This window comes from Humulus lupulus, chromosome 2, assembly GCF_963169125.1.
Source record: "Humulus lupulus chromosome 2, drHumLupu1.1, whole genome shotgun sequence".
Classification (NCBI taxonomy): Eukaryota; Viridiplantae; Streptophyta; class Magnoliopsida; order Rosales; family Cannabaceae; genus Humulus; species Humulus lupulus.
In genome coordinates, this window is record NC_084794.1 from 120,033,816 (window position 1) to 120,105,904 (window position 72,089).

The 72,089-nt window shown below is 40.5% G+C and overlaps 5 protein-coding genes across 7 annotated transcripts in view; 3 read left to right on the plus strand and 2 right to left on the minus strand.

Moving 5' to 3' along the window:
- The window catches only part of LOC133814671 (uncharacterized), a 1,131-nt gene extending 163 nt beyond the window's left edge, over window positions 1–968 (minus strand). The window contains exons 1-3 of the mRNA XM_062247602.1: window positions 543–968; window positions 352–458; window positions 1–192 (exon numbers count right to left, since the gene is read on the minus strand). The exon at window positions 1–192 is cut by the window's left edge and continues 163 nt beyond it. Of these exons, the coding sequence (XP_062103586.1) occupies window positions 1–192; window positions 352–458; window positions 543–968 (725 nt within the window). The remainder of the gene's footprint in view (window positions 193–351; window positions 459–542) is intronic.
- Window positions 969–11,059: 10,091 nt separating this feature from the next.
- LOC133818423 (uncharacterized) lies at window positions 11,060–11,783 on the plus strand. Its single transcript, XM_062251283.1, has one exon. The coding sequence runs from the start codon at window positions 11,146–11,148 to the stop codon at window positions 11,557–11,559; it is 414 nt and encodes a 137-aa protein (XP_062107267.1). The 5' UTR covers window positions 11,060–11,145; the 3' UTR covers window positions 11,560–11,783.
- On the minus strand, window positions 11,727–31,788 carry LOC133818422 (transcription initiation factor TFIID subunit 6-like). 3 transcript variants are annotated; one of them, XM_062251281.1, is made up of 12 exons: window positions 31,358–31,788; window positions 31,031–31,114; window positions 30,631–30,732; window positions 30,429–30,537; window positions 30,008–30,111; window positions 29,777–29,914; window positions 29,588–29,683; window positions 28,655–28,779; window positions 27,972–28,104; window positions 13,588–13,713; window positions 13,399–13,510; window positions 11,727–12,210 (listed from the first exon to the last, which is right to left on the minus strand). In XM_062251281.1, the coding sequence occupies exons 1-12, from the start codon at window positions 31,481–31,483 to the stop codon at window positions 11,837–11,839; spliced, it is 1,629 nt and encodes a 542-aa protein (XP_062107265.1). In that variant the 5' UTR covers window positions 31,484–31,788; the 3' UTR covers window positions 11,727–11,836. The 3 variants fall into 3 exon arrangements, with proteins under 3 accessions (XP_062107265.1, XP_062107266.1, XP_062107264.1); XM_062251282.1 differs by having other exon boundaries at window positions 11,727–12,057; window positions 31,031–31,117; XM_062251280.1 differs by having other exon boundaries at window positions 31,031–31,117; window positions 31,358–31,786.
- A 1,224-nt stretch (window positions 31,789–33,012) lies between these two features.
- On the plus strand, window positions 33,013–33,890 carry LOC133814672 (glutathione S-transferase T3-like). Its single transcript, XM_062247603.1, has 2 exons — window positions 33,013–33,286; window positions 33,394–33,890. Exons 1-2 carry the CDS (start codon window positions 33,013–33,015, stop codon window positions 33,888–33,890), a joined length of 771 nt encoding a protein of 256 aa, XP_062103587.1.
- Window positions 33,891–34,615: 725 nt separating this feature from the next.
- LOC133814673 (uncharacterized) lies at window positions 34,616–35,917 on the plus strand. The gene has a single exon (XM_062247604.1). The coding sequence runs from the start codon at window positions 34,616–34,618 to the stop codon at window positions 35,915–35,917; it is 1,302 nt and encodes a 433-aa protein (XP_062103588.1).
- Window positions 35,918–72,089: the final 36,172 nt, after the last annotated feature.

The window sequence follows — 72,089 nt, forward strand, 5'->3', positions numbered from 1 at the left end:
ATATGCTTTGGTAGATAGTCGAAGTTTGCCTCGCGGTTGTTTTTCCAAAACATATAAAAGCATTTAAAAGTGGCCCCCTTGAACCTCTCCAAGTCTTTGGTGTTAGTCTCCTCGAGCAATTTGACTCTCTCCTCCAGTTCGTCATTTTCTTTTCTGCTAATAGTCAGCTCATCTTGAAGCTTAGAGGCCTCCCTGAAATTAATCATTGAAGCCTCCTTATACTTATCTCTAGACTCTGCGACTCTGGCCAAGGCATCCTTATGTTGTTTCAGCTCTTCGTCCAGCTTGGTATTCTTCTCCTCAGCCACCTTGAGCTACTCGGTGCGTTTAGCCTCGGCCATTTTGAGCTACTCGACGTATTTAGCCTTAGCTATTTTGAGCTGCTCGCCAAGCCTCTTCTCATACTTAGCATTCAATGCCTCCGAGCGGCGCCAACCAGTGCTCATGGTTAGAACTCCCTGCGATCAGAAAAAAGATAAAATTGTTAGTGTAAATAAAAGGACAAGGTAAACAAATAAAGCTCAGCAAAAACGGCAACTTACACTGAGCACTTCGTTCAGCGCGCGACTGAAGATCTGGTCGACTTCCAAGGAGTCAGTGTCGCTGATGGATTCTCGACTGTGTCGATGCCTTGATAGCTTCGTCACCCTATCTTTGGCCGAGATGAGAGCTATGTTCATAAGGGCCTCTTCTAGAGTTTTTCCTTTCTGATCAGGAAGTGTCTGGTCGGCGGGAGCTGGAGGAGGAGTCTGGTCGACGGGAGCTGGTGGAGATGTCTGGTCAACAGGAGCTGGAGGAGGTGTTGTTTCCTTGGAAGGAACTGGTATAGGAGGATCCTCGGTCTGAGCCTTTTTCGTTGGAGGGTTGCTGCTGCTTTCCCCACGATGTTGCCTGCTCCCCTTCTTCTTGCTCGCAGGAGTAACGGGGTCAGGTTCGCTATACATGTTGAATGGGTCTTCGGCAGACATGACTGCAAAATAGACACGAACAATCACACAATATAAATGGAGGTACTTACTAAATCAAGGAAATAAGATCAAAGAAAATTCGAGGTAATATACCCGAGCCCTTATTATTGGTTGATACATTATCTATTGTACTACTGCTACACTCACTCTCTGCCTTGAAGAAGTCTGACAGGGAATGGCAGGGAATGGGAAAACTATCTAAGAGTGAGAAGTCAGTACTTTTCTCATCTGAGGACTCAAGTATAGGCTCAGGATGTTCAGGACGCTTCTGCTTGCCCTTTCCCTATTGAGCATGGACAACAGCTGCTCGTGGAGTGCTGGAAGGTTCCCTGATGGTCACTCCTATAGCCCTTCTCCTCGGGGGTTGTGGCACATCCTGCTGCTGCTCGGGAACTTCTCCCCCAATAGCACTTCCCGCTGTCGATTCCCTCACATCTTGGTGAGGTGCAAGAAGGCCGACCAGCCTTAGGTTATTCTCCATGACCAGCTCTTTGACACTCTTTTCAATGTTTGTCATGCTGGCCAGCCCTTATCTCCATTTCTGGAGTGGGTTCTGGTCGATGCCATGGACCTAAACGACACCAAAGTTCTAAAAAAAATGTATAGAAAAGCTAAAAGAAATCAAACTACCAGTAAGTAAAGGATTTACCTCCTTCAGTGAAGGCCAGGTTATTGGCGACCATGTCTGCTGTTAGAAAGTATTCCTGGAAGTACTTCCCCACGTTGGACGTGTGGGTAATGTCACTCAGGAAGGTGCGAGCAGATTCCTAGTGGTAGAAATGGAAGAACCCCGTGTTGTTGTGGTTGGGGATAGATTTGAGATCAAACAAGTAACGAGCCACTTCTTGTGATTATAAAGGATATAGAGAGGAGAGAGTACTGTATATCCATTGGGGGTGATTTGAAAAGGGGCGAACTCAAAATAATTGGCCACCCCTGGAAGAATGGATGCAGAAGCAAGGTTGCCCCTGCCTCAATGTGATACCTCGACCAGGCGCTGAAGGCGCCCCCAGGCAGGTTTGCCCGCTGGTCGGTCGAAGGCTTGATGAGGGTTATCTCAGGAAGGCCATACTTCTTGAGATAATTGCTTACCATCCTAGCTGTAATAATGCTAGGAGGTGCTACATACCATTTGACCTCTGGTCTAAGGACGTCGCGAGGTCGGGCTTTGGTTTGAAATTCAGGCGATGAAGTATTTACAGGTTTAGGGTTGTTCGGAGGACTCCCAACACGAGGGGTAGGCTGATTAGCAGAAGGCTTGGTTATTTTCTTTTTTCTTTGAGCAGTAGACTTTACGCGACCCATATTTTTTGGGTTGGTCGAAGGTCTATTTGTGGGGTTGTGTTGAGAAAAAGGAATTTTTGAGAATGGCAGCGACGACTGTTCTTGATCTTCGAACAATAGTGCGAGCAAGTCATCGTCGATCGGCCTCTCACCTCCCCACGGGTCGTGCATGAAAATCTTCGAACACAGAAGGGGAGATGAGAATCTACGACCAATAGACAAAAGAAGCGGAAATGTTGGGATAACGTTGCTCGTGTATAAGAGTTAAGCTTTTATACAACCAGCAGCATTCTAACGTAAACACTAAAAAGTATGTGAATAGTTTGGAAAACGAATTAAAAAGCAGAAGTAAAAAGTTTTTCAAGGAAAAATTTTCAACTCTGAGAAAGGGCGGGAAAAACCTAGTTTTTTCCGAGTGCCTAAAAATCAAATTTTTACTTCAATTTTGCGCCCTAAATTAGTAATCCTAACTCCCAAACCAATTCCTAAGCCTCATTTAGTGTTTTCTCCCTATCCTATCATGCTACTACCTACAAGCCCGATTACCCCAAATCATTTTTTCAAGAACATTCGGAAACTCAGATACCAACACATCAGAAAACTCAAGGGATAACTATTGCATGGCATATTAGAGACAAAGAATCTCAAGAAACTTACTTGAATAAAAGGTTGAAGTGAAGATACAAGCGTTGATTTGAGCGGCTGGATAGATACTCCACGGATCACCGAAGTCGTTTGAGTTTTCTAGGTTCTTCGTGCTTCGTTCTTCGGTGTTCTTGAGGAAAAAAGGGAGAGCAAAAAGTGAAATTGAGGGATTATTTATATTGATCGAGGCACGGTTAATAAGGTAATATTGGGGGATGATTTTTTGAGGCGTGGAAAAATGTGTTAGCCGTCAAATTGCTTTTTGGGAAACTGCAATGACATGATTGGTTACCTTTTTCGAAAAGGCTCTCACAGGTCTGACAAGTCACGCGGAGGGTCAATCGTTTAAGTTTACTTTATGTTGGTCACAGTAAAATAAACTTGGGGGGCAAATATTTACCCAAAAATGGACTACCTGATGACATGGCAGGATTGGTCCACACGTGGGATGCACGTGGCAGCTTTAAGTGAGTATAATCTGCTTGACCCTCGACCAGAAGATCATTGGCTTATCAAGCATCATAATTATGGGCGACCAGCCTGGTCGCATATATTTATTTATTTCCTTCAGATATGCAATCTTGTCATTACGTATTAATTGTAATTTTCATTATTATTTAGATACACACGTGTTAAGTATAATTAAGGCACATTGGCCCATGTAAAACTCCTTGAGCCTATAAATAAGAATCAAAGGGCTCAAGAGAGAGGACTTTTGACTGTCGAACATTTGGCTTGAGAACGCTTGAGCTGAGAAATTCTAAGAGAGAGAAAGAGTGTTGTTATCCATCACAATTTTATTTACCTGAGAGCTAGTGAAACTCTTGAACCCTAGTTCATTGATCACTATTCTTGGAATACTACATCAATAAGAACACTAAGTGGACGTAGGTTATTACCATTTTATTGGGGCCGAACCACTATAAATTGTTTGTGTCGTTTATCTTTCCATTTGGATTTCTTCTCATTTTCATCTTATTTTATATCGTTTATCTGAATCCGTGTCGTTGACCAATTCAAGGGTCAACATAAAGAATTATCATAGAATAATACTTTAATTTTATTGATAGCTTTCAAGAGTACAAGCTTTATTACATGAAAATAACAATTTCCAAACAAGGCACATAAACATGGTAATCATGCTAGGATCTCTTCTTCCTTTTCGATAGCATTTACCTCATTCTCATGTGGGTCCTTTCGGTACCTACATACTCTAGCATAATGCCCAGATTTTCCACAAACAAAACAATGACCTCTCACGTCTTTGAATTGTCCATGATCTTTCTTTGGACCTAAAGGGTTCATACTACCCTTGTTGTTATTTCCCTTGGGATGCTTATGTGAAACCGCATTGGCCTTGGAAGTCTCATCTTTAGACTCATTCACACCCTTGTCTCTTATTCTCGATTCCTCTTCAATTCTTATGTGTTTTTGGATCTCTTCCAAAGTGTAATCCTCATTCTTATGGAGGATTCTTTTCCTATATCTCCTCCAAGTTGGTGGTAATTTTTCCACTATTGCAGCAACTTGAAAGGCCTCAGGAAGCTCAATCTTGAGAACTTTCAACTTGTTCACAATCACTTGTAACTCATGAATTTGAGGTAAAAGAATTTTCCCATCAATGAAAGAAAATTCAAAATATTGAGAAATTAAGAACTTTCTTGTACCTTCTTCCTCGGCCTTGTACTTACTCTCCAATGTGTCCCAAATCTCCTTCGTGGATTTGGTATTGGTATAAAGGTCATATAGCCTATTTGATAGGGCATTAAGGATATGACCCCTACAAAGAAGGTTGTCCTCTTCTCTCTTCCTTCTTTTCTCCACCACCTCGGGAGTGTCTTTGTCGGATGGCTCGGCTAGAGGTGCCAAGGATGACTCAAGGATGTAGGCTATCTTAAGTATTGTCAAAAGGAATTTCACCTTGTCTTGCCACCTAGTGAAATTGGATCCATCAAACCTATCCAACCTCACTAGGTCTTGGTTCATGATCTTGATGGTCTCACCTTCCATTGAAACAAAAAGGGATAAGCTTTTGATTGTTAGAGAATATATTTTATTGCTCAATAGAAATGGTAAAACCAAAATACAACTCTATGCAAAAAATACAATGGACAAGATGATAGATAAATAAGTTTACAACTGAATGACCAACAATACAAGTAAATGTAGATATGAGAGAAAGAAGAGAATTGTAAGAACTAAAAACTTGGATACAAATAAATATGTAAATAGAAAATAGAAGAAGAGGATTACAAACTCAAAACAATAATAATACAAGTTAATAAGAACAAGAAGAACAAAAGAATGAAAAATCAATGAAAAACACAAACTCTCACACAACCAAAATGTAGAGTAGTGGAGATCACAAACTTGAACAAGGTTCAAAACCTTTGTCCAAAAGCTTATTTCCCCCTATTCTCTAAGCACTAAGGGATCTTTCTAGGAAATAGCTCTCTGGAATTATCAAGCCTCTATGGTGAATTTTCCAGCCAAGTGCTTTGTGGATAGAAAATGGTGTCTTACAAAAATGAGCAATAGACTCCTATTTATAGAGTTTGAGATACCCTTTGAATTTCAAATTCCACCAACCTCCATGGCTTTTACCAATGATTAATTGGATGATTATGGAATTAAAAATGAGATTTGGGAGTTATTTGTGTTTTTAGAGCCATTCAAAAAGGTTGTAAAAACTGAAATTTGGTCAATCAGACACTATGGCCGCGACCATGAACATTGCTGGTTGCGGTCATGGCTCTCTGTCCCCAAGGCCGCGGCCACTGCCCAATTTCAGCACACCAAATTGTGTTGTTTTTCCAAACGGTTCCAAATCACTCACAGTTGATTTTGTAACCCCCAAAACACATTATTGGGGTTAAAATCATATCCCTAACAGCCATTTCATATATGGCTTTTAAGAAATTCATCTCAGTATTGTGTAACAACAAATCTACACAATAATGGGCAATCTTTGGAAGTTACAAATTTGTAAATCCAAATATGTAACATATATCTAAATATTGTAACTCTCTATTATATGTTTCAATATGTGACACTCTTTGTCACATTTATTTAATCTAAAAAATTATATTATAAAATAATACAATATTACATTATATTATAAAATAATATAACATTCCCCCACTAGATTATATAGTTATCTATTGTAGCACTTATTTAATCAATCAAACATTATATTAAAATATAATAGTCGATGGGTAAAAAATAGTACTTAACCAAAACTGCCTCGATAAGACTCGATTGGCCTCGATAGGTAAAATAATACTTAAACAAATCTGGCTCGATAGGCCTCAACAGGTCCAGAATAATATTGGACCAAATCTGCCTCGATAGGTCCAGAATAATACATAATGATATTTGCCTCAATAGGACTCGATTGGCCTCGACAAGTCCAGAATAATACTGGACCAAATCTGCCTCGATAGGACTTGATAGGCCTCGATAGGTTCGGAATAATACATAACGATATATGTCTCGATAGGCCTTGATAGAACTCGATAGGTTCATAATAATACATAACGATATCTGCCTCGATAGGACTCGATTTTCCTCGATGGGTCCAGATTAAGGCCTATCGAGGCAGACTGAATACTGTGTCGAGGCCAATCGAGACCTATCGAATCCTGTCAAGGCAGACAGGAAAAATTTTGTGAAGACTATTTATTTAGATCAAAACCAACAAAGTATTAGGAGAGGTACCTGAATATAATAAATGCAGCAAAATCAATTGAATTATTACAGAATACAAATTTTTAAAGCCTAGCCTTACATGACTTCCTGTTGTGCCCACTACCACCACATCTACTACACTTATGTGGCTTGACGATCTTTTCCCCGCATGAAGCATAGCGGTTTGTCTTTTGCCTGCCCACTTTCTGCTTCCTGGGCCTTCCTACAGGGGTTTTCTCAACGAGGATGCCGACAACCATATCTCTGATGTGATTAGGGATTACCCATTCATCCTTGTTCCCAACAAGGTAAATAGTTTCCTTATAAGTGTCCCTCAATGCCTCAATTCTATAGTAAGGGGAACACAATGAGTAAATGATTGTGCTTCTTTTTCTGGCTGCAGCAAAAGCATGTACACAGGGTATCCCAATAGTTTGGAACATGCAACAAGAGCATGATTTTGTGGCCAAGTTCACCTCACCATCACCATTACCATCGACCACAAGAAATTCATGATGACCAAAGACTTGGACATCCAAGAAAATTTCTTTCTCACCTATTTGCTTCACATCCAGGAAAATTGTTTTCTAGGGTGATAACACAGTTATTGCTTTTGCAGCTCTTTCATGTCTATCGGCAAACCAATATTGAAGAGTGAATCTTATGAATTCAAGGAAAGTGGCAACTATAAAGCTCCTTGCCTCCTTGGTTTTATTGTTAAAACTTTTTGCGTAGTTACTCGTCATGATATTGTATCATTTTCTAGGAAAATAAGCACTGCTCCACCTTTCAAAACCAATTCCCTCAAGATATTGAGCAATGGGTGGATCAATTACCTTAGTCTTGTCAAAGAACTTGTGAAATTCTGTTCTTTGAAACGCGTACGCTGCACACCGCATGATGTCTTAACAGTGGTCAGTTTTGAATTTTGCCACCACATTCATACAGATGTGGTGGTAACATGCACCATGATAGGCATCTGGGAACACAAGCTCCAAATCATGATTAATGCTTTTATGCATGTCTGATACAAAAGCTAAATTGTCAACGTCCCTTATGGCTTCCTTCAAATTTCTCATGAAATAAGTCCAAGATTTATAGTTCTCACTGTCCACCAACGCAAACGCAATTGGAAACAACTAGTTGTTTGCATCCAACGCAACAGCACAGAGCATGTGGCCACCATACTTATTCTTCAAGATTGTGTCGTCCACACAAATGACAAAACGACAGTACTAGAATCCACGCCTAGAAACACTGAGGGAAAAGAAGGAATACGAGAAACGAAAATCTTCTGCTACAAAATCAGTAATTTTACCTAGGTTCTTATGCTCCAACTAACACAGGTATTCAGGTAACTTGGAGTATGATTCCTCAGGTGTCCCTCTAGCATACATAAGAGCTTTTTCTCTGCATCTCCATGCCTTCTCATAGCTCATTTGGACCCCAAAATGGTGCTTCATGTCCTCCCTTATGTTGTTTGCCATGTACGTAGTACCATCAATAGCAAATTTCCTCTTGATTAGGTGGCCAACAACCCACGGTGATGCTTGACGGTGGTCCTTATCTCGAATTTCTTGTGAGCAAGTGTGTACTTCGTTGTATACAGTAATCTCGAACATTTCAGATCGCATTTTTTTCTTACCCCTTAATCTCCAACCACAATCAAGATCCTTGTAGGTAATGTACCACACATCAATCCCAGATTTCTTCACCATAAAATCAAAATTATTCTTCATCGCAAATATGGATGCTTTGGTTTTTAATTCAACCTTATTCTAAAAGAACTTGCCAAGGTGAAATTCTCCTGAAGCTTTGCCAGTCGAGGAATGATGTTGATGTGAGGCCTCTATATCCTCTTTGGTGAACATGGGAGCACTCCATGTTCTACAATCTTTACCTAAGTCCAATGGAGAACTCCATCTAAAACTATCATCGGTTCTACTTGGACCTGGACGACTACTGCTGGTCCCAGGTGTTTGCCGATCTTCTATTCTGCGCTCCTCAACTATCATAACATCTGAACTCTGTGTTGGAAAATCTTCCCTAATATCTAGCCCACCAATACTTGTTGCATCAGCAACAAGATCGTCGTTGACATAAGGGTCGTAACCATAGGGATCGTACTCTGTTGTGTCATGAAAATATGGCGGATCTCTAACAAGGACATCATCATGGACTATAACGTCTGGATTTTTTGTCTTGGGAACAAATGTCCCAAACGTCACTTTGAGTTCCTATGAAACAATGACATGGGGGAGAAATTTTCTCTTCAAATCGAACTTCTTTATTAACACTGGGAGAGACCGATGCATTTCCTATACCTCCCTTCTTAACCAATGTCACACATAGAGGAATCATCTTCTCTACAGATTTCGATGCTAACCCAATGAATGCACGCACATGCCTATCATTTTTTATAATGGTAGGTGTGACAGATTGTGAGAAGCATGTGTACGAGACCTCAATTTTCAAGTCGTGCACACATTTATCCACTTCAAGCTCATCATACAGAATGTCAAGCAGTTGCTCATATGTCACACTCTTCTCCAAAGGCAGAACTTGATTTTCAGCATCCCTGAAAATCCAATCCTTATTTTCCAGTTCCCAAGTACCATTGAATGCAACAAATATGGAAACAGTCGAATTTGTATAAACAAAAAAAAAAAGGTCAAAAATTAAAACTATAACATAAAATAGCAAAAAATTGATTTCTATCGATATAAGTCGAGACCTATCGAGGTCAACCTATCGAGGTCTATCGAGTACAATCGAGGTACATCGAGGCAAACTGCCCAACAAATTTCTTATGAACCCATCAAGGCATATACATTAAGTTATATGCCTCTATCGAGGTCCATCGAGGACCATCGAGTCTCATCGAGATAGCCATCTTCCCTAAATGTGTGAGGGTTTTATCGAGGCCCATCGAGGACCATCGAGTCTCATCGAGGTAGTCATTTTTCCTAAATGTGTGAGGGTTTTATCGAGGTCCATCGAGGACCATCGAGTCTCATCAAGGCATATCGAGGTAGCCAATTAATATAAACATATGAGGGTTTTATTGAGGTCCATCGAGGACCATCGAGGACCATCGAGTCTCATCGAGGCAGACAAAAATCCATAAAAACCAAGAAAGGAACGAAAATTCATTCCAACAGTGAAAAATTACAATAAAACATGAAGGTATGCACAAATCTGTTCGAAATAACAAAAGCAATGTAGATAAACAAGTTTCCTCACTACATATAACAAATATATACTTACCCATACGATTTTTGCCCCTATATCCGAAATCCAAAATGAATTTTTTGCCTTGAAAGGATTCACAACTTGCCCTTGAAATCCAAGCTTGAAAATTAGTATAGATTAAGATAATGGTGGTTACCTTGTTTTTTTTTTTTTTTTTTTTTTTTGTATGAGAGCTTAAGAGATAGAGAGGGAAAGCGTGAGAGATGGAGAGGGAGAAGACAATAAGAGAAAAATAGAGGGAAATTTATGATAGGGGCATTTTGGGAATCTAAGGGAATACTAGGATAAAAATGTGATGTTTTTTTAGTTTGATATCATTTTGTTATATTGGGTCACTTTTATGCAACAATAGTCAAATTTCCCAAATAAAATTATTATTAATTCCAAAAAAAATTAATGGATTGTTAATTGCTAATTCAAATTTGGATAAAGTTATATTTTGACCTAAATTTGGATAAACTTTTAACATGTGTCAATTTTGGCACCATTGGAGAAGTTTTTTTTTTTAAGTGTGTTATATTTTAAGAAGGAAAGACTATATTGAAATATAGAATCATCCCATACAACCTTTCTTAACCACAAAGTAATACCCCTCTTGCCAAAGTAAAGCAAGCAATTAAAAGAAAAAAAAAAAGTTATGAGCCACTTTATTAGCTTGTCTATACCTATGAGGAATCATAAATGTGTAATAAATAGTATTGCTAGTCTTCTCAATATTTTAAATACAAATTTATGCCGTTCTTACTTTTTATGAGAGTAGGATGAAAAAGAAATTCCCTCCTAGGCGACTAGAATATACCTTGGAGGTTTGAGGAAAACGAGTCGAAGAAAGATTTGGTTGTTAGTTTGGTCGGTGGATGCCTAAAGATTTGGAATGTACTAGAAGTTTGACTTAATGTAACCCAACTCCCATATCACACTATTAGCCCATTGGATTTATCGTGACTGAAGAGGGTAACCACCAAAAATTACCCACTGAATTCACAACCGAAAGCGTCTTGGGTCATGTATGGTAAGTTAGATATTGTAAGCCAAACCATCAAATTTGGTCAGCTTTTTTAGGACCACAAGCCTTAGCAAATAAAAACAACTGGCTCTCTATACATGTACACCATTTTCTTATTATATGCAATAACTTGAAATTGAGGGTACTAATTAGGGCCTCTAAATGCGCATATGCAAATATGTATATATAGGAGTGATATACCAACTCTGTTTTCATCCTAAAACCAAAACAAACACTAGTTTCCTTTCCTGCTTCACTTTTAGTTCTTAATTGGTACAATACACCAACCGCAATAACAGAAAAATGAGTGTAGAAGTATTGGATGCCACCACCATTGTCAACTTTGTGGAAGATGAAGAAGCATTCCACATGTTCATCTGTGATCGTTTTGCTGACCTTGATACCAACCATGATGGTATTCTTTCCTATGCTGAGATGTTAAAGGAGCTCAAGTCTTTAAGGGTGTTCGAAACTCATTACGGCATTGACGTCAAACCCGAGCCAGGTGAGCTTGCTCAGGTTTACAACTCGCTGTTTGAGCTGTTTGATCACGATTCAAGCGGCACAATCGAACTGGAAGAGTTTGAGGCAGAGACCAAGAGAATGATGCTGGCCATGGCTAACGGGATGGGATTCTTGCCTGTTCAGATGGTGTTGGAAGAAGACAGCTTCCTCAAGAAAGCTGTTGAACGTGAGACCAGTAAAGTGGTTGCTTAATCTTAACTTTAAGCATGCTGCAGTCAGCCTGATGCAGTAACTATAATTGAGTTTGTTCAAGAGTTTATATGTTACTAATTTTTTGTGTTCCTGCCTGTTGCTTCTCTTTTCTTTCCTTTTTCCTTTTTCTTTCTTTTTTGGGTGTAATTTGAATAAGCGATTACAGCTACGGCTACGGATGATTTTCATTGAAAAAGTTAATACAAAAGTTAAGAGTTATTCTATCTACAAACAGAAATCTTTATGGCTATGCCTTAAGCTACAAAACAATGTATGGCTACAAAAGCAAAGACATTTCTGGAGCTGGGATGAAGGAAAGGATGCTTTCTCCAAAGAGCTCAAACAATTTTACCAGGAGAGACCCAGAGTCCAAGTCATCCTTCCAGACCTGTGCAAGCATGGCTGATGCTTTTAGATGTCGCCCATTGACCGCGTTCCTTCGACCTTTTTTGTCCAAAACAATCTCATCAGACATCAGTACTAAGGATGGCAATGGACCTGCATTGGAATCTCCTGAATTAGCTACAGCAGCTGTTTCACCCTGCAGGTGAGATGGGGATGAATTCAATGATGGTGAACAAATGGGGCCATCAGCAGCCATTTTCTTAAGCGGCGGCTGCTCCACTTCGTCCATGATTGTCTTGCGTTTATCTTAATTATTAAGACATAGCAGTTAGATTATGATAAATTAAAATCACTAGTCTTGAGAAACAATATTAACAGTCTGATTGGTCATAGTTGGAAAACTATAATTGAATTGAATTTATAATATATAAATATTTATGAGAAAAAAATTATAGAAAATGAATGAACTGATCATTTATTCATAATAAATTATTTGAAAACAAATTAGTTACAAAATTGTAATAATTTTTTTCCAATGAAGATAGGGATAGAATAGAATAAAATTAATTTGATAGAATTAAGTACATTAAATAAGTTGTTGGATTAATTATTTCAATTTCCTCAATAATTTTATAATAAAATCACATGGTAAAAATTATCCAACCTTGTTAAACTTTCCAAACAATAGCTTTAGGAACTAAAAAATGCAATTCTTATGTGTCTAATTACTGGAGATTTGCTCTTTTGTCCTTGTACCCCATCCTACTAATTTGGATTCAAACATAACAATATCAACTACATTGCAGCTTAACAGGGAGATACCATGTTATACTTGCCAGTAAAAATGAATGATAAAATCATCCCTCACCATAAAAACTGCCCTGTAAATGAGATGCGTGGGTAGCTAAAAAAAACCCCACCCATATGCATCTTATTGTCTGTGCTTACATACCCAGGCAGCAAATGGTTTGGTTTTTTTTTAAGTACATATATATTAAATAACTATAATCTTAAGTAATGTGGACTTTAAGGCTTGAATTTAAAGAGGGTACTATTTGGTACTCTGTGTTTCTGTGTTTTTGTAAGGTATCATTTTGGTATCTCATTTGATACCCTGTATTTTAAAATCTTACATATTTAGTACCCTATATTTTGGAATCATACATATTTGATACCCTAAACTTAAATTTAATTGATAAAATTTTACCAATTTAATCAAACTGCTCTCAAATTTGAGTTCAAATTTAATTACTTAATTATATATAACCGATGACAATTTAGTCATATTGATAAAATTTCATTTATCAAATTTGAGTATAGGGTACCAAACATGTATGATTTTAAAATGCAGGGTATCATATGAGTATTATTGAAAAAATAAGATACCAAAATAATACTTGGCAAAAACACATTGTACCCATACTCATTTAAAAAAGTAAAATAGTTTTAACTTCAAATGGCATCTCCAATGACAAAGTAAAAAAGAAACCTTACTTGGAGTGATGGTAACAATTCTTGCATTTTCTTTCCATACAGCATGTGCAGCAGGAGAATGCAAAGACGGAAAGATCTTGAGCCGATCATAAACACAATGACCTGCTGCATGCTGAAAAATGTATTTTCTTGTTAGTTTTCCTTTTAGCAATTTTGCCCACTAAAATACAGCAAAATAGGAGATCTCACCAGCAAGGCTCCATAAACACGCCAAGCTTCATATCTCTTCATTTCATTCTTTTGCTTCTCTAGAAGTAACTCTGGTTCAAGAAGTGTGAGATATGGCTCAAGATTTGGCAGCATAAGAAGTCGAACCTGATTGTAAAACACCACAAAGAGCTCAAAATCGCATAAGAAAAGTACACATGTGATATGCATCAGCATTTCAAATTAAATATAAATTGACCAAAAGCCAATCTAGAAACAGGGATAGATAAATAAACTGCAAATGGGAAGATATTTCACAAAATAGCTTACGATAGTAAGCTCCAAGTCAATAATAAAATTTAAACAATGGGCCAAAAATTCCACAAATACTCTGAAGCTAGAGAGTATGAAGACTCTTCTTGATGTACCTCTGATAGAATAGAATACAAGGTATTTATACACAAGCTGAAACAAATAAAAGACTACAAATCTCTAGTAACTCAAATAGAGTAAATACTAGTTAATAGAATGAGTTCTAATCTAAGACTTATCCTTCCACCTTCCATAACGGGCCAACTTGATATTCTACACTCTCCCTCAAGTTGGATGATATATACCTTTTAAACCAAGTTTGGAACTTAGTTCTTGATGATTAGGACGGTGAAGGGCCTTAGTGAGAATATCTCGAGTCTGACGACGAGAACAAACATGCTTAAGAGAGATTACCTTGCGTTCTATTTTCTCGCTTATAAAATATCTGTCAATTTCCACATTAAGTTCCCCCATACATAAGAACAATATGAAGAAGTTGATCTTCGATCAATAGGAGACCCTGCCCAGTCGACATCAGTATCAATCACAAGTGAGAGATTGAGAGTTTTCTTAAACATGCGTCCCTTTCCAGGAGCTTTTTGAGATATTTTAGAGTTCGATAGACAGCTTCCATGTGACTCTTTGAGGGATTGCTTAAAAATTGGCTGACCACACTGACAACAAAGCTTAGTGAGTATGAGTCAAATAAATTAATTTTCCCACAAGGTGCTGGAACCTCCCTCTATCCACATCTATACCTTCACCACGAGCTTCCAATTTAGTGTTAGGATTCGTGGGTATCTCTACGAGTTTGCACCCACTCATCCTAGTTTCTCTTAGAAGGTCCAATACAAATTTCTTGGGAAACTGAGATACCATGACAGGAATGAGAAACTTCCATTCCTAAGAAGTACCTCAAGTGCCTGAGATCCTTAATCTCAAACTCCTTAGAAAGCAAGAGCTTTAGATGAATAATATCCTTCTCATCATTTTCAGCAACTACTATATCATCAACATACACTATCAGCATAGAAATTCTACCATCGGTAGTGTGTTTAACAAAAAAAGTATGATCAGCTTGACATTGAAGTAACCATCTATTTTCAAAACTCTAGCAAACCTTTCAAACCAAGTACGGGGTGATTGTTTGAGCCCAGGGATTTGCGAAGTTGGTAAACCTTGTGCTTTGAATGGTTACTTTCAAAACCAGGTGGGATATCCATGTACACCTCTTCCATACATCTCTGCTTAGGAATGCATTTTTCACATCTAATTGATACAATGGCCAATCTTGATTCATAGCAACTGATACGAACTGTGTTCAATTTGGCTATAGGAGCAAAAGTCTTCTAGTAGTCAATTCCATATGATTGGGTGAAGCCTTTAACCACCAAACAAGCTTTGAACATTTCTATGCTTCCATCAGCCTTTTGTTTCACTAGAAATATCCATTTACTTCTCACAGTTTTCTTTCTAGGAGGTAGATCAGTGATAATCCACATCTTGTTCTTTTCAAGGGCTTGAATCTCCTCAAGAGCAGCAGCCTTCCATTTAGGAACCAATAGAGCTTCTTGAATAGTTTAGGGAATCTGTGTCTGATCAAAGTCAAGATGAAAGCGCTAAAGTTCTGAGACCGACTTGAGTATGAAAAATATTTTGGAGAGGATGTTGAGTGCATGATCGAACTCCTTTTCTGTGAGCAATTGGCTTGTCTAAGTCTAAATCACACTCAATAGCAGATTCAAGATTATAATATCAGGATTGATTGGTCCCGAATTGGACTTGTGGCTAGGCTGATCATATGTTTGCCACCTTGTGTAGACCTTGATGCTACTGTCAGGGGTATGAAGAGGAATGGACTGGAATGGAGGTTCAAATTGTGGAGACGTAGGACTAGTTGATGATTGTTCTAGGAGAGTTGGATTAGACACTTGAAGATTTGGACTTGATGAATGTAGTATCTGTGTACTAGGCAAATTTTGATTTAACTCTATGAATAATGGTAGTCCCAATTTTATGATTCATGACTAGACTTCTCCCCTTAAATCACAAATTTGGAGAAGTAGGGAAGGCTTTCAAAGGTAACATCCATGGAATGAAGGAATTTCTTAGATATTGGACAATAGCATTTGTATCCCTTTTTGTTGGGTGAGTACCCTAGAAAGATGCATTGGGTGGCTCTTGCATCCAATTTACTTCGATTTTGACTATGAATATGAACAAATGCACAACAGCCAAAGACAAGAGGAATTTGGGAAACTAGATGACAATTGGGAATGTTTGGATAGGAGTTTTGAATTTGAGTATCCTAGAAGGCATCCTATTGATGAGATAAGTTGCAGCAAGCACAGTTTCCCCCAAAATCTCTTAGGAACATTAGAAGTGAAGAGCAAAGAGTGAGCCACCTCAAGTAAATGTCTATTTTGCGCTCTACCACATCATTTTGTTGTGGTGTGTTCACGCATGAACTTTGATGAATAATGCCATTGGACAAAAGATAAGGAGCAAGAGTTGAATTGAAGAAATCTCTTGCGTTATCAGATTTGAGTACTTGAATATTCATTTGGAATTGGGTTAGAACCATAGCATGAATTTTTTTTAAAAATTGACAATAAGAACCATTAGGCAACGTGATGTTGGAAATCTTTGTAGGTCCTCAAATATCATGGATGAGGGAAAAAGGATAAGTGGATTTATAAGGGTGGGGATAATAGTTACTACGACTATGCTCTGAAAATTGGCAAATATCACATTGAAACACTTTCAGATTTACTATTGAACAATGAAGGAAACAAATGTTTCAAATACATAAAATTAGGATAACCTAATTGATAGTGCCACAACATAATTGCACTATCTTTAGTAGACTCACAACTGACATTTTGAGACTAAGGACATGACATGAGGAGGAATTGTCTACTTTGAGGATATATAAGCCTGCACACAGTTCAGCATTCCCAATCGTCTGCCCCAATCCAAATCCTAAAACACACAAAAGTTGGTCAAGAATTTAGTTGCACAATTCAAATCTTTATTAAGCTTGCTAACTGAAAGTAGATTGCTTCAGGGACAAATAGAACCGAGTAAAGAGTCAAGGTGTAAGAGAGATGTATGGTTCTTGTTCTTGCTACTTTGGCATGAGCACTACTAGTTATAGAACGGTATGACAATTCTGAGTTGGGAGAAAATTGTGACTTGTCACCTGTCATGTGATCGAAGGCACTGGAATCTGCAATCCAAAGAGTGGAAGAGGACTGTGCAACGTGTAGGGAGTAGTTATTATTCTCGGAATGCCCCCAATTTCCTTGTTGAGTGACTCCCCATGAACCCAGAGTCATGGTTGATTGAGATGGCCTGTTGAGTAGCTATTTAAGAATGTTGAGTTGATCTTGAGAGAAGGGTACTTGGGATTTTATTCCAGCATCCGTGGAGACCATATGGTTGTGGCTAGCACAATCTTGTCTTGGTTTCCAATCCAATGGCTTTCCATGAAGCTTCCAACAAATCTCCTTGTAGTGTCCAGGATTTTTACATTGATCACACCATGGCCGATATTGACGGGTAGCCGTTGCCTTGCTAAATTTATTCCCAATTCTTGTCAATTTCAAGAACTATCCTTGGGAGGACGATTGGCAGTGCTAGAATTCATGGTTGACTTTATTTCTTTGAAAATCGTCAACCAATAATACAACAACTTAGTTCATCTAGTTTGGCTTATACCTCTGTTTCTACAACAAACTATGTTTCTGTTTCAAACTCTAGCAAAATTATGTTATGGCATTATCAACTTGGTCATCCAAGTTTTTCACATTTAAAACATTTGTTTCCATCATTATTGTAGCGACCTAAATTTGCTAATAAGGCTTGGAGCCTTGATTAGTGTGCCTGGAGGGTAATAATTGTTATACTGTATTAATTTATGTGAATTTAATGAATATGTGGTTAGAATGCATGTTTAGGTGAAATAAATATGCATGTGAGTCTCAATTGGTTGTTAGGGGCAAATTGGTAATTTTAGTCCGTTGAGGGCATAAATGTAATATATGTGATATATTTGATATAATGGTGATATACTTGTGTGATGCACGTTCCGGGACGGTCCTAGAGAGCTATTCCGCTTAAAGTCACAACGGGATTTTATACCCGGCTCGTGAGGAGTCTCGGGGTATCTCGGGATTATTATAAATTTAGTTGGGGATTATTAATTAATGGTTAATGGTATTTTAGTAACTTGGATAACTATAGATAACTCTTGAGGATAGTTACTTTAAGTGTGAAAGTGGTATTTTTGCAAGGGATTAAGGAAAGGACTAAAGTGCCTTGAGGGTTAGTTAGAGACTAAAATAGAAATGAGGGTAGTTGGGTAATTAGGCTTTAGGAAGGGATAACCTTGGCTGAAGGATAGTCATTCACGTTTTTCTACACTTAGACAAATTCAAGAATTCTGCTGAATGTTTGAGAAGAAGCAAGAAGGAAAGGAAGAAGGGGTCTAGGGCTGAGATTGGAGCTGAGTTTTTTGAGATCAAAGAAGGAATTCAAAGCTGAGTTTGGGGCAGCTAGAGTCAAGCTTAGGCCAAGATTTGTCCAGAGGTAAGGCATCATCTCTGAATTTTAGTTTCTTGCAAGTTTGATTTTGGAGGTTAGGTTGAATATTGAAAGCTGGGTTTTGGCTTGGCAATTGTAGAATTCAGCTAGAGAATCAAAGGGTGTCAAGCTTGGAAGTGAATTTGGTGGTAGCTCAAGGTCGAATTTCATCTTGAGGTATGAATTCCATGCATATTTGAAAGTCTTTATCTAGTATGGTTTAAGATTTTTAAAGGGAGGTTTAAGTTTTGAAAGGCTTGGTTTAAGTTTCTGAAGTTTTAAACCAAATTATGAATTGTAGGTTTGATTGTGTGTTTGAGCTGGTTGATGATGTTTTTGGGTTGTTAGATTGTTTATTTGGGGGTTTTGAATTGAATTTGGGACTTAGGTATGCATTAGTGTTGGTTTGGGGATGTTTTGGCTCGGGGAAAACGTTGGGAGAAACCCAGATTTCTGGGTTTGTGAAGGGGCGCCGCGGCCCTGTTCTTCTGCGCCGCGGCGCTAGGTAGCTTCAGGGGAAGGGAGCCCTTCTGGGTGTCGCGGCCCTCATTGGAGGGCGCCGCGGCGCTAGGCCATTTCTGGGCAGGGGAAAATTGTGGTTTTTAGGCTTTTGCCCAGGGGGCTCGGGGGATGCTTCCGCCACTTTGTGTGGGGTTCCAGGAGGTCCTGAGGGCTCGGGTTTGGTTCCAGGAGACGCTTTTGAATCAGTTAGTAATGGGGATGCTATTTGTGTGTTGTGACTAGGTTCTCGGAGCGACTCGGATTAGAGGACCGTGCTCGAGGACTAAGTGCTCAAGAAGCTCGGGACACAGGTAAGAGAACTGTTGTACCCATAGAGCAGGGCGAGGCCCCATAGTTGTATTGCAAGGCACGGTCCTATATGATTATGTGTTGGGTGTAGCCCATTGAATGTGTTAGTATATGTTTAAATTATGCTGTGTATGCATATATGTGAATGATCGGCTAGGGCCGAGAACGGCGAAGGCCGGGAACGGCGAAGGCCGAGAACGGCAAGGGGCCGAGAGCAACGTTTAGCACGCGGAGTGCGAGTTGCCAGGGTAAGACCCTAAAGGATATCTGGGATATCCTTACGGTGTAGACCGCAACCCAGGGCCTGGTAAAGCGCCTGAGACGGCATGGCCGTATGTGTTTAGTTTATGGACAAATTGGTTATATGTTAAATGGTTCATATGCGTATGTTCTCTGTTTATGTGGAGTTTTCTTGCTGGGCTTCGGCTCACGGGTGCTCTGTGGTGCAGATAAAGGCAAGGAGAAAGTCAACCGACCATGAGTATGGAGAGCGTGACGCGACGCGTACATGTCTGGTCTGCCTGGCTGCCACGGCCAGGGGTATTTATGGAAGTTGTTTGTAAAGAATCTTATTTTGTCGTTTAGTCAACTTTAAATATATTTTGAGTTGTAAATATTTATATACAGTATTTTGGGATCCCAAATGTTAATTGTTTTATGAATTTCAGTAAATGAAATTATTTTCAAAGTTTATGTCTCTGTTTATGATTTAATTACACGTTTATCTTAAAATCTCGATTAGCGAGTTAAAAGCACGTTTTAAACTCACTTAGTAACGGCTCTAAGGAAGTAAGGCGTTACAATTATTTTTCAATAATAATTATAGTTCTTTGCAATGTGATATTTGTCAATTGGCAAAGCACACTGGCTATTTTTCCTCAAAAACATTATACTCCAACTAGCCCTTTCTCTTTAATTCATAGTGATCTGTGGGAACCTTCAAAAGTCACTACTTCCCATGGTCATCGATGGTTTATCACATTTATTGATGATCACACACGTCTTACTTGGGTATATCTCCTCAAACACAAGTTTGATACATTGCATGTGTTTTAAAAATTTTATAGCATGATTCAAACAAAATTTCAGATATCTATTTGTTAGGGGTGCACACAGGTCGGGTTTCGGGTGCATCAGATTCGGGTTTTGCGGGTTTCAAGTGGATGAAAGTGGTACCGAATCCGATCCGAAATTTTCGGGTTTTGGGGTGATTTCGGGTTTCGGGCTTGGTCGGGTTTTGGGTGGGATTGGTCGAAAAATGGGCTTCGGGCCAAAAATGGGCCTTGGTAAAAAAATTTCAAAATTCTTTTTTTTCACTTTTTGAATTTTTTTTTACTTTTCACATGTTTTTTTTAACTTTGTTGTTAGTCTGATAATGTTGATTTTTACAAATTGGGTCTTGGTAATTTTTTTTTAAAAAAGCATTAATTTTTTCGAAATCTGAACCCAACCCGAACCATGTCGGGTTCAAATCGGATTTCACTCGAATTTGACGGATTTTGCAAAAATTCGGGTTAATCGGGTCAGGTTTGGTCGGGTTTGCGGATTTTTCGGATCAAATGTTTACCCCTACTATTCGTATATTACAAACAAATAATGGCACACAATATTTCAATTCTATCTTAGGACCCTACCTACCCGAAAAGGAACGAGTGGAGTACAAAAACGAAAGATTCGAGTAACCCTCCGAGCTATGGATATAAAAGTTCATGTGTCGATACCCCTTAACAGAATGGCATTGCTGAACGTAAGAATCGTCATCTCTTAAAAGTTGCCCGAGCCCTACTTTTTACTATGCACATTCCTAAGTACCTTTGGGGAGATGTTATCCTTACCGCGGCCTATCTTATCAATTTGGCTTTCGCGCACCATACTCTCTTCTTCAGTCTTCCTATCCTCATCTATCTTCAAACACTCTTCCTGTCAAAACATTTGGGTGTACCGCTTTTTTCCATATTCATCCTAAGGATCACACCAAAATTGACCCCAAAGCCATTAAGATTGTCCACATTGGTTACTCTCCCACTCAAAGAGGTTATCAGTGCTATTGCCCTCTTACAAAGAAAATCTTCATCTCCAGAGATGTCAATTTCTTTGAAAACCCTTCATACTTCTCTCCCACCTCGCTTCAGGGGGAGACAAACACTTGTCAAGAGATGAAAACCCTTAAGAAAAATGAGACTTGGAAATTAGTGGAATTACCACCTGAGAAAAAGAAGGATGCAAATGGGTGTTTACTGTCAAGTATAACGCAAGTGGATCCACCGAAAGGTACTAAGCACGATTTACAAAAGGTTTACACAAACCTATGGGATTGATTATACTGCAACATTCGCTGCAGTTGCTAAACTCAACACTATCAAAGTTTTATTCTCGCTAGCAATGAGAGGACAAAACACATGGAAGTGGATCGTCACTTTATCAAGGAGAAAATTAATGGAAGAGTTACCAAAATTAGATACATGCACACAGACAAATAACTAGCAGATATTCTTACCAAGGGATTATCTGAAAGAGTATTTAATTTCCTTTACAAACAAGCTTGGACTTGTCAACATTTATATTCAAGCTTGAGGGGAAGTATTAACAAATAAGAAATCATGTGTATATTTAGTTTCCATATTTAGAAATAGATTTGATTTGGTATTTATGTTGGAATATTTTGTAGTCATCGTAATAATATAACAATTTCTACCAATCTCAAGTATTTCTATAGCCGACTTATACCAATTATCATTGTGTGGGGAAACTCCACAAGTATTTTAAGTGGTTGTGTTGGTCTAGTTTGGATCGTGGAGAGCCACCAAGGCAGATCCATCTATTCCAACTGCAAGTTCAGATTGCCCTCACTTTCTGATGGCTTTCCTCACTACGAACTTCAGAAAAAGCTTCCCGAAGACTAGGTAGAGGCTCAAAGTTGAATATACAACCTCTCACCTCATCAAGGGACTTATTAAGTCCCGAAAGATACTTGTAGACATGTCTTTTCTCAGTGATATGTTTGAATTGGTTGCTGTCATCTGGACACTTCCATTCATATATCTCAAAGAGATCTAGTTGCTACCAGCATCAACTTAGGGAGAAGTACGTGGTAACGATGCTTTTTCCCTGTCGAAGATCATGGAGGAGATTTACCACATAATATAGTTCAGAAGTATTGTCTTGGCTAGAGTATGCATCTCAGGCTGCCTCCCAGATATCTTGTGTCGTTTTGTAGAGAAAATTTTTGCTGACTTCGGCTGTCATAGAGTTGATAAGCCAAGACATCATAAAGTTATTTTCTGCAACTCTAGTTAGATAGTCGTCATAACCCCGGCCACTGGTAAACATTATAACGGACCGAAACCATTAAAGATAATTGTGACCATTGAGTTTGTGACTAGTCAATGGGATGACAATACTTTGGGATTGGAGCGGAGTGACTGGAGTTGAAGGATTCAGATGAGCAGGAGTTCTGTTTTGGTTAATGAAAAACAGAGGCAAACAGAGGAGCCAAGGATATCTCTTATACCATGAAGCTAGAGAATATGAACTCTTCTTTATGTATCTCCGATAGAATAGAATACAAGGTACTTATACACAAGCTTATACAAATAAAAGACTACAAATCCCTAGTAACTGAAATAGAGTAAATACTAGTTATTAGAATAAGTTCCAATCTAAGACTTATCATATTCTAAGACCTATCCTTCCACCTTCCATAATCGGCCAACTTCATATTCTACATACTCCAACAATTTGACAGAATTGGGACTGAGAATTAATGCAGAGTGGAAATGGACCCGAAAAAGAAATGTTAAGACTAGACGAAGAAGCCACGTCATTATTCCCATCTTTGTAACTTCAATAGCAATTCAAAAGTGAAGAGACAAAGGTATGCAAGGGGAGCATGATGGTGTTAGCTATAAATTTGAGATAATTAGTTGTCAATTAACTTAATTCTAGTTTCCTAATTGTATAGTTTCCTTTAATTCTAGTTTCCTAATTGTATAGTTACCTTAGATAGATTTCTAGATGTGTATATATATATATATATTCACTTCTCACTAATATATACAGAAAATTCAATTATTTTCTCTCAAATAACATGGTATCAAGAGCCATTAAAAATTAGGGTTTTGTTTCAACTTTGGTTTTCTTTTGGGTTTTCATAACCACATATTAGGCTTCCATTTTGAAAACCCTCTTTGGAGTCCCAATTTGTTCTCACCGCCTGTCCAACTACATTCTTGGTTCTTTGTTGTGGTTCTCCCTTGGTAATACTATCATTGCCTTGTCTTTTTTTCGGCGCTATGGCTGAGCAAAAATCTTCTATTGTGACGAATGTGGTGTCGGTGATGTCTAAAATCACTGACCATAAGCTCAATGGTTCAAACATTTTCGATTGGAGTAAATATTCGTCTTTATCTACGAAGTATCGAAAAAGATGCTCATTTGACTGATGATCCTCGAAACAGAAAGATGATCTCACATGGCTTAGAGAGGATGCTCGCATGTTCCTTCAGATTCGGTATTCTATTGATAGTGAGGTAATTGGCTTGATCAATCACTGTGAATTTGTTAAAGAACTAATGGATTATTTAGAATTTTAGTACTCTGACAAAGGGAATCTATCCCTCATGTATGAGGTTTGCAAAGCCTTTTACCGTGTAGAAAAACAAGATCAGTCTCTTATCAACTATTTTATGGCGTTCAAGAAGATATATGAGGAGCTTAATGTATTGCTGCCTTTCAGGCCCGATGTGAAGGTTCAACAAATCAAGCGGGAGAAGATGGTTGTCATGAGTTTTCTTGCTGGCCTATCTTTTGATTTTGAGTATGCTAAGTCACAAATTCTCTTGGGTTCTGAGATGTCCTCGTTACAAGACGTCTTTAGTCGCGTTCTCTGCCCAGAAAGTCCTCCACCATCTGTTCCGCTTAGTGATGCTTTGGTATGCTACTGGGAGATCACCTAATCGTAGTGGAAACAACGGTGGTGGACCACAAGGATTTGATCCTCGAACATTGGATTCTAGATGCATTGTATGCAAATATTGTATAAAGCCTAGCCATACGAAGTTTAACGATAAAAAATTTCAATACAAAATCAGCAAAAACACTTGGCTAACGTTGCCTCCACTAATGATGCCTCTGATACATCAGTTCTTATTTCTGGCGATGAGTTTGCTAAGTTCTCAAAGTATCAGGAGTCTCTCAAGTCTTCATATTCATTTGTTATTGCTATTACTGACTCAGGTAAATCCACGCGAGTCTTCTTTCCTCATCCTCCAAATAGGTCATTGATTCTAGTGCCATAGATCATATGACAAGTAATTCTCATCTTTTTTCTACTTTTCAATCACATGCTTCCACTCCCACCATTACCTTAGCTGATGGGTCATCATCTTTAGTTCATAGATCTGACACTATCAATCCTAATCATTTGCTTCCTTTGTCTTCTGTTTTACATTTATCTAATTTATCCTTTAATTTAGTCTCTGTCAATCAACTCACTCGTAATCTTAACAATTGCGTCTCTTTTTTTCCTGATCATTTGTTTATTTCAGAATATTATGACGAGGAAGATTATTGGTAAAGGACACGAGTCTAGAGGCCTCTACATTCTAGACACACTGCTGCCAACTTCTATTGCTTGCTAGAGTGTCACTTCTCCTTTCGAGACTCATTGTAGGTTGGGTCACCCATCTCTCACTTTGCTCAAGAAGCTTTGTCCACAATAAAGTAAGGTGTCTTCGTTAGATTGTGAATCGTGTCAGTTTGCAAAACATCATCGTCTTAGTTCGAGTACTAGAGTCAATAAATGTGCTAGTGTTCCTTTTGAGTTAATTCATTCTAATGTTTGGGGTCCTTATCTTATTTTTTCTAAACCTGGATTTCAGTATTTTGTTACATTTGTAGATGATTATTCTCGTGTAACTTGGTAATATTTAATGGAAAATAGTTTAGAGTTATTTTCTTTATTTTGTGCCTTTTATGCGGAAATTAAAACTCAACTTAATGTTTACATTCGTACTTTGCGAAGTGATAACGCCAAAGAATATACATCTGTTTTATTTCAACCTTAAATGGTTCAAAATGGCATGCTTCATGAAACTTCTTGTGTTGATACTCTATCCCAAAATGGTGTAGCAAAACATAAGAACAGGCATCTTCTTGAAACCGCAAGGGCCCTCTTATTTCAAATGCATATTCCTAAACCTTTTTGGGCCGATGCCATTTCTACAGCATGTTTTCTGATTATATGCATGTCATCCTCTGCTCTTCATGGTAAGATCCCTTACAAAATTCTTTTTCCCAACAAGTCACTGTTTCCTGTTGATCCTAGAATCTTTGGTGGCAATTGTTTTGTTCGCGATGTTCGTCCACATGTGACCAAATTAGATCCCAAGTCTTTGAAGTGTGTCTTCCTTGGTTATTCTCGTCTTAAGAAAGGTTATAGATGTTATTGTCCTAGTCTTAACAAGTATCTTGGCTCAATTGATGTTACTTTTACAGAAGACGCACCTTACTTTCCATCATCACCTATTTTTGCTCGTCAGGGGAGGATGATGATTTGTTGGTATATTCTATCACATCATACAAACCTGTCTTGGAACCAGCTCCTCCCAAGTATCCTATTATTCATGTCTACTCCAGGCGCCTACCTACAGATTCATATCCAGCACCTACTCCTTCATCAATAGATCCAGTCCCGAGCGATGAGCATCCTATTACTTTGCACAAAGGTAAGTGTCAGTGTACTTATCATATTTCTTCCTTAGTTTCATATAACGACTTGTCATCTTCCTGTTGTTTTTTTATTGTATCCCTTGATTTTGTCTCTATTCCTAAAAAATTTCGTCAAGTCATATCTCATCCTAGTTGGCATAATGCAATAATAGAGGAAATGAATGTTTTAGATGGCAATGGTACTTGGGACTTGGTGGATTTGCCTTCAAGAAAACGGACTATAGGATGCAAATGGGTTCAGTTGCTCGTTTGAAAGCCCGTCTCGTCGCTAAAGGCTATGCCCAAACCTATGGTTGTTTATTTCGATGGCAGCTACTTCCAACTGGCCTTTGCATCAGCTTGACATCAAGAATGTTTTGCGTCATGGTGATCTTCAGGAGGTGTATATGGAGCAACCTCCTGATTTTGTTGCTCCGGGAGAGTATGGGCAAGTTTGTCGTCTTCAAAAATATTTGTATGGTCTGAAACAGAGTCTCCGTGCTTGGTTTGGAAAGTTCAGCTAGGCTGTTGAAAAGTTTGGTATGAAGAAAAGCAAGACTAGTCATTCTGTGTTGTACAAATAATCAGAAGTTGGTGTCATTTTGTTAGTTGTGTATGTAGATAAAATTGTTATCACTGGAAGTGATACTACAAGAATCTCATCTCTAAGTCTTTTATTCATACTCGGTTTCACATGAAGGATTTGGGTGTGCTAAAGTATTTCTTTGGCGTTGAAGTTACAAGGAGTGAAAAATGTATCTTCCTATCTCAGAGAAAATATGTCATTGACTTATTAATTGAGATAGGAAAATTGGGAGCAAAACCTTATAGTGCTCCAATGACTCCTAACATTCACCTTACAAGAGATGGGGAACTATTTGAAAATCCAGAGAGAAATCAAAAGTTAGTTGGAAAGCTGAATTATCTTCCAGTGACTCATCCTAACATTGCATATTCGGTCAGTGTAGTTAGTCAGTTTATGCATCTCCAACAATTCGTCATTGGGCAGCATTAGAACAAATTTTGTGTTACTTGAAAGGAGCACCCGGACATGGTATCGTGTATGCAAATTATGGGCATACTCATATTGAATGCTTTTCAAATGCAGATTGTCTCAATCTGTGTGAGATAGTGTGGATAAATCAATTCTTGACTAAAGTAGGACTTAAGACTTCAGTACCAGCAAAGTTGTGTGATAACCAAGCTACTATTCACATTGCATCTAATCTTGTGTTTCATGAGCGAACTAAGCACATTGAAATTAATTGCATTTTGTTATTGAGAAAATCAACAAGGCTTGGTTTCTACAGGATATGTGAAGACTATAGAACAACTAGGAAACATTTTCACTAAAGCTTTAAAATGGAGTTCAAGTTAATTATTTTTGTAACAAGTTGGGCATGATTAATATATATGCTCCAACTTGAGGGGGAGTGTTAGCTGTAAATTAGACATAATTAGCTGTCACTTAACTTAATTCTAGTTTCCTGATTGTATAGTTTTCTTTAATTCTAGTTTTCTGATTGTATAGTTTCCTTGGATAGAATTCTGGTGTATATATATGTGCATCAGTACTCAATAATATATATGCATCAGTACTCAATAATATATACACAAAATTCAATTCTTTTCTCTCAGATAAGAGATGGCATTTAATTCAAATTATTTCAATACTTTTTTCAGACCAAAAGTTGTGGGATTCAAAAAGGAACGTAACAAAAACCGATTCATTGCTATGAAGCAACAATTGGAATCATCTCTCTTATTACATATCTTTCAAAAACCACTTGTAATCTTCCTTCGCACTCTTCTTTCTCCTAACGTATCTCAACTAAATAGTTACTAGTCAAAGCCATGAAAGAGTAGCAGTTTAATTAGGCTTCAAGATGCATTCATGAAGAATATTTAAACATACATAGCAATTTCAACCAAAAAGAGATTAAATATATAAATATCTATATGTCACAAAAATGAACATTTCTTTTTAAGTTGCAAAGAGCGTGAGAAAATACCACATTGGGTCCTAGGGCTGTTAACCCTTGAATTGCACCATAATGTTGAGTCAATGCCCGTTTTGGGTCCAAAAATGCATTGAGCAAAGTTTTTGTAAGACGCGTCTGAAGAGTGTTATAAACATGCCCAAATCTACAAATAAATAAAAAATGAAAAACTTATTCTTCTATAAGAACATTCATTCCTGTCCATAGACAATCAATGTTAATCTTCAAAAACAAAACAGTTTGAATGGTAAATTGAAGGGAAGGAACACCATTAATATTGGTAAGTCAGCAGTGTTGATGAAATGGCTGAAGCCCCTCTCAAATGATATTTAAAAGTAGAAAAGAAACCTAAGTTTACACCCTAATTTTAGCAGAAATATAACTAGGTCATTACATGACATCCAATCTGTAACAATCCATTCTTGGCATAAAAGTGACAAAGGTAAAACTAATTCCCTATTGTGTATACATATAATAATTTTTATTATTAATAAAATGTTCAACGAAGGGTTTGATATAGAAACTAAGAGAATGGAGATCCTGCCAAAGGTTGGTTTAGCTCGCCAAGGGACAAATTTCGTGGAATTCAATCAAGCATGCAACATTTACAAAACAAATGTGAAATATAACTCTTGCTGCAGGTTATTACTTATTGTACTATCAATAAGAAAGGTCGACTCAAGTGCAGAAAATACCTTTTGCAAATTGAAGCAACCAGTTTCGCTGTGAAGTCTCTAAGTTCCCAGTGATTGTCTGCAAATCTATTCCCTAACCTTTTTGCTACAAGGCAAGTCACCACAGGTGGCATCAATTGATGTAACTGGCAGGGAGAAAAAAAATATATTTTCTCAGATTCAGAGATAATACAACCTTTACACTAACAACTAAAGAAACTCAATTCTGTGAGGCCCATCATTACCACTGCAAGAGGTGTTTGAACCACAATCAAAAACTGATTGAAAGAAGGCGGCCTCAGAGTCTATGCAAGAACTAATAAACATGACTGAAATATATAATTGAGGTATATCAATGCAGAAAATTTAGATTACTTTACGAAAAAAATGCAACCTCAAAAAAAAGTAGTCGAGACTGGAGAATATAATAGGTGAAAGGGACAATGGTAAGAATTTAAAAAAAAAAAAAAGGATAATATCCAAGAAAAAATTGAAGTATATGAATTTGCTTTTGACTGCTATCAAATAAGGGTTTTTTATTAGCATATCTGAGCAGCATGAGGAGTAAATATTGCCAATATATAGTTCATTATTGTTTGAGAATTCTGTCTTTTTTTCTTTTGGCTTTAATACAGATCCCAATCCTTCTGTAGTATATGTGTGTGAATATGTATATATCAGATTGTATAAAAGACCAGAACAAGTGGTTGGTTCAACTTCATTAGCAGCAGAAATTTTTATCCAATCAGGATTGTAGCAACATCAGCGATCTCTACTGAATTTCAGCAAGTTGCACATGCTATATCCTGGTACACAATTGTCATATTCACAAAGTGTTGCAGAAAAGAATCCTAAACAACATATGCCACATTTATAGTTGAAATACAGTTAAAATAAAACAAACAAAAAAATATTTACATAGCAAAACATGGCACAAAACAAATGTTGACTTACATAAGGCTCTATCTGTATATGAGGATTCTGGAGCAGACTCCAAACAACTCGCATCAAAGCAAAGAGAAGATGATAATCATTCAAGCCACGAGAAACCTAAATAATAACAAGAGCATAGAGTAGCAGTTAGCCAAATATGATGCTCTTATATGTTTATGTTAATCATGTAGGCAAAACAAGAATTATCACCTCATCAGCAATAAAGCATGTGAAATAAGGAACTAATGGATGAAGTCCTGAGTCTGTAGCCAAACTGACTAATGCTTCTTTAAAGAGAACTGAATCAGACTTACTTACAACAAGTTCAGTGATTTTATCAAAATAAAGCTGCAAGCAAGAAAAAAAATACATGTGAAATAGAAAAAAAAAGCAAACAAACAAAAACAAATTATACATAACAGCAGAGAGTATGAAATCTACCTGAAGCTCCCTAGACAATATGTGCTTAACCGGTAATTTAATGTCGACAGCAACTCCTTCATCCTTGTGTTCAGACCTTTTGGCATCAGAAGGAGCTGCAATTACTATTAGGAAGAAAAAAAAAATCAAAAGATCAGGCAGAAAAGTGGGCTAAAAAAATAAAAATAGAAACAAATAATCGAATTGGGTCAACATAAATAATGTTTCTAATTCTTTTGTACATTCAAATAAAAATATCTATAAAGTGGCCACGCATAACAATCATTTTAATGTAGTTTCACCACAGCATGTACCAAAGATTTGATAATATCTTCAGAATCAAGATTTATTCCAACTTAAACATATTGAGCTGAAAACATTGGCTTGCAACATCAATTGCAATTAACCTCTATCATTGGAAATACATGAATACAGGACAAACCTGACACAGGAGCATTCTCTGGAATTGCAGGTTGTACACCATCAATAGCCAGCCAGTGACAAAAAACTGCAGTATCAAGAGGTGCTTTTGGTAAAGGAGCTTCAACCACCTATATTCAGAGAATTTGAAACATGGAAGGAACATCAAAAGAGATATTGCAGCTAACAAGTATTATAAATGAAATATTCAAGCAATTCCTTACATCTTTAAAATCCACATCCCTGTCATCGATGTAAAACAAATCCCTATATCCAACAGCCTTTTTGAACCGCAACTGGCCTCCAGAGGAAAATCCATAAATAGGCTGGTTCAAGAAGATCGCACTAAATGAGATTGAGCTACAGATGATATTGGAAACTCCAAAAGTTTTAAATCACTACAGCTAGAAATCATGTATCATCACTTCAATCATTAATCCCATTGAGCTAGAAAACTAAGCAATCACTATATCAATATCAGGGTACTTTTCACACTATTTTATCATTCCCAATACGAACTAAATAACTAAAATAGGGTAATTTTCATACTACTACACTTAAATCGAAAGAAAAAAAAAACCACAACCAGAAAAACCATATCTGTGTAATGATTTGGAGACTCACCTCCACATTTCTTAAATTTAGTGCAGCATCAACATCATCTACTGACAATCGAGTTCTCCTAGAATGACGCATGCATTTAATAGCCTCCTGTAGCAACGTGAGAAATAAGATTTCGTTGCTTCCTCCACTCTAAATTAACAGAAACTAAGGGAACAAAAACAGAAGAAAAAAATAGTGATACTTTCACTAGTACCTACTAAAAGCCTATTCACCCAGCTCGGTAATAATAATAATTGCACAATGGGGGGAACAATACCCAGAACAAGAACCCATAAGAATCAATCAAGAACGAAAATAATATATATATATATATATATATATATAAACCTGCATAATCTCACGCAAGCGATATTCGACATCAGGAGCAAGAGCGAGAGCAACATCGGAAGACAAATTATTAATCCCAATGCTTTGAGCAATGACCTCAATATTCTCTTTAGGTACAATGCTCATAATTCTCTCTCAATGATTCCAGCAACTAACACCAACGTTCAAGCAAAATTTCTCTTGAAGAATTTCTTTCTCGACAAACAAAAAAAACCTAACATATAAATTTTGTGAGTGTTGATGAAGAAGGTAAAGGCTTACTAGTGAAGAGCGAGCAATGGAGTTTGGAAAATAGCGGTTCGAAGAAAATCGATCCTGCCCAGTTCAGGCAAACAATCAGTGATCAGACCCTCCGACAGATAAGCTGGAGAGATGTGACTGAATAAATTTAGAGAAAATTTAAGCATAGATAAGAGCAATAATTAAATAAATAATTGTTATTCTTTTGTTAAAAATTTTGGTTGTAAAATTTGTTTTTTAATTTTTAAACACAAAATTATATAGTCACTTTTTATTTTTAAAAGTAAAAATAAAATTGTGTTTGTTAATTATTTTTGTTTTTAAAAATAAAAAACAAAAAATGTGTGGCAACTTTTGTTTTGAAAAAATATTTTCTAAACTAAAAGATAAAAACATTTTCAAGCTAGTCGTGACAACCCAATCAACTATCATCCACACTAAATATGATTGTCTACCACAATAAGTAAAAATCAATTATTTATCTAGTTCTTGCTTACATGAGAGATTAAGCCCGTTAAGTTGAACCCCATATGGCTTATACTTTATTTCAGGCTAAAGGTATGTATGGTTGGAGTAATGAAAACAATCCAATGGAAATGGTAATAAAAATAGGAATAGAATGGAATGCTACTGTAATGATATTTTTTCATATTTTTTTATGGAATAATCTTCTACCAAAATGAAAAAAAAAAAAAAACAAAAAGCCACTTCATTAAAATGTCATACTAACACTTTATAAGAGCAACTACAACGTTCGTTGCAAAAAATATGGCTTGTTGACTTTTTCTAACAGGCAACCAAATATAAAAATGGCTTATCATTGTAGCCGAAAGTTGCTTATTAATTATGAAGGTGAGGCAACGGTGCTTTTTTTATTTTTATTTTTTTTAATTATATATATTATATATAGGAAATGTATCCGTTAGTAAAAAACGGTAATATATTAAAAAAAATTCTTCTATAAATACTCATCTATTTCATTCAATTTCACACCATTTCATATATTTTTCTTCCAAATTATCAATATCACAAAATTTATTTTTTTACCAATGGATTCCCAAAATTTTCCAAATTCTCCAAATACCAACTCCCAAAATCTAAATTTTCAAAATTCATCATTTTCTCCACATATCAATCCCCAAAATCCAAATTTTCAATATTCTCATTTCAATCAAAATTTTCAAAATAGTCCTTCTACTAATCCTCAAAATCCAAATTTTCAATATTATCAATTTAACCAAAGTTTTCCAAATTCTCAAAATTATCCCATGTCCTTTTACCCTTACCAAAATTTTGGCTCTATTGAGACACCCCAACAAGCTCCATTCTTCACACCAATAAATTCACTACCGTATGCATTTCATATGCCTTCCCTACACCAACCCAAAATGGTTTCAAGAAATTATAGGCCAAGTATGGAAAAGTTTAGTATTGATTTGAATCGTGAAACATCATCAACATCTATCTCTGAAACCCAACCCGAACATAGTGTTGAAGGGTTGGAAAATGTAGTTCTACATAATGAAGATGAATCAAGGCATAAATGTAAAGTCAAATGGAGCAAGGAAGCCACTATACTTCTGATAAGTGGATGGCTTAATACATCTAAGGATGCCATTGTGGGGAATGACCAGACTTCTACACATTTCTGGGCTCGAATCGCAGATTACTTCAACACCAACCAAAAAGGTGAGCAAGCAAGGACTGGAAGGCAATGCAAAGACCATTGGAACAAGATGAATCAAAAGGTGGCGCGATTCAATGGATGTTATAAACGAGCAATTAGCACATCACAGTGGTTGGTCTGATGAGCAAATTCTTGAGAATGCACATCAATTGTACAAATCTGAAAATAACAACTCAAATTTTCTGCTTGTGGAGATTGCTAAAGGATGAGCCGAAATGGAATACAATGTACCAACCAAAAGGTGGTAAGAGAACAAAGGTGTCAGATACAGGGGCATTTACTTCTTCTTCCAATGCAGACATCAGTGATGATGAAGTACGTGAAGTGAGCCCTACTGGCCAAAAGGCAGCAAAGAGAACAGGGAAGGAAAAAAAAGACACACATGCTAGATTTATAGAGATTAGTGAACGGAAAGCATCTGCATTGGAGAAATTGGTGGCGATAAAGAAGAAAGAGGCGACGATAAAGGAGAAAGAGGCAGAAGATAATAGGATGACAAAATACATGGATTATCTCATCATGGACACGTCGCATATGACTCGTGAACAAAAGAAAAATCATGAAAACTTGTGTACTTATATTATGAATAATATCCTGAAGTTGTAATTGCTATGTATTTTTATCAACCGCATTATTATGTATTTTATTTTATTTAAATAAATTATCCTTTATGTTAACGGCTATATTTCAACGGCTATATTTCAACGGCTACATTTTAATGACTATATTTTAACGGCTATATGTTAACGGCTATATTTTAACGGCTACATTTCAACGGCTATATTTCAACGGCTACATTTTAACGGCTACATTTTAACGGCTATATTTCAACGGTTATATTTTAACGGCTGCATTTTAATGGCTACATTTCAACGGCTATATTTTAACGGCTATATTTCAACAGCTATATTTTAACGGCTACATTTCAACGGCTACATTTTAATGGCTATATTTTAACGGCTATATTTTAACGGCTATATTTCAACGGCTACATTTTAACGGCTATATTTTAACGACTATATTTTAACGGCTATATTTTAATGGCTATATTTTAACGGCTATATTTCAACGGCTATATTTTAACGGCTACATTTTAACGGCTACATTTCAACGGCTATATTTTAACGGCTATATTTTAACGGCTACATTTTAACGGCTATATTTTAACGGCTATATTTCAACGGCTATATTTTAACGGCTATATTTAAACGGCTACCATGTCTATAAATACCAAATTTCAATATTCCTTTTACTCAACTCTCCATTCAATCCTTCATTTTACTCTTTCATTCATCTTTCATTCCCAAATATCATATACTCTAAGTTCAACAATGGATTCGCCAAATTCTCCGAATCCATACGACAATATGAGTCTAGAGGATATCATAATTGCAGAGTGTACTGACGATCATGATGATCAATATTTCAAAGTGCTCATGGATGGGGGTAGCTCAACAAGACAAGGAAGAAAGAGAGCCCACATTGATAGAGGTCATGTAGAAGGACACCAATGTTTGTTCGATGACTACTTTTCTGATGAACCGGTGTATACAGAATATCAATTTCGAAGAAGATTTAGAATGCGTAGACATGTATTCCTACGCATAGTGCAAGCTCTAGAAAATCATTCAGAGTATTTCCATACGAGGTTTGATGCAGTCGGTAGAAGGGGGCTTTCGCCATTACAAAAGTGCACTGCTGCTATGCGAATGTTAGCATATGGAGCGCCTGTCGATTATGTTGATGAGTATGTTCGAATTGGTGAAACTACTGCTATTGAATGTCTAATCAATTTCGTTCGAGGAGTGAATGATATTTTTGGGACCGAATATTTAAGACGGCCCAATGCTGGGGACATTCGTCGCTTACTTCAAATAGGGGAGGTGCGTGGTTTTCCAGGCATGTTGGGAAGCATTGATTGTATGCACTGGGAATGGAAAAATTGCCCAGTTGCATGGAAAGGACAATTCACGCGAGGTGATCACGGCAGGCCAACAATCATGCTCGAAGCAGTTGCATCACAAGATCTCTGGATATGGCATGCATTTTTTGGTGTTCCGGGATCCAATAATGATCTGAACGTGTTAAATCAATCCCCATTATTCACTGAAATCTTACAAGGGCAAGCTCCAAGAGTTGAGTTTACAATAAATGGCACACAATACAACAAGGGGTACTCTCTAGCAGATGGTATCTATATAGAGTGGGGTACATTTGTTAAAACTATCCCACTACCTCAAGGAGAGAAAAGAAAATTATTTGCTCAATGCCAAGAAGCGGTACGTAAAGATGTTGAGCGAGCATTTGGAGTACTTCAATCTTGTTTTGCTATTGTACGAGGACCAGCACGTTTTTGGCAAAGAGATGTTCTCAAAGATATTATGTATGCATGTATCATATTGCACAATATTATTGTCGAGGATGAAAGAGATGCATATGAGAGTTTGGTTGATTTTAATTATGATGACGACCCTACAAACACCCCAACAGTTGAAGTATTGCATGGACCTATTTCCGAATTCCCGACAATGCTACAAAGAAATGCTGAAATTCGTGATAGAAATATTCATCGCAGTCTTCAAGCAGACTTGGTGGAACACATATGGTCAAAATTTGGAAATCATTTTAATTAGTTTTTTTTTTAATTATGTTATATTGATTAATTACGATTATGTCATTTTATAAGTTTTTTTTAAATTTAGTCTAATTTAAATATCATGTACTATTTATTTATATTAATATATGAATTTAAAAAAGTTAGTATGATAATATTTATAATTATAAAATGATATATTAAATAATAAAATGTGGGGACCATAGTTGGCAATTTTTAGGGTAGCTTGCATTGGAGTATTTTTAAGAAATATGTTATGTGGATGAGAGAGAAAATAAAAAATTATATTTTTTAGTTGATTTAGACATTTTAGGCAATGTTGGGGTAGTTTGCATTGGAGATGCTCTAAAGCAACCAAATAAAGAAATTGAAAAATAAATAGTTCTCATTCTATTTGGAAGAAATACTAAGATAGGGTTTGCTCATGCTGCTGTACAAGGCATAATCATGTTTGGAGGTCCAACCAACGGTGGTTTTAGTTCCATAGTTGTTGTTGATCAAAACTTCAAGAACACTCCATGTGTACACGTTGTTGATAAGCTTATTCAAAAGTGGAAATCTGGGGTCAATCAAGAGACCAGAACAAATAGTCAAGGATTCGTAGATGTCTTGCTTTGTCATGGAAACTATGATCTAACTATAAAACACCATTACAAAATCTTCAGCTACTTTGAGTTTAAGGGTCGGAAAAGATAAACCATTGGAAACCATACATGTAAATATTGATACATGTTGTTATGTTTGGGAAGGGAGATGGAGTAAGGGATGGCAACGGGTAGGGTATGGGTAGAGTATGCATATTCCACGATCTTATCGTATAAAAAAGTTATGCTCATACCCTACCTTATTACCTTATAATTTTTGTGGGTATGGTACTGGTATTACCCTATCGGATATAGGATACCCATAGATAACTCTACCCTAATAAAATTTAAAATAAAATAAAAATTGAAAAAATTCAATATATTATACTTATAAAATTTAATAAAATATAATATAATATACTGAGTATTAAAAATAGTAAATACCAATAAGTCGTTGTTTATACTTATAAAATTCTTAAGAATATAATATAATGTGATAGAGATTGTAAAAGTTAATATGATATATTATATCTATTTATACTTGTAAAGTTAATTAAAATGTAATATAATGTGTAAAAGATCTTAAATACTAATAGGATACATTATATTTAGAATATGTACATATGATATATTAATTGATTTTATAAATTTAGATCATTAAGTATTTAATTTTTAGTGTATAAACTATAATTAAAATTTTAAGTTAATTATTTATAATATATTGTATGACATGTATTTATATTTATAAGATATGCTAATATTTCTACATATCTTTTAATTTATCTTATAAAAATTATTTTTTAAATTTTAAATATATTCATATGAATTTACATATATACATGCAAATAGCTATAAATAAATATACACATAATCGGGTAGGGTGTAATAGGGTTGGGTCCACCTATACCTGTACCCTACCCTATACCTGCATTGGGTGCATGTTTTTGTACCCTCACCTTACCCTAAACCCTAATTTATTGGGTAATACCCTACCCTGATGGATAGGATACTCATGGGTAAACAAATTTTCAAGTAAAATTGTCATCCCTAGATGGAGGGATGGATTAATTAAGAAGGATGGAGAAGAAGAGGGAAGGAGATGAGAGTGACAATCCTTAGAGTTGTTTGGTAAAATAGAAAAGAAAAAAATGAGTAATTTTTTTTATAATTTAAAATAAATAACAATATCAAAAAAATTAGTCATTTTAATTGTTCAAGAATTTTTTTATTTATTTTTTTGTTCTACAATAGTGATTTGTAATATTTAGTTATTCCGATTCCTAGGTACCTTTTCTTTTTACCAAACGAAAATTAGGTAAGAATGGATAACATCATTCCACACCCTTTAATCCATCTCTCCTCTAATCCATCACACCAAACAAAGGGTGAAATATCAATGTACATAATACAACAAATAAAATCTTAATAAAAGCTTTTATCTTCAATTCTATTCAAAAACACAAAATGAAGCACATGCACAACATATCAAAGACAAGTTAAAAGAGAGAGTAAAGAAGACCAAATATGTAATGCTAGTCATAAGATAGAGTAAAGAAGATCAAATATGTATGTTTGAAGAGTTTCTTGCAACAAAAAAACGTGCTTATAGTCGTCAAGATGGCAAAGATTATAAAAAAGCACTTCTAGGCTGAAGGATGAGCAATAGCAAAAGTTCAAAGATAGCTAGTTTGCTATATATACCAAATGTAAGAACCTTTAAAAATATATAGAAGTTTTATTACTTATACATTATTATCAAAAAGCTAATTGCAACATAGAAGAAGCATTATATCAAACACTAGACCTACTTTTCATTGTTGTTAGATTTCAAATTTTCAAGCTAGTTGTTGTTAGGATTGATTAAAATAAAAAGTTTAAATGATATTAGTTACATAAACTAAGTGTAAAATCCTAACAGTTTTACATAATGTAGGTGTGAAATTCGACTTTTTGTTGTAGGCATTTAAAAATTGTAATTTGTTAGGAATGGTGCCCTTTAAAGCATATGTATTGGACTATGTTTAAAGTCACTTTTGAGAAGTGTGACCTGCCTATCTAGTGTTGTGTCGCCTTCTTGTAGGCAACGTGTCACTTGTCTGATCCATACAATATCATTTTTTAAGCTCCAAATGATGTGTTTAAAATCTCTAACCCTATTGGTTACACTTAATGATGGTGTCTACACTATAAAATTGGTCTTTTAGAGTTTTAAAGTATTGATCACATTTTCAAATCTCTCTCTAACCCCCCCCCCCCCCCCCTCTCTCTAACACTCAAAGATCACAAGTTTTCTCCAAAAAATTCATAAATAAAGTGATTGTCTGTGTAACACTCTGCTAATTAGGGTCCATTACAAAGTGTGTTTAAAACCAGTGCTGGACTTGCTAAACAAGTCATTTGGACTAACACGTGTGATTAAGCCACTAAGGGTTTAGGCATTGAAAATTTTGATCAACTCATAAACATTTCCACTAACTTGTAAACATGTTCTTTACATGGGATCCCAAAAACGTTAGTTTAAAAGCTTATTACAAAACTCAGATTACACAACAAGCTGACCTAAGCGGCAAAAGTTGGGTTTAACCCTAGTTCCTCTGAGCATCTCGGCCGTGGTGGTCGAGCGGACTGCATATGTACATACCACTACTAATGCCCTCCGACTCATGGCTAGTTGAGCTTCTCTTTACCTTTACCTGCACCACAAAGCACCTGTGAGCCAAAAGACTCAGCAAGAAAACATAATCAACAGTTCAGTGAATAAAACAACCATCAAACAGTAATAATTGAATCCAGTGCATTCATTAAACCCAATTGGAGACCATAGAGTCACACAAGTGCATGTTGCACTTTCTTTCAAGTTGTTGGCATCCGAGCTAGTCAAGTGCATGTTGCACTCCCAGGGTGGCCCAACCATGGTGGGCTGCACTCCACGTGCATTATGCCAATCTTAGCTTATAAACTAAGCTCCTTATGCCCTTGACTTATAAGTCAAGCCACCACGCACCTCTAACTTATAAGTTGAAGCCTTGGGATTCTCAACTAATAAGGATCTCCTAGAGCCCATCATATTCTCAATTAATAAGTTGATCCCCACTTAACATCCTCATAATACCCTAGTTTATAAACTAAGCTTCACAGTCATAATAGACAGTCACATGTTTCATATAGCATACTTATCAAATAGTCACACAATGCATTATAATACATTCACTCAACAGTCATAAGCATAATCATAATTATGCACGTTACAGCGTACCTAATCATACATTCGCAATATAATTATAATCATGTTCATCACCTTAACTAAGCTCTAATCAAGCATTCACATAACAGGTGCAGTTTTCTTACCTTTTGTAACGCCCTGGGTAGCCAAGACCGCTATAATGTGTGTTTATAAGGGTGTGAGACTTGCTAATCAAGTCATTTATTCAAAGCGTGTCATTAGCTAAAGTGTTATAGGGTTAAAAGACATTTTGGGCCTCAAAAGAAACATTTTATAAATTATAAACAATTTACAGAAGGGGTCCCCAAAAATACAATTTTTGAAAGCTGGTTTACAAAATTCAACAGTTAAGAGTAAACATTAGCCATACTAAGGCAAAATACAAGGTTCTGGTCCTCTCGTCCCTGTAATCTCCTCAACCGTGGCGGCTAAGCGGCCTGACATGTACATTCACCCTGCAGAGCTCTCCGATCAGGGTTGATCAATCTTGCCCTTGCCTTTACCTACACCACGTAGCACCCATGAGCCAAGGCCCAGCAAGAAAACATCATATACAACACAATCAATGATAACAGACATTTAATTCATTAAGCATGTACTCTCATCCAATAATCCACATTAGTACCACTCAGCATATTTTTAGAATCATGGATGCAATCAAACACTTATAACATTCATATCACATAATAGTCAATAAAATATTCAATTCACACAATAACTAGGACTGACACCTTAGGCCGCACCCTCTGTTTAACCCACTGACTCTGGCCCGCTTAAACCGAGCTCAGTGCATAATAAGCTGTCCTCGGATATCAGTGTCCGAGCCGCGCCATTTGCGCAAGTTAACCATGGCACGCTTAGGCCGTTGGTTCACTAATTAGCTTGCATGGCATAATACCATCTATTCAAGCATACACAATAGGGAACCCTTAGTCCCATCACATATACTCAACCAGGTGCAGTTTTCTTACCTTTGGCTTCTAAATGAACTAGTTACGGGCAATACTCCTTGAACGCGATCTGATCCTCGAGCCCTAGCTTAGCACCTAGTCACAACCATAATGAAGAATACCATTAACAATCTTAAATGAGTTTCTAAACCAAGTTCTAGTCCCCGGAACATTGAACTTCACCAAATATGGTAGAAGATTCAATCCCGAGCACCCTAGGTTAAATTCCCAAGCCTAAAATCTCAAAATCGCAAAATCCCTTAAGGGCCCCGGCATAGGCCATCCATGCCGCGGCATGGCCCCAAACAGAGCCCTCCTAAGGCACAAAAACAGGTAAGGGCCGCGGCCCTACATCGAGCATGCTGCGGCCCGCCCCCTTTCCTCAGCACATCTCAGCTTCCAAGGGCCGCGGCTCACCAAGAACTATGTCGCGACTCGACCCTTCAAACCCAGAAAAACCCACCATTTTCAACCTCTAAACCTCAATTTAGGCCATCCCAAAGCTCCCAACTCAAAACCAATTAATAACAACATCATTAGAATGATTTGAACAACACAATTCCACCAAAAATCCAGCCTAACACTCACCAAGATCCTAATTCCAATTTATGAGATTTCAAACCTAAAAACTCAAGACCAGCCATGGAAATACTAAAATTCAACCATCAAACTTTGAATTGAAACTTACCTCAGCTCTAGAATCGTTCCTCCAATAATCCCCTGACCTATCTTCAAAGTTTCAAGCCTCAAACTCCACCTTGACTATCAAAATCACAACTATTAAAAACTCGGCCATTTTTCTTAAAGTTCCTAACCACAGAACGAAAATCAATGCTTACCTTGGCTCTAATTCAGTCCTTGATTGGTTTTTGAGTTAATCCTCTAGCTTATCCCCTTCAATTCCCCGAAATTCTGTTGGTTTCTCTTGAAATTTCAGAATTGTTCTTCTTCTTTAAGAGAGAGAGGAGAGAGAAGGAGAGAAAGGTCGGTTTAATTTCTGTGTCTAGTATTTTCTAAGTCTTTCCAAGCATATCCTTAGGTGATTAAACTAATCCCAAAGATCGGGGTACCAGAAATGTCCCCGAGGGCAAAATATTAAAATTCCCCTGTATTCTCGCTTAAACATCCTATCCTCAAATATATCTCCAATTATTTATTTTCATAACCCGATAGTCTAATTCACTACTCGACACCTACAATACCCCTGACTTGTCCAAAGTCAATTATAATGCCCCGTTGTGACTTTTCCCGCTATCTAGCCCTAGGATCGCCTCGAGTCGCCGGCTGCAGATTTATCCACATAATAATGTGGTTCTCACATATATCTCATATACATATATCATATCATCATATAATATCATCAATTATCATATGCATACTGTTAATCATATAATTATGCTTTTAAATCAATAAAATTCATTCTAATCCAAATTATGCCATCTCAGCACACTAATCAAGGCCCTTAAGCCTTATTAGTGATTTTGGGTCGTTACACCTTTGGTCCGTATGCAGGTTATTAGCGACGACCCTCTGAGTATGACCCCTGATTCAAGCCCTTAGCGAAAACCTAGTCACAATCGCGATAAGGAAGTTCCCATCAATAACAGGTAAATAACAACTTCCAGACCAACTCTCAGCCTCCGGGACATCGAACTCCACTTAACAAGGAAGTAGAATCGATCCTGAGCCCAAATGGTTAAGTTCCCAATCTAAAAATCCCATTTAAGCCAAATTTCCCCTTAAGAGACGCTGCCCCTCACACCCAAGCCGCGGCCCGCCTCTAATTCCAGAGGCTCGGTCTCCCTGGAAACCAACACGTGCCGCGGCGCGCCCTGAGGCGCCGTAGCCCGCCCCTGCCTCCGAGCCCTGCTGGCTCAAAAATCCCTTCGCAAGCCGCGGCTCACCACCACGAACCCAGAAATTTCTGGGTTTTTCTTCAACCGAACCCAACTAAAACCCACCTAACTCCACCCTAACCTTCCAATTCAGTTCCCATAATTATCAAAACCCTTTCCAAAGGCAAAACGCAGCCATATATCATAATAAAACTTATCAAAACCCACAAACTCAACCTTCCAGCTATCTAACATGCATCAACACCATAATTCTAAATTATTCAGCAAAACTAACCATACAATTCCAGTTCAGAATTCTTACCTCAGCTGTGATGAACACTTGAACCTAGCCTCTGCTTTCCCCCAAGCCTAACACCTTGATTTCCCAAGCTTTCCTCTTCAATTTCCCAACAAAACTATTCAAACACCCATGGAGCATAAAGAGAACGAGGAAGAAAGAAAGAGAGCTGCTGAATTCTTTTTCCTTTAGTTTCCTTAGTCTTCTCAGCAATTCCAGCTCACCCAAACACTACACTTAGCCCAAAGATGTCCATTTTTCCCCTTGCCCTTACCCTATTCATCAAGTGTTTACAAGGGCAATTTTTTCCTTTGCTTTAAATCCCGCTATCCACAATTTTGCATCCTATAATTCCCGCCACTTCCAATATTCTCACACGGTTACCAATAAATTCCCATTACCCACTAATTCCCGGTAATGTACTAAATTACTAGAATACCCCTAAGCTCACCCCGAACCGGGTATTAAGACCCTGCTGTGACTTTTCCGCTAACTTGCTCATCGGGACTGCCTCTCGTCGAGTAACCCAAATATATCCACATAATAATGTGGTCTCAATCACACAAGCACATATTCACATTTATACCCCAAACGGGTCAAATTACTATTATACCCTTCTTATAAGAACCAGGCCCGCATACACATATTTAATATCTTTAACATACAAGCATAATTATATTATAATATAATTCACATATTAACTCAACTATTGCCTCCCGACCCCCTAATCCAGGCACTAAGCCATATTAGGAAATTTGGGATGTTACAGTCTGTAACGCTTTACTAATCCAATACAGTTACATCGTGTATTTAAAATAATGCTTAACTCGTTAAGCGAGTCATTTGGACTCAAAAGTGTAATTAAAGGTTGAAATGCTAAAAATTTACTCAAAAGACTTAAACTTTTTCATTGAAACTATAAACAATTTACATGAGATCCCAAAATGTTTAAATAAAATATAACTACAATCATTGTCCTCAAAATAAGTCGACCTAAGCGACAAAATCAGATTTTTACCCTAAGTCCATCAGATATCCCAACCCTAACAGCCGAGTAGGCTGAACATGTATGCGCCGCTGCAAAGCCCTCCGACTCATGGCTAGTCTAACTTCCATTTGCCCTTAGTTGCACCATAGAGCACTCGTGAGCCAAGGCCCAACAAGAAAACTCAACAATGCATAATAAATATCATATTAAACATAAACAGTAATTAACATACTTAACATATTATAAACACGTTCATTTCAAATACATAAATAATTTACACGATATATGTCGAGCAAGGTGCATCACTAGGCCACCGAGCTTACGGCTCATGTCGGGCGAGTGTGAGCGCACTCTCAAAATGGTCTTACCATCACGGCCTACATTCCGCATGATTATAGTCGAATACGGCCAACGCTGGTCAATCATAGAAAAATTCAATACAACCAGCTATAATAAACACAAATATATGATAAGGGTACATAACCATAGCTAAATCTCAAAATATGCGGTCATAACCGTTCACATGTCAATATCGGGACCAATTCCCTACTCTGTGTGCATATACCTATTTTCTTACCTTGAGTCCTATGCTAGAAGAAGAGTGACCTTGAGTGTGATCCTCATTTGAGCCTCTTGGAAACCCTAGTCACAACATTCATTATTTGTTGTCTCAAGTGTTAAACCCTAGCTCTCAGGACCTTTAATTCCACTCAACAAACCAGTGAAATTGTCCCTTGAGCCCCCAAGCGGGTCCCCAAATTAGATCTTAGGAATCCCGGACTAAACTCACAAAAATAAGAAAAATGCCATTTTGGGGCACCTGCGCGCGATCGCACCAGTCCTTGGTCGTAGTCGCACTATCCGAGAATTTAGGGTTTTCTGGGGCACTAGCGCGGTCGCTCTAGATCCTCAGAAAAGTTAATAGCAGCTTAGAAATTCAATTTCCCTCTTGCGATCCCCTGCAATTTTAGACCCCAAATCCAACCCAAAACCCAGAAATTCGACCGCAAACCACACCAAGCTCAGAATTGTGCACTAAAATATGAACAAAACTAAACATACCTCTAATAACATCAACCTCAAACACTCAATTTTAGTTCTAAACCTAAATTACAAAGTTTTTAGGGTCCCAAAACCCCATTTTTCCCAATTCCGAGATTCAAAATAACTTTCATAGTTTCATTCCAAATTCAAATCCCAATTCAACTAATAAACATGTTTCTATACCCATGTACTCATCTAAACATTCTAAGACCATCAAAAATTGAAATTCAAGCTAACCCCCAATTTAACTCAAGAGCACAAAATAGCAAAATGATGAACATAAAAAATGGCTTACCTCTCTGAATTTTCAAAAATCCTAGGTTGCTTGTAGTTTTGGCAGCTCTTAACTCCTTTCCTTAAGCTAAATTCCTTTCTATAATCCTCAAAAATAAAAATAAAACTTGGTCTCTAGCTTTGGGAGAACTTGAGTGAAGTTAAGTTGAAGAAGAGGACGAGATAGAGAGAGAAGGGAAGTAACATGAATTAAGGGAACCTTCAACACTTGGTTTTCTTTTTCTCTAATTATGTGGGTAAATGACCATTTCGCCATTCCCACTAGTTATTCCTTGGGATTTTTTTCAAAAATATACTTTTTTTGTGTTTTTTTTCTTTTTTATGGTCCCTGATTTTTTTTTTCAAAAATATTATCTAAAGTTTTCGGAAATATGTTTTTAAAGTTTTATATTTACAAAAATACGTAGGTCTCTCATAATCTTAATGGCTTGATTTTGGAATCATCTTACATATGTGTCACGGAGTTTAACCAGAATCTTATGTCGCGGGTGTTAAATCAGATGTCTTACTTACATGTCACGAAGTTTAACCGGACTCTTATGTCGCGGGTGTTAAACTGGACATCTCACGTACATGTCATGGAGTTTAACCGAACTCTTATGTCGCGGGTGTTAAACCAGATGTCTTACTTACATGTCACAGAGTTTAACCAGACTCTTATGTCGTAGGTGTTAAATCGGAAGTCTTACTAATAACCGTTGCCAACCGAGCTTACTTACAAGGTCACCAGAGGCGTCCGATGCTTGCTTACTTACTTATTGGGAGCTACCCAGTTCTTACTTACTTGGTACTAGTGGCTAGCCGAATGTCATGATGATAATTGCTTACCTTACTTATGAGTATGTGAACCTCCTTGGGACAAAAATCTTAAGTAACCTTCTAGAACTAGTTTTCAACTGTGTACTTAAGTCTTAAATTAAAAATAGTCATGTCATGTTGTAGTCAAACATTCATAAGTTGTCTTATCAGTTGTCCTTAGCGGATATGCAGGATTCCTGAGTCTAGAAATGAGCTTTCCAGTGCAAATAACACTGTAATGGAATTGATACAGTGACTTGGATTAATTATGACATTTGATTAATTAAGTTTATGTTCTTAAGTTGAGTGATTAGGGGGAACTTAACTTAACTAATTGTCAATACTTTAAAAGCATTTGTTCTTAAATCGTATAGCTTAGACTAAACCCTTGAAATTTATAGCCTTATCACATTATTCAGAAAAACATGCCTACAAATAATGGTGTCGAAAATTTAGAAATAAATTCCCAACTGCATAAAGAGACCACATTCTTAAGCCTAAAGAAAACTTTCATTACCACTTTCTTATTTTCCTTATAAAATAAAAGTATTAAACGCTATCTCCCGATTTATTAAAATTGTAAAGGAAAACGTTATGAAATTAGACTTACCAAGTTTGAAAAATAGATTTTTATTTTACTAATTGTTGATGCTCATAATCTCATCAAGGGGAAATGCAAGGTAGTCACCTGGTCGTACTCCCCCCCCCCCCCCCGATCCGCGAGACCGCCCCGTCTCGCGAGGATGCTCTTCCGCGAGGCCACCAAGTCGCCTCCCACGAGGCCATCAAGTGGCGAGGCCCCCCCTGATCCGCGAGACCGCCCCGTCTCACGAGAATGCCCTTCCGCGAGGCCACCAAGTCGCCTCCCGCGAGGCCATCAAGTGGCGAGGCCCCCCCTGATCCGCGAGACCGCCCCGTCTCGCGAGAATGCTCTTCCGCGAGGCCACCAAGTCGCCTCCCGCGAGGCCCCCCGATCCGCGAGACCACCCCATCTCGCGAGTGCCTTGTTCTGCGAGGCCATCGTAGGGGGCGAGGTACCTTATTTAGCGAGGCCACCCTAGGGGCGAGGTGCCTTGTTCCGCGAGGCCATCCTAGAGGGCGAGGTGCCTTATGTAGCGAGGCCATCGTAGGGAGCGAGATGCCTTGTTCCGCGAGGCCATCCTAGAGGGCGAGGTACCTTATTTAGCGAGGCCACCCTAGGGGCGAGGTGCCTTGTTCCGCGAGGCCATCCTAAAGGGCGAGGTGCCTTATGTAGCGAGGCCATCGTAGGGGGCGAGATGCCTTGTTCCGCGAGGCCATCCTAGAGGGCGAGGTGCCTTATGTAGCGAGGCCACCCTAGGGGCGAGATGCCTTGTTCCGCGAGGCCACCATAGGGCGAGGCGCCCTATTCAGCGAGGCCCTTGGGCCACTCCTACCATGCCCATGCGCGGGGCCAAGGGAGGCTGCGAGGCCACGCAAGGTCCCGCGCGCGCGCGCCCCGGGAGGTCCACCAGCCCGCCATCTTCTCAAGAGGCCGACACACCGTGATTTGATGCGCATGGGCCCAAGACCCCTATTCAACGCCACGGCCAATACGGACACCAAAGATCCCCTTTTTCACACCTCAAAGTCCCTATGCTTAGTGCGAGTCAAATGAGACATATTTGTACGACCAGGTACCAGGTACGGATGCCAGTACCAGTGAGGATCGTGGTCCGTACGTCTACGGCCATAGGTCAGAGCCGACACCACTACCTCCTGCGCCAACACGCTTGCTACCACGCCTCAGGAAGGGGTACAGACAAGTAGTGGAGACATCCTCTTGACACCTGCTCCTGTACGGGATGTACAGCCACAACCTCTGAAGCCACTTCCCTAGTACAGTACGTTTGTACCTCTTGGTCCCCTGGACCACTATGTACCTAAGGCCGTTAGAGCCTACTATAAATTGAATTCCAAGGCCACCTGAAGGGGGGTTGGAAATTTTACTGTAGCAGAGACATTAGTGTGAATGAGATACTGAATTCTCCATTGTTGCTATTCCATTGTTCTTGAGTCATTGTTCAAGTTTTCATAGCTTTCTAATTAGCGATTTCAATTCGATAATTTTTCCAACTTAACTTGGTTGACGAGTTCTCACCGTTAACAATTTGGCGCCGTCTGTGGGAACGTTAGTTTTAAGCTACTGTTCCACCATTATTTCCGACAAGAAGAAGATGCCGAGACGCTCGAAGCGACTAAGGGAGACGCAGGAGGTCGAAGTTCACTTAAACGGAGTCCAGCTGAAGGCCTCCATGAAGGACGCTCCTCCACCCAGGGACGTGGAGCCCCCGAAAGACCCTGAGGTTCAAGGAGGAGACAGGGTGGCCTCATCACCGGCTGCTCCACCTGGGGGGAGTCCTCCCAGAGCACCACCGGTGCACGCTGATGAGTTCCCTCCTCCAAAACCACCGCGGGCACCGAACTCCGGCCGGCAAGACCCGGGCCCTTCTACCCATAGGCCGGACAAACACCCCCGGGTCCACTCCGTGAGCTCGAGTTCAAAGTCCCGATTTTACGAAGAGGAGATACGTGAGCTCCACCGTAAAAACCAAAGGTTAGAAACTACCTTGGAGAACATGCAAGAGGTCCTTAACGGCCTACTGCAGGGTAAATCCAGCATAACCTTGCCCAAGGGAAAGGAGAAAGGCAAGGGTGGGGTGGAGACCACTGTGCCAGTAGATGATGGAAGAACCCGACACTCAACTAGCAACACCCCTCGCACGAAGCAACGTGATCACCCCGAACCGCCTAAGCAGGCCCAAAAGCCAGCGCCGAGAACCACTGCTGCCCCTCGGCGCGAGGATGAGGTCACCTCCAAAAGAACGCCCCCAGACTTGCGGGAGGAGATCAACAGGAAAAGGGCAGGCAAAGGGACCACACCCCCTGAGGCGCCTCGAGAAGGCAAGGGAAAGGCAGGTCTTAGCCCGTCCACTCTAAGAGACTCCCTCAGCAAAAGGAGGCAAGACTTAGACACAGAGATGCGGAGCTTGCGGAGCAAGATTGTCACCGCGTCGGGTGGCCAGGCCTTTGAGGAAGAATTCGACCATGAGTCACCCTTCGTGCGAGAAATTCAGGCAATCCGGCTCCCTGCCAATTTTAAGGAGCCCAACATGACCCCTTACGAAGGGAGCACGGATCCAAAGTACCACTTGGATGCGTTTAACGATCTCATGAAATTGAGGGGGATTGGAAGTGGTGCCAGGTGCCATTGCTTCGCTGTTACTCTGAAAGGACCCGCCTAAAAATGGTTCAAAAGGCTAAGGCCAGGGTCCATCAGGTCCTGGCAGCAGTTCTCTGACGAGTTCCTCCAGCAGCACCATGCCGTGCGGGACTACACGATGCCAGGCACCAGCTTAGCCAACGTGAAGCAAGGGGCAAAGGAGAGCCTAAAAAGCTACATTCACCGGTTCAATATGGAGGCCGCAAAAGTGGGGAGCCTGACGCGCCGGGAGTTAAAAATGGCCATTACTGCTGGGGTACTCCCAGGGAGCAAGTTGTGGGACAACATGCTGAAGAGGGAAGTCACCGACTTGGACGACTTCTATGAAAGAGCACAGAAGTACATCCGTGTGGAGGATGGCCACGCAAACCTGAAGGCCGGAAAGGAGGAGTCCCACGCAAAGCCCCCAATTAACGACGGGCCGAGTATAGCTAAGAAGAAGAGGACGTATGAGGGGTCGAGAGATGACCAGCAGAGGAAAACCAAGCGAGGGGGTGATCATAGGCCAGCGGCCTATACTTACTATACGAACCTCACTGACACCAGGGAGCATATTTACGTCACCAACGAAGATCGAGTGCCCTTCAAGAAGCCCCCACCAATGAGAAAGGATCGGTCCAAGAGGGACCCCAGTAAATACTGCCAATACCACAAAGACATTGGACACACCACGGCGGAGTGTATCCACTTGAAAGAGGAAATTGAGGAGCTCATCCGCCGGGGGCACTTAGGCCGTTATGTCAAGAAAGAAAGGCAAAGGCCAGAAAACGAGCCCAGAGCGCCCCAGGCACAGGAGCGAGCCCCAGAGATACAAGGGGAGGTCCGCACCATTTTTGGAGGCCCAGGATTTGGAGGAGATTCTCGGAAGGGATGAGATAAATATGCAAGGGAGGCTCGACGAAGTCCGCCCCCCTGCGTCATGAGTTTAGAACAGCGACCCCCGAAGAGTTTCAAGGGGGAAAACGACTCAATAACGTTCACTGAGGAAGATGCACGGGGGGTACACTTCCCCCACAATGATCCGCTGGTGCTGACAGTCCAGCTGGCAAATATGCGTGTGCATCGAGTCCTGGTGGACAACGGGAGCTCAGTGGACATCCTATATCGCCCGGCTTTGGAAAAAATGGGACTGGGCATTCGTCACCTAAAGCCTTGCCAGTCGTCACTATACGGATTCACAGGGGATTCCGTGCAACCCCTTGGGATGATTGAATTGACACTTACCATGGGGGAGCAGCCCCGCCAAACCACAATTATGTCTAACTTTGTTGTTGTAGATTGCGCATCAGCTTTCAACGCGGTATTAGGGAGGCCCTCCCTGAGAGAATTGAAAGCCATAACTTCAATATATCACTTAGTTGTCAAGTTCCCGACTCCAGGAGGGATCGCGAGTATGAAAGGAGAACAGAAGGAAGCAAGGGAGTGTTACAACACCTCACTCCGCACGCCTGCAAAGCCACGTGAGCCGATGGCCATGGTGGTACACGAGGCGATAAGCATGCCCACAGGGGGTCCGCAGGAGCTGGACCCTCGGGTCGTGGATGAGGCAAGAGCAGAACCGGTAGAAGAAGTAGAGGAGGCTACAGTGACGGAGGAGCCTTTAAGGAAATTGAAGATAGGGAGAAGCCTACAAGGTGGCGTGAAGGAAGAATTGATAAGATTTTTGAAGGATAATCTGGACGTGTTTGCATGGAGTCATGAAGACATGGTGGGCATAGACCCCAGCGTAATGTGCCACCACCTGAACATCTCCCCAGGAGCAAGGCCCGTCAGGCAGAAGAGGCGGGCGCTCGATCCAACAAGGTACGCAGCGTTAAAGGAAGAGGTTGACAAATTGAAGGCCAACGGGTTCATCCGTGAGTCTTTCTATCCTGTGTGGGTATCAAACCCAGTACTCGTGCCGAAGCCAAACGGGAAGTGGAGGACTTGCGTCGATTTCACGAATTTGAATAAAGCTTGTCCTAAGGACAGCTTCCCACTCCCCAGGATAGATCAGTTAGTAGACGCAACAGCGGGGCATGAGTTACTAAGTTTTATGGACGCCTACTCGGGATACAACCAAATCCCAATGAACCCTGCAGATGAGAAACACACGTCATTCATTACAGACAAAGGGCTCTACTGTTATAAGGTGATGCCCTTCGGGCTCAAAAACGCGGGAGCCACCTATCAAAGGCTGGTGAATAAAATGTTCGCAAATCAGATAGGGAGGAATATGGAAGTGTATGTAGATGACATGCTAGTGAAGACCAAAGTAGCTGCAGAACTCAACAAAGACCTTGGTGAGATGTTTGACACGCTCAGGAAATATCGGATGAAACTAAACCCAGCCAAATGCACTTTCGGGGTATCCTCGGGAAAATTCTTAGGCTTCATGGTCAACTCCAGAGGAATCGAGGCCAACCCCGACAAGATAAAGGCGCTCATAGAAATGAGCCCGCCGAAGAATAAGAAGGAGGTACAATGCCTAACAGGAAGGGTGGCGGCCCTTAACAGGTTCATCTCAAGGTCCACCGACAAGTGCCTCCCATTCTTTGACATCCTCAAAGGGAGCAAAAAGTTCGCTTGGGATGAAAGATGTGAGGAAGCCTTTGCCAGGTTGAAAGAGCACCTGGGGAAGCCGCCCCTGTTAGCAAAGCCAGAGAAGGGCGAGAAGCTGTACCTATACTTGGCGGTGTCGGAGCATGCCATCAGCGCAGCTTTAGTTAAGGGAGAGAAGAAGCAACAACAGCCCGTATACTATATCAGCAAGCGTCTGGTGGACGCAGAGAGCCGGTATCCAGAGATCGAAAAACTGGCCTATGCGCTAGTAGTGGCGTCGAGGAAGTTGAAGCCTTACTTCCATGCGCATACGATTGACGTCTTAACGGATAGTCCTTTGAGACAAGTCTTACATAAGCCAGAGACCTCAGGGAGGCTAATGAAATGGTCGATTGAGCTAAGTCAGTTTGATATTGTCTACACCCCAAGGGCCTCCATCAATGGACAGGTGCTGGCAGATTTCATAGTAGAATTCACCCATCAGCCGAATGAAGGACAGAGTGAAGGAGGGGCGCAGTCTGTTGTGGAGGATGAACTGGGAAATGTAGAGAAGTGGAGTTTGCATGTTGATGGGGCGTCAAATGAAGGAGGATCAGGAGCGGGCATCATGATGACTGGGCTCGAGGGACACAGAATGTACTGCGCAATCCGGTTTGGGTTCGAGGCCTCCAATAATGAGGCGGAGTACGAGGCGCTCTTAGCTGGCCTGCGCCTAGCCCAGGAATTGAAAGTGACGCGCCTCCATATTTTCAGTGACTCGCAATTGGTAGTATGCCAAATAAAGGGGGAGTACCAGGCAAGGGGGCCCAAGATGGCAACATATTTAGAGAAGGTGAAAGGCTACCTGGGGCGAATGGTGGCATATACTATAGAGCAAATCCCCAGAGAAAAGAACACCCATGCCGATGCACTTGCAAAGCTGGCATCCACCAAGGATGGTGACGTCTTGGAATCAATACCCGTGGAGTACTTGCCAAAGCCCAGCATCGGAGGCGTAGATGTGCACATGATCAGCGTCCCAAAGAAATCATGGACCGAGCCAATCAAGAAGTACCTGGAGGAAGGAGTCTTGCCTGCGGATAAAAACGAATCTCGGAGGTTGGTGTACAAGGCCGCGAGGTACGCCTTGGTAGATGGGGTCCTTTACAAAAGAGGATTCTCCATGCCTCTCCTGCGGTGTGTAGAAGGAGAGGAGGCGTTGAAGGTGTTACAAGAGATCCATGAGGGAGAGTGCGGCAACCACGAAAGTGGACCCTCCACGGCTAGGAAGGCCGTAAGACAAGGATACTATTGGCCTTCCATGGAGAAAGACGCGCAGGACTTTGCCACGAAATGTGACAAGTGCCAGAGGCACTCCAATTACCCTCGAAGACCCCCAAGCGAACTGACCAGCATGCCCAGCCCCTGGCCCTTCGTCATCTGGGGGATAGACCTAATCGGCGCTCTTCCTACGGGTAGAGGTGGAGCAAAGTACGCGGTGGTGGCAGTAGATTATTTCACCAAGTGGGTAGAAGCGGAACCCCTTGTGAAAATAACCGCTAAGCACATCACCTCTTTTGTCAACAAATTCATTGTGTGCCGGTATGGGGTACCCTACAAAATTATTTCCGACAATGGTACCCAATTTGAAGGAGGAGCCTTCGATGAATATTGTAAGAAAAGAGGTATAAGGAGGAGCTTCTCCGCAGTGGTACACCCCTAGGCCAATGGGCAAGTGGAGGCCATCAACAGGGTCCTAAAGAAGAACCTAAAGACAAAGCTGGAGAAGATGAAAGGAGCCTGGGCAGATGAGCTACCAAATGTGCTGTGGGCTTACAGAACCACCCCACTCACGACGACTGGGGAGTCCCCATTCTCCTTGGCCTATGGATGCGAGGCTGTGCTCCCAGTCGAAATGCGAGTCATATCCCACAGGGTGCAGGCGTATGAAGACGAAGCCAACCACACAGCCCTGACCGAAAGCTTAGACCTCCTGGAGGAAAAGAGAGAAAAAGCCCAGATGAGGGTGGCAGTATACCAGCAACGCGCCGCAAGATACTACAATTCGAGGGTGCGAGAGAGAACTTTCAGAGTCGGCGACCTGGTGCTGAGAAAGGTGCTCCCAAACACACGAGACCCAGGTGCAGGAGTGCTGGGGGCAAATTGGGAGGGACCCTACCAAGTCGCTCAGTGCATCCCCCCAAACACTTACAAGCTGGCGCGCATGGACGACACCATCGTACCCCGGGCATGGAACGCGGAACACCTGAGGAAGTACTACCAGTAAGACGCCCATGCCCATGGATAAAGGCACAAGTGTAGCACGCTGCCTTGATATGGTAGGAAGAAATCAAAGAGGTTACCTAGATAACCTCCTAAGTAGGCGTGAGCCATTTTATTTTGTTTTATGTGAAAATCACCTATGCACCGTTGCAACTACGTGTATGAAACCATTATGTTACGAATATAATGAATGAAACCACGTATTATAAGTAAAACTGTTAGCCTCTTCGTGTGTTATTTTTTCTTCAATACCAGGGCATCAGCCAAAGTGTCCGCCGAAATAAATTTCACCAAACACTTGGGGGGCAGGACAGGGGGCGATAACACAGCTAGCAAGGGAGGCCTGAAAAGGACCCTCTAACGGAGGGTCTTGGAAAGGACCCCTCGCCCTCCTAAAAAAGAGGCTCCTAAAAAAGACCCTCTGATAAGGGATCTTGAAAAGGGCCCTCAATTAGGAGTAGCCTAAAAACGACCCCCTATGCATCAAGAGGACCCGAGAAGGACCATAGCCCTAAAAAGGACCGTTCAATGGGAGGTCCTAGAAGGACCCCTTATATCGGGGCCCTAGACGAAGTTTCTAAACACAGAAAGTAGTCGAAAGACCTTGTAAGGCCTCCCCTGAGTTTACGAGGATTAGCTACCCTCGTGAACATCAAGGAGGCCAAAAGGCCTTACGAAAGAAAAATATATATATAGTGACAACACTAATAAGTCTAGAGCGGCCACCAAGCCGCCTAGCCAAAAAGGGTCCCAAAAAAGACCCTTGCCGAAATAGTACTATGCAAAAGGACGAGAGGGACGCCTCTCGCAAAGAAATAATAAGCGCGCGCAAGAAAAACCCAAAAGGATAGCTAAGACCCAAGGGGTCAAAATATCCTTACAAAAACCGCCAAGAGGCACCAAAAGAGGTCCCAGTGAACCCTCTCACATGGGATCCAAAGGACCTCCAGCCTGACAAATAAAAGAAGGGAACCAACCAAACCGCGTCATACAGGCATAAAAGGGCCTCAAATGCAGTAGAACAAGAAATAAACAACAACATCACATGTATTCATACATAAAAAAGAAAGGAGTTCTCAAGACAATACAAGGGTTACTAATAGAAAAGTAGCACTAGTAATGACGTTACAAAATAAAAAAAACAAAAAAGGAGCGAAACTAGTTCAAGGCCTCCTGTAGTGGGCACTCCACCAGGCCGCTCGAGCAGCAGCTTGCTCGCCAAAAGAGGAGAAGTCAAAGTTGGGATCCTGCCTCCACACATTGTAAAGAGCCCGGTCTATAGACTTGCGCTCGATTACAGCCTTCTCCGCCTCCAAGGAAGCGACTTTCTCCTGAGCCGACTGTAGTTCAGTCCTAAGGGCCTCAACTTCAGTCCCCTGTCGAACAACCATCTCATGCGACCCGGATGCAGCGGCCTTGGCCTCCTTGAGCTCGCGCTCCAAACATTTAGCCTTGCCCTTCAGCACCTTGATCTTGGCTTTCAGCTGCTCATTCTTCGAGTCCGACTTCGTGTACTTAGTCCGGGCTTTTGACAATTGGACCTTGGTTGCGCTAAGCTCATTTTCGAGCTCCTGAACCTGGACTATGAGGCCGTCCCTCTCAGTGGTAGATGCGGAAAGGATGCCAGTTGAGTCAGCATGTCGAAGAGACACGATATAGACCTGCACAAGAAAACCAATGGCATCAGCAATAAGTAACAAAAAGAAGAACACAGGTGCATCTATGCATAATACTAATCAACGCAAAGTGAAAAGCCTCACCCAGGCCGCAGCACGCCTTAGCATCTCCCCAAGGTCTGATTGAGTCACGTTCCCTAGGCCCCTCCAGTCGGAGACAGGGAGACTCTCAGCTATTGGAACGAAACGCTGCCCATAAACTGAGGCCATCCTGGTCACCCAAGCCTCTGCCCCCACGCTAGGAGCATCTGGTTGGACTGGGACAGACGACCCACTCGCCGAGGCAGGAGGAGGCGCAGCAGAAGAGAAAAATTGAGACTCTGGTGCATCGGCAGGGAGCTTCGCGAGCCCGACGAAATCAGCAGCCGGTATGCCGAGATCATGATGAATCGGAGGGAAGGCATCGCCGCCACCGTGACCAGGAGAGGCGTAGCATCCTGCCGCGGCCTGCGGGCCTAGAGGGTGAAAGGTCGTGTCCTGGTCATGGGAGTCATGAGGAGGATGTCCCCTGGGGGACAGGGGGGCATCCTCCATCTCCACCTCAGCCTCATCTTCGCGCAGTGATGGCCCAGCCGGCGTAGCCACAACCTTCTTAGACCCGGTGATTGACCATAGGAACTTGGGGTTAGAGACCGGAGACAATTGGTGGCGATTGAGATTCGTCATGGTAAATAGGACTGCTGCCTTCTTCAGGGCGGGGTCTGCTGCAATGAGTCTGTTTATCGCCTCCGCCTCCGACCCGATGACCGAGGGATCAGCAAATTGCCCTGCAAGAACCGCACCAATATCAGTACAAGCGAGAGTGCAAAATGGTGAGTTCTAATAAGAAAAAGAAAAACACCTGGATACTTACTAGGTTCAGCGCGAAAGCCTTCACGAACTGAAAGAGGCCCCTGTACCCAGAAAAACTCTTGTTTCCAGGACCCTGGGTTAGACACTGAGCCATCTATCAAGGGAAGCTCACTATTGGCCTTCTGCAAGTAATAGAAGCCCTTGGAATAGTGCACCCCAATAAGGTTGTACAAGGAATGCACCTCTTGCGCCGTCGGGGCGCGTTGCTCATTATCCTTGAACCAAAGAAAGAGGCAACTCAAAGTCAACCAACTGTTGGGCGACAGTTGGAGGGGGGCCAAATCAAAATAGTTGAGAACCGCCACAAAGAACGGGTGTAGAGGAATGGTGCCACCCGCCTTCATAATCTGCTCACTCAAAGCCACAAAGCCCTTCTCAGGGCGGTCGGCCCGGCAGGTCTCCTCAGGAACATGCAGGGCGTACTCTGGAGGAGTTCCGTAGCGCTTCACGATGGTCTTCAGTTTGTTCGAAGACATATGGGACACTAGGCTGGACGCCAGTAGGGGGCGTCGTCTTCTTCCTGGACGGACACCTGTCTGCGTACCTTCGACATATCTGCAAAATCAAAAGAAACATGTGAGGAAGAGGCAGAGCACTTAACCCTCCATTTTCTCTTCCTAGCAAGGGTTTTCCATCGAGGGAGCGATGGCGGAAGCGCTAAGCCAGGATCAACGGAGACTAGGGGCTGAGGAGAGGAGTTAATAGCCCCGTAATCTTCATCAGGCGAAGGGGGAGTGGGAGGTTCTGGCGGGATGTGTCCCTCCATAAACTCTAACTCCCACCGCAATTCAAAAAGAGCCGTCCTAAGACGCTATATGGTCACTAAGGCCCGGGGGTGAGGGTCCTCCGTCTCCCCTCGACACCGAGTCGATTTCGCTCTCTACCACCCAAATTTTATGCCTAAGATCAGCCATGCACTCGAGGTGGCGAATGCGGGCCTGCCTCAAAGAATCATAGTCCTGGTAAGGGCTGCCCTCAGGGGACTCGGGATCTGAAGATAGGTCGATAAACTCAGCCCTCGAGGGTATGTCGGACGGGCCCTCACTGGCCATGAAACCACGTCCCGACAGCAAAAAGGGGGTCACGTTTAAACAAGGGGGATACTACAAAACACAAAGGAACATGCTTAATACCTTTAGGTGCAAACGCCCTAAATGGACTACTACAAGGTATATGTATAACAAGAAAGAGGAGGGGCGCGCGTATGGTCAAAACAAGCTCGGGCTAACGTACCCCATCCCGAGTGTTGTTGGTGTGAATCCGATAAAATAAGTAAATAAACGGGAGAAGAAAAGAAAATATACCTCAAGAAATTGAAAGAACGAAGTCGGAGTCCAAGTAAGGTTGGAAGGCGAAAAGCACCAGAGCGTTGAAAATGCACGTCTGCAAGAATTAATCAGAAGTGTGTGTTAGTCCAAAAATATACACACCAAGGAACTAGCTAAAAAAAAAAAATGATGACGATGAAAAAGTGGAAAAGTGATGAAATAATAGAGAAAGTGTGGTTGTGGGGGATTGAACCCTTTACCTCTTGAAAGGAGCAAGGGTCTAACCACCGCTAAGCCAAGGAGGTAAGATGTAAATATTAAGCCATGCATGAAGGCCTATTTATAGGAACCAAGATGAATAGTCTACAAGAGCACCTTAAGGCCCTCTCCTAGACTAGGGGGGCAAGTGTTGATGCTCATAATCTCATCAAGGGGAAATGCAAGGTAGTCACCTGGGCGTACTCCCCCCCCCCCCGATCCGCGAGACCGCCCCGTCTCGCGAGGATGCTCTTCCGCGAGGCCACCAAGTCGCCTCCCGCAAGGCCATCAAGTGGCGAGGCCCCCCCTGATCCGCGAGACCGCCCCGTCTCACGAGAATGCCCTTCCGCGAAGCCACCAAGTCGCCTCCCGCGAGGCCATCAAGTGGCGAGGCCCCCCCTGATCCGCGAGACCACCCCGTCTCGCGAGAATGCTCTTCCGCGAGGCCACCAAGTCGCCTCCCGCGAGGCCATCGAGTGGCGAGGCCCCCCGATCCGCGAGACCACCCCGTCTCGCGAGTGCCTTGTTCCGCGAGGCCATCGTAGGGGGCGAGGTACCTTATTTAGCAAGGCCACCCTAGGGGCGAGGTGCCTTGTTCCGCGAGGCCATCCTAGAGGGCAAGGTGCCTTATGTAGCGAGGCCATCGTAGGGGGCGAGATGCCTTGTTCCGCGAGGCCATCCTAGAGGGCGAGGTACCTTATTTAGCGAGGCCACCCTAGGGGCGAGGTGCCTTGTTCCGCGAGGCCATCCTAGAGGGCGAGGTGCCTTATGTAGCGAGGCCATCGTAGGGAGCGAGATGCCTTGTTCCGCGAGGCCATCCTAGAGGGCGAGGTGCCTTATGTAGCGAGGCCACCCTAGGGGCGAGATGCCTTGTTCCGCGAGGCCACCATCGGGCGAGGCGCCCTATTCAGCGAGGCCCTTGGGCCACTCCTACCATGCCCATGCGCGGGGCCGAGGGAGGCTGCGAGGCCACGCAAGGTCCCGCGCGCGCGCGCCCCGGGAGGTCCACCAGCCCGCCATCTTCTCAAGAGGCCGACACACCGTGATTTGATGCGCATGGGCCCAAGACCCCTATTCAACGCCACGGCCAATACGGACACCAAAGATCCCCTTTTTCACACCTCAAAGTCCCTATGCTTAGTGCAAGTCAAATGAGACATATTTGTACGACCAGGTACCAGGTACGGATGCCAGTACCAGTGAGGATCGTGGTCCGTACGTCTACGGCCATAGGTCAGAGCCGACACCACTACCTCCTGCGCCAACACGCTTGCTACCACGCCTCAGGAAGGGGTACAGACAAGTAGTGGAGACATCCTCTTGACACCTGCTCCTGTACGGGATGTACAGCCACAACCTCTGAAGCCACTTCCCTAGTACAGTACGTTTGTACCTCTTGGTCTCCTGGACCACTATGTACCTAAGGCCGTTAGAGCCTACTATAAATTGAATTCCAAGGCCACCTGAAGGGGGGTTGGAAATTTTACTGTAGCAGAGACATTAGTGTGAATGAGATACTGAATTCTCCATTGTTGCTATTCCATTGTTCTTGAGTCATTGTTCAAGTTTTCATAGCTTTCTAATTAGCGATTTCAATTCGATAATTTTTCCAACTTAACTTGGTTGACGAGTTCTCACCGTCAACACTAATATTTTAATTTTAAGAGGTCCATTTCCAGTTAATTAAGAAATCCATAAGTTTTATTATCCAAAAAGATTTTATTTTCTCAAATAACCAAATAAACAAATTTTAGTCCTAACTGATAATTATTTTTGTGAGAAAAATAAAGTCCTAACTCACACAAGAGTACTATCTTAAGATTTTTCAATAAAATATAAAACATCATTATATTTTAAGCCCTTAAATCTTAACCCTTAATCCATAGAAATTCATGTGAATTATGACTTAAAGTTTAAAAAACTAAATTTGTCCAAAACATAACTTGATTTGACAATATTTTTAGAAAAATCAAAACTCACAATTTATGGGGTATTTCTTAGTCAACTCTTGCAGAGCTTTTAATTAATATAAAAAAAAGTCTAAATAAATAAAATCAGCCAAAAATGTTGATTTTAAACTTGCCAAAACGTTGTTCAAACATGCATTTTTCAAGTTGTTAGTTTTTCACTCCAGCTTGCACATCAATCATAAAAATTTTATAACTTAACCTAGACATAATGTTTTTGAGTGTTTCAAAATGCTAAAACTAAGTACTCTTTATAAATAAGGAATTTAGGAAAGTCATTTAAAAATTTGACAAAGAACCTAAGGTGTGGCCCGTTGGAAGCCACTGTAACAACACCATCTTGGCTGCAAACAGTTTTGAGCATCTAAGTTAGAAAATTCATAACTCCCAAACTATAGTGAATTGTTAAAAATGGTTTCGTAGGTTTAATATTCAATATACCAAGAATGTCAACTTAAAATTTTAGCCACAAATAATTAGTTTAACCCATTCTAATTATTGCTCAAAGTCTCAGTATTAAAACTCCTAGTCAACAATTCAGATTGCACATGCAATCCTAAAATGCTCATTACTTGAGTTATACAAAACGTTTTTCAGTGGTCCAAAAGCCTAAACTTATGTACTCTTCCCATATTTAACAGTGATGAAAACATTTTTATGAGAACAGATTGTAAAATTAGGGTTTGACTCGTTGGAAGTCACCCATAAAATCTGGCAGCAAGAAACTTCCTATGGAAACTTTGGATTTCCACTAAAAGATCAACATAGCACATATGCATGCATCATCTAATGCTATCAAACATAAACTATTATCAAAACACAAGATTGTTACCTTTGAAGTTCTAGGTTTTGTTTCTCTTGGGTCCTTGAGCTTTTCGAACTACTTCTCTATCCTCTTAGCACCTTAACACTCATCCCAAATTCCCCATGATCAGATTCAAACCAATCTTAGAATAAAGAAGGAAATGGAGAGATTTTGAAACCCTGAAGCTTACCTGAAATCTTAGAATAATGCTTGCATGCACAAGCTTTTAGATCCTCTTCTTACTTGAAATGGATTCCTACTCCTTCAACATACATGATCTGAGTTAGATAGAGCTCCAACTCAAAAAAAAAAAAAAAAAAGCAAAATGAGAAAGCACCCAAGGGTACTTGGCCAAAAGAAGGGAGGAAGAGCAAGAAATGTTCATGAGAACTACCTCTTTGACGAGCTCAAGCTTGGAGGTGCTCTAATGAAGTTCTTGTGAGGAGAGAGAGATTATTTTTCAGATTTTCTAGTGAGATGGGAGAGCTTCCTTGCTGAAATGCTGAAGAGAAAGAAGAAGAAAAAAATGAAAGAGGAGAGAGAGAGGGGCTAGGCATGTAGGAGGAAAAGAGAGAAGAAGTTGTTGGTTTTCCTCTTAGCTAGTTTAATGTAAGACTTGAAGTGACAATAGGAATATGATGACTCTCTTACCACTCACATGCCAGCCAATACCTTTAAATGACACTTATGCCCTCCTATTTTCTTTACTTTTTTTTTTAAAATAAAGCTACTTATTCACCAAGGCTATAATTGTACTTTTGTAAAAATGTAATTTCCTATAGTTATCAACTAAAGGAACTTATGATTTTTAATTTAATTGAATGTCACACCAAAAATATTTGATGCCATTAATCTTACTAAATAAATATTACATAATTTTACATATGTAGTTTCCTTTGGTCTTAATTCCACCTTAACTAGGATTAAGTATTTTCCCATAGCTTGCGCATTGGTTTTCCATTATTCATAATTATTTTATGCTTAACTTAATTTTCCGTTCGCCATAATTATTGGAGAATATGTTAGATTCGAGATTTTCATCCAATTAGGGATTTTGACTTGGTCCGCGACCGCATTCTTAGTTTGATTGCATAGCCAAACTTATCATATAATAACTAATATTTAAATACATAACTTACATACAAGGCATACCATATCTCTTACAAGTATCAAAATACTTATAGGTAAAAAATTTGATAATGAAAATTTCCCGAAATTTGAATTCTACCCAACGCCCTAAATTTTGGGCGTTACATGGATAAGTCCTCCAACTCTCATTGTCGCCCTGGCGGCCTACCAATATACCCCGTGGGCTCCTATCTGGGCCTGAAAATATAACAATGTTTGGAGCCTTCCTTTTGTGGTCACTAGGGCATCCGCCCCTACTAGATCCAGTCAAAGGAGGTCCCACCCTCTTGGTGTCCCTTCTGGCTGCGTTCTCGTGCCATATCTTGTTTTTAGCGCTCTCAATAGTAAGGGCCTTCTCCACTACCTGAGCAAAAGTCGTCACTCTAGGTACTGAAGTAATCTTAACATCATGGGCTACCATAACATTTAGCCTTAAAAAAAAATCTCTCATTTCTTATCACATCTGTTGGCACCAAGTCTGAAGTGAACTTGGCCAACCTATCAAATTTCAGAGCATACTCTGTAACAGTCATGGTGCCCTGCACCAGATTACTAAATTCATATGCCTTTGTAGCTCTGACTGCATCATTATAGTACTTCTCATTAAACAACTCTCTAAACTCTTCCCATCTCAGAGTCTTCACATCTCTGGTCTGGGATACCACTTCCCACCATATTCGGACATCCTCCCGAAACATAAATGTGTCACAAGCCACTCTGTCATTACTTGCCACCCCATAAAGTCTAGGATGGAGGTGGTCATACCTATCCACTGATCATCTCGCAGTGGATCTGGCCATCCCTCACAAGTAGGAGGGTGCTGCTTCCTGAGCGCTCATAAAGAGGCTCTCACCTGTTCTCATCCCTCGACTGTTGTTGTAATACTGGTGCCACAACAGGTGGCACAACTAGTGCAACATTCCCTACTAAAACCTGCTGCTGTCTCAGTAGGGAGATCTCTTCTTCATGTCTCTGTAATCAAGCTTGCATGTTAGTAAGCACATGTTGCTAGTTCTCAGGAGCTAGCGGAGGGTTCTGATCCTGGTCGTTGTCTTTGATCTGAATTCCAGCGCCGACTAGTTCATTTGATTGCCCTGGAAGAATACTTCCAAGTTTATCTGCAATCAATGACTCAACACATTAGGCAACAATAACGATGCCCATCATAACCCCACAGTCCAAGATTGAACAATTAAGTATACACACGCAATAACAGTGCTAATAAGTAGTTCAATAGCTTTCACATACAACAGTCATGCTAATAAGCAAGTCAGTTCATATTCATGCTCAATCAGGGTGCTAATAAGCACATTATTAGTATTCATATGCATATAACAAAGCTAAAAAGAATTTTCTAGCTTTCAGAAGCAACACTAGTGCTAACAAGCGCACACTTAGTAGTTATAAACAAATAACATTGCTAATAAGCATTTCTTCCATATTCATAGCAGCAATGGTGATAATAAGCACGCCTTTTATCATTCACATAACAATCAAGGGCTAGGCCCTATAAGTATAACTCATGCTTCCTAATCAAGCATGCAAATATGACATTCACATATCAAATAGCGAGGTAAACACAGATTCATATCGATAGTTACCAAAGCCTGAGTCGAGCTTGTCTTCAGTGGCAAGTGCACATGCCCAGCCAATCTTCAGGAACCCTTAAACCTAAACCACTCTGATACCAAGTTGTAAAGTCTTCCTAATCCAGGACCGTTACACTATGTCATTAAAATAGTGCTTAACTCGCTAAACAAGTCATTTGGACTTAAAACGTGTAATTGAAACTAACTCCAGGTTTAGGTACTAAAAATTTTGGTCAAAAGTCAACCATTTCATTAAAAGGGTTTGAGTTCAGTACATGGGATCCCAACAGAGTTTAAACTGTTACAAACATAAAATGAATACAAATGTCAACCTAAGCAAAAAAATCAAGGTCCAACCCTAGTTCCAACTAATACCCTCAGCCGTAGCGATAGAGTAGGCCATATATGTACACCTTTCCTCTGAAGCTCTCCAACTCATGGATGGTCCAACTTTTCTTTTCCTTTACAAGCATCATTTAGAACTCGTGAGCCAAGGCTCAGTAAGAAAACATAATAATGCTCATAAGAAGTAAATCATCAGATCACAGAATCATAATTCACATGCCTAGCAGTAATAACCCTACTCGTGCATGCACTCAATCCAGATAAGTGACTATATAGCCACACTAGGGCTCATTGCCAAATTCTCTATATAACCAGCCTTAGGGTTGGCCAAGTGTACCTAGTGCTTATTATTTCAGGCGGTCATAGGGTCGTTCAAGCATATATCATGCTTCTGGGTTAGCTTAACCACGTCAGCTGACGTTCAGCACACTATTGCTGCCTTGGACTCATAAGCTGAGATTTTAAACCTTTGACTTATAAGCGAGCCTTGTTGTAACATCCCAATTTTCCTAATGTGGCTTAGTGCCTGAATTAGGAGGCCAGGAGGGCAATAATGATTAAATGTGTTATTATATGATTATATGCATGATTATGTGGGTTTTATTATTGTATGGATGTATTTGCATATATGTGGGTCGTTCTTATAAGAAGGGCATTTTCAAAATTTTGGCATGTTGAAGGCATATTCGTATATTTATGTGCATGTATGTGATATATGGGTGAGATCACATTATTATGTGATTATATTTGAGCTATTCGACATGAGAGGATCTTAGGAAGCAAGTTAGTGGTTTAGTCATAATGGGGTTAATTACTAGGCTCGGGGTAAACCTAGGGGTAATTTGGTACTTAGTACATTACCAGGATTGAGCGGGGTAATGGGAAATGATTTGGTAATTATTTGAGGATATTAAAAGTGATGGGAATCATGAGAGGTTAGTTATGATTAACGTGGTAGGTGACAAATGACCAAATTGCCCTTGGGTGGCTGTGAGAGGGAAGGTTGGCCCTAGGGGCATTTTAATTATTTTAGGTTTAAATGAGATAGACTTGACCAAGGGGGGAAAACTGTAGAATGAACCAAAGGCAGCAAGAAAAATAGGGCTCTCTCTCTCTCTCTCTCTCTCTCTCTCTCGACCATTCTTCCTTTTCCCCTCTCGGTTTGATTTGATGCTAAGTTTAAGGGAATCGAAGAAAAGTTTGAGCTAAGTTCTTGATTGAGTGAAGCTTAGGGATAATTCAATGATTGAGGTAATGATTCTAAGCTTGAAGTTTGAAGTTTTTCCTCTGTTTTTATGTTGTTTATAAGCTTGAAAGTTTGATTATGGAATTGGGTTTTAGTTAGTGTTTTGAGTGTTCTAAAGCTTGGGTTTTATTGCTAGTTCGGTGGTAATGTTGTTTTGAGTTATAGTTTTGATATTGGGATTGTTTGGAAGTGTTTTGTGGTGGGTTTTGAGCTGAGGAAAACAAGAGTGTTGGGTTCGCGGGGGCAAGTCGTGCCTGTGTTCTTGGGCGTCGCGACCTGTGCAAACCCAAGAGCCAAGATGGGGCTCTGTCTGCATAGCGTGCCGCGACCCTCAAGGCCAAGTCGTGGCCAACCCCTGACACCCAAATAGGGGGCCAGTCGGTCTGGGAGGAGCGTCGTGACCCTTGGGGGGAGGTCGCGACCCACCTGGTTCTTTTTGGCCAGGTTTGGTTTTAAGAGCGGGTTTTCAAACCTTAAGGCTCGGGATCGAATCTACTACCCAATTTGGTAGGATTCGAGGTCTCAGGGGCTAGGACTTGGTCTGGGAACCTGTAATTACTCATTATTGATGGGATTTCTTATTTGGTTATTATTAGGTTACCGCTAAAGGGCTCAAGGTCAGGATCGTGCTTAAGGGTCATTCTTAATTTATTTTACACTCAAACCTGAGGTAAGAAAACTGCACCCATTATGTGACATACATGATTATTGATGAAGCATGCTGAGTGCTCTATATATGGATATCTGTTGCATTATGAATGCTTGGTTGCATTGTTTACTTGAGAAATGCACTGACTTATAAGTCAGAAACGACAATAGTGCTGAGCGATGGTCGTAAAGCTCTGACTTATCAGTCAGGAACGACAATAGTGTTGAGCACTAGTCATATGGCATTGACTTATGAGTCAAGAGTGGAAATAACGCATTGAGCATTGGTCGATATGATTAGATCTAATCAACAGAGCGTTACACGCTCGCCCGACCCTATGGTCGAAGAAAACTAAAGCGCTTAACTAGTTCCATAGCTAGTTACTCAGAGCTAGGGCTAAAGGCCCAGGGTGACTTGATGGTCACATGGATAGGGTAAAGTACCCTAGGATGACTCCATGATCATCTATTAAGGGCACATGACCCCAGGATGACTCCACGATCATCTATTCAGGGCACATGACCCCAGGATGACTCCACGGTCATATATTTAAGGCACAGGACTCCAGGATGACTCCACGGTCATCTATTCAGAGCATAGGACCCCAGGATGACCCCATGGTCATCTGATTAGGGTTGCGGGCCCAAGAATGATTCCATAATCATTTATTGGTACTTGTATGCATGCAGTAATAAGTTTTCTTACTGAGCCTTGGCTCATGGGTGCTATGTGGTGCATGTAAAGGGAAGGAAAAACTTACCCAGCCTTGAGTGGAGAGCTTAGGTGGCGGCGTGTACATATGCGGCCACTTGACCACCACAGTTAAGGTTTCTCAGGGGAACTAGGGTTTAACCCTATTTTTGCGGCTTAGGTCGGCGGATTGTAACTTTTGAATTGTAATGACCATTTTGAACTGTAAACAACTTTGTAAACACTATTATGGGATCCCATGTACAATTTAATGTTTTTAATAAAATATCCATTCCTTTTGACCGAGATTTTTACCCTGGCCCATTAATAATGCTTAGATGCACGTTTATGGCCTAATAACTCGTTTAGAGAGTTAAGCACTATTTAAAATACACAATGTAATGGTCTTCACTAACCAGGGCGTTACAACTTGGTATCAGGGCGTGCCAAGGTTAAGGGTTCCTATAGACTGGCTGGGCATGTACACTCGTCACTGAAGACAAGCTCGACTCAGGGTTTAGTAATTATTTATGTGGTTATATGTTTAACTACTTAAACAGGATGTGAATGCTTTACCTGCAAGCCTTATTAGGTAGCATGTGATACACTAATAGGGCCGACCCTTGACTGTTGCATGATGAGAAAGAACATGCTTATTAGCACTAATATTGTTAGGAAATGCTTATTAGCATCGTTAATTGTTAATTTCTAAGCGTTAATCATTAATTGTTATGATTATGAATTGACATGCTTATTAGCATGATTGTTGAATGTGGATGAGTATCTGCTTGATCTTGGACCATGAGGCAGCAAGAGGTTTAGTTATTACTACCTAACTGGCCGCATTGATTATTGTAGCAAGGTATAAGTTGAAAGTATGCTTCCAAGGCAGGTAGAATCATCAGCTGGCCAGGAAGATCAGGGCCAGAATGATGGACAGGGTCAGAATAATGACCAAGGACAGACCCCTCAGCCAGCTCTTGAGAACTGGCAACAGGTGCTTGCTGATTTGCAAGCTAGGGTAATGAGGCAGGAAGAAGAAATCCACCTCCTGAGATAACAACAGGTTCCTGCAGGGGACATTTTTCCAGAGGCACCACCTATGACGGTGCCAATAGTTGAGCAGCCGCCAGAGGCTGGGAATAAATGGGAACCTCTTTATGAAAGGTTTAGGAAATATCACCCTCCAGTATTTGAGGGTATTGCAGATCCAGCCAATGCCGAACAATGGATGAGCATGGTTACCACCATCCTAGACTTTATGAGGGTGTCTAGTAATGAAGGGGTGGCTTGTGCCACATATATGTTTTGAGAGGATGCCCAAATTTGGTGGGAAGTTATATCCCAGACCAGAAATGTTAATGCCCTGAGTTGGGAAAAGTTTCAGACCCTGTTCAATGAAAAGTACTATAATGATGCCATTAGGGTTGCAAAAGCTGAAGAGTTCAGCAAACTGTTTCAAGGGAGTATGTCAGTGACTGAATATGCTTTAAAGTTTGACAAATTGGCAAAGTTTGCCGGGGAAGTGGTGCCCACTGATGGGACTAGATGGGAACAGTTTCTCCAGGGGCTACAGCCTAGGATAGCCCGTGATGTTCGTATTACCACTGTGTCAGGAATGACTACTTATGCATAGGTGGTTGAGAATGCACTTACAGCTGAGAGTGCATAGAACAAAATATGGCGTGATAACGTGGCCAGGAGAGACATTAGGAGGATGGGACCTCCATTTATGAGTTAAGGTAGGGACGGAGGCTCCAGTGATCAGAAAAGGAAGGTTTCTAATGCCTTCCCAGCTTTAGGCCCTAACAGGAGACCACGTGGTATTACAATGGGCCGCCAGGGTGGTAGAGAGGATTGGAGGACTTTTCCTAAGTGCGCTAGATGCAGGAGGCGCCATATGGGGGAGTGTTGAGAAAGAGCCTGCTTTTTATTCGGGGTAGTGGGACAATTGAGGAAAGATTTCCCAAGGGCAAGAAAGGAAGAGCCAAGAAGGCGGACAGCTCAGCCCCAACTCGAGTGTTTGCATTAACATAGGCATAAGCTAAGGCTTGTCCCTCAGTACTGAGCACTGGTAAAAAGCAAAAGAGGAAAATAAACCCCTTATAACCCCGAATAAGGGGTCTCTTTTCCTCTTTTTAGTGTTGGAACCCCTTATATTGTTTTATTGGTTCTGGTGCTACGCATTCTTTTGTTGCTAGTAGAATTATTGATAGACTATGTAGACCATGTGATTATTATGATGCGGGGCTCGGGACCTTATTACCCACTGGGAGTTAGTAGTATCCAGAATATGGGTCAGATCATTGTTAGTGATAGTAGAGGGTAAAGAGTTATCAGTTGATTTGATAGAGTTGGTTATGACCGACTTTGACATGATTCTGGGTATGGAATGGTTGGTGAAGTATAGGGCAATCATAGATTGCAGAAGGAAAATGGTAGCCTTTGAGCCTGAAGGTGAGGAGCCTTTTGTATTTGTTGGCACTGTGTATGGACCCTGCATACCCATGATATCTGTTCTGAGGGCTATAGATCATATGCAAGGTCATTGCTTAGGATTCTTAGCCAGTGTGGTTGATACCACTCAGGTCATGCCAGTGGGACTAAATGAGACCAGACTAGCCTGTGAGTTTCTGGATGTGTTTCCACAAGATTTACCAGGGTTGCCACCACACAGAGAGATTGAATTTGTGATTGAACTAGCACCAGGGATAGAGCCAGTGTCTAGGGGACCTTATATAATGGCCCTAGCAGAATTGAAAGAACTAAAGGTACAACTGCAAGAGCTGTCATACTTAGGTTTTATTAGACCTAGGTTCTCACCATGGGGTGCACTGATTGTGTTTGTGAATAAGAAGGATGGTTCTCTGAGGATGTGTATTGATTATAGAGAACTGAATAAGTTGACAATCAAGAACAAGTATCCTCTGCCAAGGATAGATGATCTGTTTGACCAGTTGCAGGGTAAAATGGTATTCTCAAAGATAGACCTTCGATCTGGTTATCATTAGCTGAGGGTCAAGGAGGGAGATTTATTGAAGACTGCCTTTCGCACCAGATTTGGGTATTATGAGTTCTTAGTCATGTCCTTTGGGTTGACTAATGCCCCAACTGCTTTAAAGGATTTGATGAACATAGTGTTCAAGGATTATTTGGACCAATTTGTGATCGTCTTCATTAACGATATTCTGGTTTATTCTCAATCAGAGTCAGAACATGAGCAACATCTGAGGTTGGTTCTACAGAGGCTGAGAGAACACAGATTGTTTGCAAAATTCAAGAAATGTGAGTTTTGGTTATCTCAGGTAACTTTCCTTGGTCACATTGTCAGTAAGGAGGGGATTAAGGTGGACACATCTAAGATTGAGGCAGTCAGCGATTGGCCAAGGCCAAGGAATGTTGCAGAGGTTAGGAACTTCCTTGGGTCGGTAGGTTATTACAGGCATTTCATGGAAGGGTTGTCAAAGATTGCCACTTCATTAACTGATTTGACACGCAAGAATCAGAAGTTCGTGTGGTCTGACAAGTGTGAGAACAACTTCCAGGAATTGAAGCTGAGGTTGATTACAACTCCAGTTCTGAGTCTCCTAACAGATCAGGAGAAGTTTGTGATATACTGTGATGCCTCACATTAGGGTTTGGGTTGTGTTCTTATGTAGTTAGGGAAGGTGATTTCTTATGCCTCACACCAGTTGAAAGAGTATGAACAGAAATACCCCACTCTTGACTTAGAGTTGGCAGCAGTGGTCTTTGTATTAAAGGTATGGAGGCATTACATTTATGGGGAAAAGTGTGAGATTTACACTGACCACAAGAGCCTGCAGTACTTTTTCACATAGAAAGACCTGAACATGAGACAAAGGCGTTGGCTGGAGTTGGTAAAGGATTATGATTGTGAAATCTTGTATCATCCAGGAAAGGCTAACATGATGACAGATGCCTTAAGCCGGAAGGCTACGGGACAGATTTTCAATGCGAGATTTATATCCAGAGAGTTAGCAGAGGATATGACTAGAGATGGTATAGAGTTGTTGGTAGGCTAGTTGGATAACATTATGCTACAGTCTACGCCATTGGAAAAGATAAAGGAAGGTCAGTTGGGTGATCCATAGTTGACCAAGATCAGAGAGGATGTCCTAGCCGGAGTGTCCAAGGACTATACAGTGTCAGACATGGGCTTGTTGAGATACAAATGTCAAATATGTGTTCCGATGGACACTTCTATGAGACGGGAGATTCTGGATGAATCTCATACTACTCCTTACTCTTTTAATCCAGGCACTACGAAGATGTATCAAGATGTGATATCGCTATATTGGTGGCTTGGGATGAAGATGGATGTGGCAGAATATGTGGCTAAGTGCTTGACATGTCAACAGGTCAAGACTGAGCATCAAAGACCAACAGGGCTATTACAGTCTCTTGACATCCAGAGTGGAAATTGGAGGACATCACGATGGATTTCGTGGTGGGGTTACCCAGGACTGTGGTTCAACATGATTCAGTGTGGGTTATCGTGGATCGATACACCAAGTCAGCTCACTTCTTACTAGTGAGGAAAGCTTATACAGTTGACCAGTATGCAGATCTCTATGTGAGAGAGATTGTGCCCCTTCATGGGGCACTAAGGTCGATCGTGTCAGATCGGGACCCCACATTTACTTCCAAGTTTTGGGGAAGATTGTAGAGGGCCATGGGTACATAGTTGAAGTTCAAACTACTTATCATCCTCAGACAGATGGACAATCTGAGAGGAAGATCCATATATTAGAGGACATGCTGCGAGCATGTGTGCTGGACTTTGGTGGGTCCTGGAGTAAGTATGTAGAGTCCCAGAATGTTTACTTAGCTAGCTAGATAGTAGTAGTAATAGTAGTAGTTAGTATTAGTGTATAGTATGTTACCGTGGATTTTGGTTCAAATCTGGACTTAGTTGGAAACTCATAGCAACAGCTATGGATTTTATAAGTTTAACCTATAGTTTAAGAATATTAATTATAACATAAGGTTTGATTAATATTGCTGGTCCTAGAAGTGTTATTTATTATAACCTAAGGTTTAGATAGAACTATTAAGAGTGTGACAATCGTCATAACCATGATTATTAAGGAATTAAATATTTTTGATGAATAGTTTTAATAAAAGAAAGATCTAAAAGCTCTAGAACCTTCCAGCAGCTGTTAGGATCGTATTATGACTCAGTCAAAGTTATTTATCCAATTCAAAATATGCTGAAAAAATGCAAATACGTGTTTGATATATCAATGTATGCCGATATATCGCAGCTATAGGGGTCGATATATCGACTACGGAAGATACTGAAAACACGTCGACTTTGCACGAATGTACGAACGGGGCTTGGGATTAGGGTAGAGCCGATATATCGCATGTAGGGGGTGATATATCGCCCTTAGTGATGATTTTTGATAAGTTTGTGATTTTTAATTTAAAAATACCCTTAACCACTTAGACCTGCCTTTGAACGATTTTGACCGAGTTCTGGGCGTCAGTTGAACGAAAAATCAATTCCTTTTCATTTTATAATAATTTATTTATTCAAATTAAAAGGGGTTAGTTTCACTCCTTGAACTCTATAAATAGGACCTAGTGCTCAACCATTTTCTTCATTCTTCAAGCATTTGATTAGAGCCTCCAAGGTG

Bases quoted from the DNA above. Each gene is read 5' to 3' on its own strand.
- LOC133818423 (XM_062251283.1), top strand. From the start codon at position 11,146: ATGAGTGTAGAAGTATTGGATGCCACCACCATTGTCAACTTTGTGGAA.
- LOC133818422 (XM_062251280.1), bottom strand. From the start codon at position 31,483: ATGAGCATTGTACCTAAAGAGAATATTGAGGTCATTGCTCAAAGCATT. The intron at 29,684-29,776 runs GTGATAATTCTT...GTTATTATTTAG, and splicing joins CATGCTTTATTGCTGATGAG to GTTTCTCGTGGCTTGAATGA. The intron at 13,511-13,587 runs GTGAGATCTCCT...TACATTTTTCAG, and splicing joins GTGTTTATGGAGCCTTGCTG to CATGCAGCAGGTCATTGTGT.
- LOC133814672 (XM_062247603.1), top strand. From the start codon at position 33,013: ATGGAAAAGTTTAGTATTGATTTGAATCGTGAAACATCATCAACATCT. The intron at 33,287-33,393 runs GTGAGCAAGCAA...AGCACATCACAG, and splicing joins CTTCAACACCAACCAAAAAG to TGGTTGGTCTGATGAGCAAA.
- LOC133814673 (XM_062247604.1), top strand. From the start codon at position 34,616: ATGGATTCGCCAAATTCTCCGAATCCATACGACAATATGAGTCTAGAG.